The sequence below is a fragment of the Ictidomys tridecemlineatus genome, chromosome 5 (genome assembly GCF_052094955.1).
Source record: "Ictidomys tridecemlineatus isolate mIctTri1 chromosome 5, mIctTri1.hap1, whole genome shotgun sequence".
In the NCBI taxonomy this organism is placed as follows: domain Eukaryota; kingdom Metazoa; phylum Chordata; class Mammalia; order Rodentia; family Sciuridae; genus Ictidomys; species Ictidomys tridecemlineatus.
Window position 1 is genome coordinate 123,274,764 of NC_135481.1, and position 69,465 is coordinate 123,344,228.

General features: G+C 59.7%; 3 long non-coding RNA genes across 27 annotated transcripts in view; all 3 read right to left on the reverse strand.

Moving 5' to 3' along the window:
* Positions 1 to 5,204: 5,204 nt before the first annotated feature.
* LOC144377969 (uncharacterized) lies at positions 5,205 to 35,125 on the reverse strand. 25 transcript variants are annotated; one of them, XR_013439345.1, is made up of 11 exons: positions 34,851 to 35,125; positions 23,252 to 23,385; positions 22,017 to 22,896; positions 21,063 to 21,231; positions 20,817 to 20,955; positions 20,007 to 20,712; positions 16,821 to 19,885; positions 16,048 to 16,708; positions 15,724 to 15,947; positions 7,846 to 15,277; positions 5,205 to 7,718 (listed from the first exon to the last, which is right to left on the reverse strand). It is a non-coding gene; the product is annotated as an uncharacterized LOC144377969 (long non-coding RNA). The 25 variants fall into 25 exon arrangements; XR_013439343.1 differs by having other exon boundaries at positions 21,063 to 21,258; XR_013439338.1 differs by having other exon boundaries at positions 20,817 to 21,000; positions 21,164 to 21,258; positions 21,576 to 22,896; positions 34,851 to 35,124.
* Positions 35,126 to 48,006: 12,881 nt separating this feature from the next.
* Positions 48,007 to 50,856, reverse strand: LOC144377971 (uncharacterized). The gene is made up of 2 exons (XR_013439348.1): positions 49,989 to 50,856; positions 48,007 to 49,213 (listed from the first exon to the last, which is right to left on the reverse strand). It is a non-coding gene; the product is annotated as an uncharacterized LOC144377971 (long non-coding RNA).
* Positions 50,857 to 62,940: 12,084 nt separating this feature from the next.
* LOC144377972 (uncharacterized) overlaps positions 62,941 to 69,465 on the reverse strand; it is a 13,602-nt gene continuing 7,077 nt past the window's right edge. The window contains exon 2 of the long non-coding RNA XR_013439349.1: positions 62,941 to 69,465. This exon is cut by the window's right edge and continues 3,451 nt beyond it. This is a non-coding gene — a long non-coding RNA (uncharacterized LOC144377972).

Sequence of the window (69,465 nt, forward strand, 5' to 3'; positions counted from 1 at the left end):
GAGGCCTGAGGGGACATGGGCATTTAGGCCACTGCACCATGGGACCCCGGGACTGGCTAGGCCATGTGATGATGGGGTGAGACTGGGTACGTCCCCCTTGGTGGCCTTGTGGGCCGGTGACACCCTTGGTCCCACACGCTGAGGTCCTGGAGAACAGGAAACCTGAGGTACAAGTCATTCCCTGTTGAAGGCCAAGGACCAAGAGGCCCAATGTCCAAGGGCAGGGACGGAGAAAGTGGCCGTTCCAGCTCAGGAAGAGGGACAGAGTCAGCCTTGGTGCTCCTCCTGTCGCTCCGTGCAGACCCCGACAGAGGGCGTCCACGTGGGGAGGGTGGGTCTTCCTCACCGTCTGCAGGTTCAACGCTCATCTCCTTGGAGACGCCCTCACAGACACGTCCCAACGTGACGGTATCTGGGACCCAGGGGCCCCTTAGCCCAGTCAGGTTGACACCCAGCGGGGCCGAGGGTGCGGGAGTGAGACCCGGGCTGCGGGCAGCACCCCGCGGGGGGGAGTGCACGGTGGCGGCACCCAGGGGGCGGCCCACGCTCAGGCAGTGAATCCCGGCTACTGACCGCTAGTGAGGGTTCACAAAGTGGAACCATCAAAGACTGTCAGAGCAAGATGGCAGTCAACAAGCAGGCGCTTTGAAGAACGTGACCCATGCGGGGAGAGAAGGGGGGAGGAGGAAGGAAGGGGGAAAGGGAGAGAAAGGGACGTGTCTGCCCAACGCTGGGATGGCACCGGGGCTGGAGGGCACGGGGCTGTGACTTTGGGTCAAAGTGGTCGTTCAGGCCAGGGACGGAGACGGGGGGGTTTCTGAAGCATGGGCCACCTTGGGTGGGGGTCTCCCACCAAGCCAGCCCCAGTTCCGCCTCACTGCACCCGTATCAGTGGCCAAACTGACTCCAGGAAACTGAGTGGGTTTTTCTAACCAGGATCCTACCAGTGAGCCCGCCTTGGCCTCCCCGGGGCCCAGGACCGAATGAGGCCCAGCAGGAAGAGCGATGGGACCAGGGTCACCCCAGACTCGCACGCTGGCTGTGACCGCAGAAAACTCCCCTCAGTATGAGATGCACTGAGGAAATATTAGTTAAATTATCGCAGGCTGGTATGATCAGTTTCCTCCAGGATGAAATGTGATAAACGGCTTTTAATAAACCGAGGAGAATTATATGCATCATATTCGTGGTCCTTGTCAATTTTATTTAGAGTAAAATGCCATTGCGATAATTAGTTGGTTTTTACTGTGTTCATTAAAAGCTTTTCTAATGACCGCTTGGAGGAATAAGTGAAATTAATTTCTATCTTGAACGTCAGAGGAATTCATCAAACAAACAAAAAGCAAACTCTGGGCTAGTGTGGGAGGCAGGACAGGGGCCGCCAGTGGGTCCCTTGCTTCCTGTTGTCTGTCTCTGGCCCTGAGACTCAGGGGCCTTCTGCAGACATGCTGGAGCGGGTAAATGTGACCCAGATGGAGGCCCTGGCTGTCTTGCCCAGGTGCCTCTGAGCTGAGACGGCAGGCTGCCTCCTCCAGGCAGCCTTCCTGGACTGCTCCGACTTCAGTGTCCTCTCCTGCTGGACCCCACTCTGAACTGCGGCTCCTCAGTCCCACAGGCTGAGGCTGGGCCTTCTCCTTGCTGTGACCCCACAGGATCAGGTGGAGGGTCAAGCACTCAGCAGGGGCCCAGGTCTGAACTGAGGGCTCATCTCCTCTTTGGCAGGTGTCCCTGGGTCCTGGACATCACCCCCTAAACGCTCCCAACTGAGGGCAGACCATGGGACCTCAGGGGTCCTCCGGGGCAGGTGGGGCTGCACAGGGTGGAGCCACTGAAGGGGGTGGCCTCAGGGAGGACACTGCCCAGGTGCAGAATTGCCTGGCCAGGTCTGGAGGAGGCCAGGAGTCTCCAGGGGGCGGGGCCTGGAAGCAGGGCCACCTGGGAAACCTGCTAGGTCAGGGTAGCTGACCCCAGAGAGGAGGGCAGAGGAGGCCAGGCAGGAGAGGTGTGTCACCTGCCAGGATCCTCACTGGAGAAGGTGGACCAAGCCTGGTGCTACTCAGAGCTGAGCCAGGACCGCCCACTGCCCACTGTGGGGGTCATCGGGCTGATGGGGGACAAGCCTGAGACCTGGACTGTGAGCTGCAGCAGTGCCCACCTGCCCTCCCTACACCAGGCAGGACACACACACAACAAGCAGCAACTGTCTACACCACCGACACCCAGACTCTCACACCCACCCAACACACAGACTCGCACAGAACCAGCACGTGCACAGCCACCACTTGCACAAATGAACACACGCACCCTCCTGTACCGGACCGTAACACACACGTTACACACACACACACACACACACACACACACACACACACACACCCTCCCATCCCAGCCAGGTCTGGACTTTCTGGTTTGCTGGTGGCTGGCAGCTCCCTGTCCACCCTACTCTGCTCCTTGCACGGGTCCCTTGCCCCACTCAGCCATGTCCCCAAATGTTGCTGGAGAGCCCCATTTGGAGGCGGGAGGCAGCCATCAGACACCGGGGCCAAATCCTAGCTCTGCCATCAAATAAAGTGTCTGAGCTTCACTTGAGCTTGGTCCCTGGGAGGCCTGCACCTGGGGGGCGGGCTGGGAGGGACCCTGGTCCACAGAGATGGCAGTCTGGGCAGGTCCTCTGCCACTGCCACTGTCCAGGCCCTGCACTGTCGGCTCCTGGAGCCTCGGGGCTGACCGTGAGCACAGGCAGGGAAGCTTTCCACCCACTACCAGGTGCCGTGTGTGGACACCTCTTGCCCGCGTCCTGTGCAGTAGAAATGGGGTCCCTGGGTGGAATGGTGAGAAACAAAGCTGGGAAAACAGACCCTTGAAGAAGCCACAAGACACAGAAGAGACTCAGAAGCAGGGACAGGATGGCCAGAGGTCCCATGAGCTTCCGTGTTCCGGCAAAACAGAGCCCCCTGCTTTCTTGGTGTGGGGACATCAGGGCAGGGACAAGGTTTCTGTCTTTACTGGTGTTCCCTAGAGAAACAGCTGATGGCCACCTCTCTCTCTTGCTTCCCCGTGTCCTGCAGGCACAGGTGGACTGACACCTTGGCAGGTCACTCCCATCTCAGGTGCTGGGTGGGATCTGCCAGAGCTTAAGGGAGTTCACCTGCACCAGGTGACCAATTCCCATGGGGTGCCACGGGCAGTGCCCAGCGCCAGACCTGTCCCCTCACTGGGCTACGATGCGCAACACAGTCCACGCACAGTCCACTGACGCTCATGACAGACCGCCCCACTGGCCTGCCTGGGCAGGTGCCCTGACTGTCGCCACTTGGATGTTGGCATGAGGAGGTGGCTTGGCATTGGGAACATCCATCCTGGCTCCCTCAGGGGCCCCTGGCCACTGGCCCTTCACCCTCGGCCTCTGGGGTAGCTGGCGGGGCTGGTTCCTGGACCCAGTGGGCAAGGGACTGCAGCTGGGCCTGAGTGCTGGCCTTACGAGGCTCCTGGTGGGGGTCCAGCCAGCCCTGCCCACAGCCCTCCCCTCACCTGAAGGTGTGCTCAAGCCCAGCCCCCCTCCAGGTGTCCACTGGTGGAGGGTGGGGTGTGGTCTTGAGGCCTTGGGCCCTCTGGAGCTTCTCAGTTGGGCGGGGTGGACAGGCTGTGCCCGAGCTGAGCCATAGCCAGTAAGCGGGCAGCAGTGGCACAAAAGGCTCTCCTCCCCCAGGGAAGGGGCCACCGGACCCTCAGCACTGGCCAGGTCCTCTCTCCTCTCCAGCCTTTTATGTTGTCTGTGGCCGGTCAACCCTGTTGAGGGACAGGGTTTGGCCGGGGCCAGCCCTGAGGCCTCCCACGAAGCCCAGCCTGCGGGTAGCTGGCTGATCCTGCTGGTGCCACTTCAGAGATGGGGTGCTCAGGGCCTTGGCCCCCGAGTCCTCTTCCTGGGATAGCAGCAGGAGCACCCCTTCCCACCTCACCTAGGCCCCTTCCCACCTCCCTCCTGACCCAGGAGTGCAGCCCCTCCCCCTCCCCAGGCCCTAACACACACACTGTCCCGGCCCCCAGACCCTCCCCCGCCCCTCCCCCAGCCCTCCCCCACGCCTTCCCCTCTTCCCAGGGCAGGTTCCACCTGCAAATGTGCCACAGGTGGCTGTTCTCTCCCCCATCAGTCCCACCCGTGAGGGGTCTTTCCTGTTCTCTCTCCCCCCCCCCCCGGCCCCGGCTCAGAGCAGTGTCCACGACCTTGGGGAGTGCATATGCCAACCCTCAGTGTCAACCGGGTCCTGCTGTCAGGGTCAGGTTCCTGTTTGCAGTCCTAGCGAGCCCCTCCTGAGGAGCGTTTTAGGGTGGGGTCCACACGCTTCTTAAACTTGAAGGCAGCTTCTCACCCTACTCCCTCCTCATCTGCAGGGTCCTCGGACCCTCAGCAGAGGCCTGCACTGCAGAGTGCCAAGTTCTACACACACGGGGCCTCCTCCAGCCACGCACGCCTCTGATCCAGTGTGACTTATGAGTCAGGCGCAGTAGGGATTGGCAACCACAGCTAAGGATGAAGCAGAACAGGAACAGCACACTGTAATGAAAGCCGAGTCCAGTGTCTTGCTGTGCCCACCCCTCTGGGGTGACAGGAGGCCACAGCTACATGGTGAGACAAAGCAAGGTAAAGGGACAGGCACTGCAGCACAGCCTCAGGCACCTGGCCCTTCAGAGAGAGTGTCATCTGCTTTGGGTGCTCCTGGGTCAGGGGGCAACGAGGCACCTGTTAAGTGAAAGGAGGCACTTGGCGGCTTCTCTTTGGCCTTCCAAACTACCAGCCTTGTCTCTCTTGCACTCTTTTTTGTTTTTGTTTTTGTTTTTTTTAGAGAGAGAGAGAGAGAGAGAATTTTTTAATATTTATTTTTTAGTTTTCGGTGGACACAACATCTTTATTTTATTTGTATGTGGTACTGAGGATCGAACCCAGCGCCCAGTGCATGCCAAGCGAGCGTGTTACCGCTTGAGCCACATCCCCAGCCCTCTTGCACCCTTATGAAGTGGAATAAGGGCTGCTTGAACGCCAGCCTGGGATTCTGTGGCCGTGGATCTGATGACCCAGTCGTCCACTGGGTGACTAATGGGAGGGTAGCAGACACAGTGTGATATGCTGAGTCAAGTGGTGAGTCACGTGCCAGGCCAGATGGCACAAGATGACTTGAGACTTCATGACACTACTCAGAACAGTGTGCAAAGACTTACAAATTGTTTATTTAAGGAAGTTTCCATTGGGTATTTTCAGACTGAGGTTGACCGGGGGTGACTAAAATCATGGAAACACGACTTTGAGTAAGAGGGGACCATGATACTTAAGTCTGAGAACACGTCTGAGGCCATGATCCTTTGCAAAGGCACTTGGGTCCCCAGAGAAAGCTCTTAGCTAAACAGGACAGGTGGCAATGGAGATGGTGGCATCTGGCAGGGTAGGAGGCAGCTCCAGGACGGCGGGACACTGTTGTGGCAGCAATGTCTTGCTGGACCGTGGTGGCCCGTCTTCCCAGAGCCAGCCTGGGGAAAGCGTGTGGACTCGGGGCTCTGCACGGGGAAGGCCGGGGAGCCTCTTGCACCGAGGTACCCAGAGAGACGGCGGCAGAAGGCAAGCTGGCTGGCGACCCGGCACAGTGTCTGTCTGCCACAGGAGCCGCACCCCCTCTGGCTAGAGTGAGGCGGAGACTCAGCTGATTAAGCTGAGGGTGAACGGGGACTGCGAGCGGCCTTAGGCCTGGGGACAGGTACCGCCTGGGAGAAGTCTCTGAGCCGACAGTCAATCAGGGCACCCTAATTGGAAAGTGGTAATAAAAAGTAATTGAGTTTAATACATAATTTAGATCATTACCCGTTAAGTTAATGTCTCCCGCTTAGGTATGGGGAGAAAATTATTTATCTCATAGACGGGAAGATTTCATTTGTTTTTATAATGGAATGCTCGCCAATTGACTTTAATAAGAGCAGTTTGTTAAATCAGATTTGGAATTGGAGCATGGATTTGAAGTTCATATGTTAATTTTTGACGTGATATACTCAGCATTCCAGTCTTCCCTTAAAGTGGCTGGATTTATTCTCCCGCGGGACGCCCCAGCCATTGTTGTCCCGTGTTATGGAAATTAAATTGGGTTTCTCCGGCATCTTGATAGAAGGCAATTGGCCTCCTCACTCCCTTTTTCCATGAAGATGGGACGGCTCAGGGCCTTGGCTGCTTCTTTGAAGGGCCCTGTTCCTCTGGAAAACAGTCCTAGGGCTGCAAACAGATGTTTCTGTTAAGCACCCACCAGGAACTTAACGACCCCCCGACTGGGGTCTGACATCTGTGATTCATTAACTCACCTGGTTCCTCTGCCACCCTCCGACCCCGCGCCCAGCACTACCTGGTGCCCACGCTGAGGCCGGGGTCCTGGAGCAGCTCAGGCCTGGGGCACCGAGGGCAGCTGGGGGGAGCAGGACCTTGGCTGCCTGCAGGACAGGGCGGGTGGGCACAGTGTCCCCAGAGCCTGGATGGGTGGACCTGGACGCAGGCTCACCTGGTGTACCTGGCCAGGCAGGTGCTGTCCACCCAGGCCTCAGTCCCTGCCTGCTAAACGGGGCTGAGACTGTAGAGAGGGGGTGTGGGTCTGAGGAGGCCCACCAGGCCTGTTGCAGTCCCCTCCCCTTGTGACAGGCACAAGGGCCCAGTGCTTGGCCTCTGCTGTGGCTTGGCCATACCCTCTGACCACTGTGCAGCTCAACCTGCTCCCAGAGCCAAAGGCAGCCTTCCCAGCCCGTGGCCCAGGCTGCACCCCTGCCTTCCTACCCACTGGGAACAAGAGCCAGTGTTCCCTGGGCCTCTGCTCTGGGAACTGTCCCAAGACCCCAAGGAGGCGTGGGGCAAGCCAGAGGCCCCCACGTCCACTGGGGTCACCTGAGGCCCCTGGAAGCCTGAGCCCTTGGGCCCCAGGGACTGGGCCTCTGATGAAGACAGAGAAGGAGGGGTCCGTCCTGGCTGGGGCAGCAGGGGAGGCCTGTGTGGGCAAGCCGTGGTCTGAGGCCTGGGTGGGTCCATGCCCCAAGCCCCTGACCCAGGCTGTCCTGGGGTGGGCAGGACCTGGCCTGGGGAGTGAGGGCCAGAGGGGTCAGCAGGGGCTCCCAGGTCAGCCCTGGTCTCCTCTTCGTGGAGCCCAGGATCTTTGCACCTGGGCTCTGTGGCTGAGCCAGGTCACTGCCTGCCTGGTGGCTTGGCATTGGTCAGGAGTGTCCGTGCCACCACACAGTGTGCGGAGGCCCTCCTGCCCCTGCCATCGCCCACAGGCCCCAGGTGGCCCCAGTGGGAAACCAGTCTTCACTGTTCCTCCTCCTTGTCTGTGTCCTGCTCAACAGGAGCACAGGTTGTGGCCCACAGAGGCACCCAGAACCGGCAGGCAGCCCCCGGAGCCCCTCTGGATGGACAAAGGGAGGGAGGGAGAGAGCCCACGCTCTCTGCTGGCACGGCTGTGACCCCAGGACTGTCTGTGAGCAGGAAACGCCCTCCTTGGTACTTGGCGCAGTGCCCAGGGAGGTGCACAGGGGACCCCGGGCACCCCACACCCAGTCAGAGCTGGGAGGGGTTCCTCTCCTTCCTTTCCAGATCAGCAGCTCCGCGGCCGGCCGTGGGGCCACGTCCTCTCCCACCTGAGGTCAAGGCCAGCCCCGGGCAGGCTGCCCCTCTGCGCGAAGCCACCCGACTGAGGCCACTGTTCCGGAACAAATGGAAGAGCTTGTTTACAAATTGCCCGCTGACATTTGAGTTGCAAACACTGGCACCCGGCCTCGCCCGCCAGGCCACCCAGATTGGAGGGTGATTTATGAAGATTGCTTTACCTGGGCCGCGCGGGCCTGTGCCTGGGAGTAATTCACACCGGGCTCATTTCGGATGCAGTCAAAGACCCCCGTATTTCACTATGACAATGTAATCACAGAGCCACATTAAAAAGTCATTATTGTTTAGAATCCAGCTTGGTTTGAAAAACACTTACTATAAAATTCAACAGCCTTTGTAAATTACCAAAAGGTTTACTCAAGAGCACGAGGTGCCGTGATTTAGACCCAGAACTTACCACTTTATCGATTCTGTGGGATTTTGTCGGTGCCTGCATTTATGAGGAATGATTAGTGGGTGATCAGAGAAATAAACCGTCCGTGTTGGTTCATAAATAATGATGAATTGAATCTGCACCCTCAAATTTCCCATGCACACTGGAGCCGGACATGCCCCTTTGGGGTGGTTTTGTAGAGCATTGTGGAGATGGGTCCCCACAAAGGTGGCGAGGAGTGACAACTAGTGGCCCACACCACTGTCCAGCAGGCGTGGTGGGGGGACACTTAGTGCAGAGGTGGCAGTCTTATGTCCCCTCCTTTGCCATGGCCGAGAGATGGGTTTTTGCCTGCACCAAGCCCTTGGTCACTGCACATCGATGGATGGACAGGGATGCCGTACATCACTTCTTGGTTTTGTCCCCGGCGGCTGAGCGGGCAGCAGGCAGACTGGACGTGAGGAGCCCATTCAGGGTTCAGAGAACCCGAGGATCCTGCTCAGGAGCTGCCCAGATCTGGGCTCCTGACACGTCCTCTTCCACCCTGGGCGAGATGTGCATGGAGCCACCTGCCCACCTGCGTCCAGGTGGGGTAGCTGGGGGGTCCTGACCCCTGACCCAGGCCTGCCCTGGAGTAGCACCCCCTCGGTGCAGCTGACCCCGGGACCTGGGGAGAGTTCTTTTTCCTCCTAGAGTCTCCCCCAGAGACCCTGCCAGGGAAGCAGCAGAGCGTCTGACCCGCTTCCCAGAGGCCCAGGCAGACCCCTGGCCCACAGCACGCTGCCCCTGGGCACACTTGGGGGTTCACTGTGGCTTCTTGGTGCTCCTGGGGCCCCTCTGTGTGATGCCCCCACATCTCCCTGCTGGGTTCCCCACCCAGGCCCTGAGTCCTTCCCCAGCACCAGCAGCAAAACAGAACTGAGTTGGGATTGAACTGGGTTAAAACAGAGGTGAGTCAGGTTGGCAGACCGGGAGACAAGCGGCCCTGGAGGCCAGCACTCCCCGCCGGCCACCCGCGCCCTGGGAAACACTGCCAACAGGAATTGAGAATTAAAGTGGCCGGCGGGGGGTGGGGGCTTCTGGAGAGTGGGGACTGGCTGTGGAGGGTCGGGCATAGGTGCCCAGCCCCAAGTTGCTCTCACAGTGGGGCTCACGCTCTGAACGTCTATCCAGAGCTGTTTGTGGTCAGCCAATTCCCTCAGGGCAAGTGTCCCAACCAGCTCCGCCCCAAGGCAGGCCGGGCAGCGTCTCTCCTCGGCTCGGCTCGTGATTTACTGGACAGCAGTGAAGTCACAGGCCCCGCCACTTCCAGCGGTGTCTGTGCATGGGACACTCAGGGTCCCTGAGGGTCATGACCTGGGCAAAGAGGTTCTTTCATTCCAGTCTGAACTTCTAAAGTCCAAACACCAGGTGGCACGTCACCCTCCCACTACGAGGTATAAGCAGGTCACAGGAAGACCAAGCAGGGTGGAGGTGGCCGCAGGGTCACGGGGGGCTGAGCCGGGAGCAGAGCAGAGTCAGGCAGAGGCAGAGGCTCTGTGGGGCCAGAGGAGGGGGCTGACCACCCCGGTCAGCAGTGCCGTCAAGGAGAGGGTCCCTCAGCCCCAGAGGGTCAGCTGGAGTGGACCATGGCATGTGGTCCTCACAGGCAGGAGAAAGGGCACACTGCTGGAGGCCACCGGACAGGAAGTCCAGGTTGTCACTGGGGATATTCCTGGGTGCGCTCATGACGAGTGACCAGGTGACAGCCAGGCTGCCGCAGTGTCCATGTTGGGGCCTCCCCTGTATGAACCCCAGGTGGGGGGTAGCGTCTGGTGTCCCGAGGTGATCTGGGGTGTCCGTGTGTCCGGGTGCTCCTGGCTTAGTTTAGGGTGTTCACCGCGCTGTGCCCCTGGTGGAGCTGCGGGTGGTGGGCGTTCACTTGGGCAAACAAGGTGCAGACTGGCTCTCCCTCGGCACCGGTCCCCAGAATGCAGCAGCTCATGGCAAACTGCTGCTTTACAAGGTCTCCAGCCTGGTGACCTGTTCTGCGCACCGTGGGGTGGCTGGGCAGGGCCTGGCCTGCTGTCCACTTAGAGCTAAGAGGGCAGAGAGGGAAGGGGAGTGGGTGGGGGCTGGGCAGGGCCTGGCCTGCTCTCTACAGTGGGCATCACAGACCTCAGCCCAGGAGGCAGATGGAGAAGAGGAGGCCCAGGTGCCCAGGAGAGGCCCTCAGAACACACAGGATTCAGAGCATCCAGGGACCCACATGGCCAAGCTGGGCCATGTGGGAGAAGGGGAGGGGTCTGAGGACCCTGCAGGCCAGAAGCTAGTCCAGGTGGGCAGGTGGACACCTGCTGGAGCGGCGGGGGGGGGGACCTTATAGCAGGAGGTGGAGTCAGAACTAGCAGGCCACATCCAGGGCCAGGGAGGACTCGGTCACCTCCCCAGCCGAGAACGCAGAGCAAGCTGCCACGTGGCTGGGAATTGGGGCCTCTAGGAGCCTGGGCCCAAGCGGGCAGCCAGCAGGGACACGGAGCTGCAGCCTCAGAGGCTGCGTTCTCCTCATGGAACTTGTTGCCATTTTTACAAGAAATAAGTCCAGCCCAGGAGAACTGCCCGTCTCTGTGGCCTTCACCCCACACTGGGCCCGCATTTCGGGAGCCAGGACTCCGTCCCCTGGTCCCCAGCAGGAGCCTCCTGCAGTCTGGGCACATACCCAGCGTGTCCCCAGGCCAGGCCTAGGAGGTCCTGTGGCAGAGGGCACCAAGCTTCCTGGCCCAGGAGTCGCCCACCCTCTGGTCTCATCCAGGTTCTTTTCTGCATCGGGGGAAGCGGCCGGCAGTGTCCCCGGGACCCTCTAGTGGGGTGGTCGGTGAGCTTCCAAGGTGCAGGGCCTGGCCCCTTTCTCTGCTCACCGCCGAGAGGTGGCGCCAGTCACGGGGACTCAGGTCTCCTGGATGGCGTCTGAGGGCTCTGCTCTGGGGCTCAGGCCCAGGCCTTCCTGCCTCTCTGTCCACTTGGCCACGATGCTGGCCTCCTGTCCATGCCAGCCCTCGTGGCTTCCTGTCCCCCACCAAGCAGGGCTCACACTCCAGCTCCGTCTCTTTCTTCTTTTTTTCCTTCCACTTTGATCTGGTTTGGAAGGGGAAGCAGGAAGTTCACCCTCTGTCTACCCACCTGCCTTTCCTCCTCAACCCCGTGTCCTGCCTGTCCAGGCCGCTGCACGGCCTCGCCACGTGCCCACTCCAAGTGCCCGAGGTACCCCTGCCTGGCGAGATCTCCGACATGAGTCCAGGGGTGGCCCACAGCCTCCACCTCAGCTTCAGTGGACGCCACCTGCTGAGTCCTGCAGGACTTCCTAGGCTGTGTCCTGGGGTGAGGATGTATTGTCCCTAAAGCAAAAGGGGACAGTAAAACACCATGTCCCTGACTGAGGGCCCCTTTCTGTGCCCCAAATCCTAGCCACGTTAAGGGAACACGAGAAGCCTGGCTGGTGAGTTCAGATGCACATCCTCCTGGAGGACCTGGCTTTCCCTCCTGCACCCTGGGCACCAGGGCAGAGGGGGTTTTCTGTAGAAAGCCACTTTCCTGCATGGGGGCCAGGGCGCTGCTCCGTGACGTCCTAGCAAGCTCAGCAAGGTCGTGCTGATGATGTCACTGCTTCTGCAGCCGAACGTGAGACCCTCTCTGAGTGGCGATGGGTCCAGAATGGGGCACTGGGGAAAAGCTCGTGTCCCTCATCCAGCCTGACACCACTGGACTAAATGCCCTGGGGAGAAGGTGCAGTGATGGGTGGAGGAGCTGCTGACCTGGCCTGTGGCCACGGATCTCCCCAGAGCAGACTGGTCTCCAGTCAGCTTTCCCCAGCGATCAGGCTCCCGGGCCGTCTCGGCACTTCCCTTGGCCTCTCTGCAGCAGGCTGTGGTGTGGCAAGGCCACTTCTCCCTGGCTCCAAGTGCCCCTTCCCTGCCCAGTCGTGCCCAGCCAGCACCCCTGGTGTGGAGGGCAACGTCCTCTCTGCCAGCACTGCGACCTGTCCAGCTCTTGACCACAGCTCTGCTGCCCCCAGGTCTGGGATGTGCCCGGCCTCCTCAGAAGCTGCCCTGGTGGCAGCAGGTGCTGTCCCTGCTGCAGGCTGACCACAGCTCCCCAGAGGCCCTGAGTGCCACAACCGGAAACCGCCTCTTCTGGATTCTGTTCTGTGCTTGCTCTTGACCACGGTGTCCCTCGGTGCAGCTCAGAGTCCCCAGGGCCTGACTCCTGGCAGGTGTTCGATTGTTGGTTGGGTGAATAAAGGTCCTTGATGTCACCTTCACTCCTCTTTCTCTCTGCCCTGGGCTCAGGGCCCCTCCCTCCCCAGTCTGCACCTCGGCTTCCTTGGTTCTCTGGCATCTCCTCTTGGGTCCTCCCAGAGTCTAGCTTATGTCCTGCGTTTTGTTACGAAAGGTTCTGAGCACGTCATGCTGGACAGGGAGGTGACCAAGGCTCTGCACACGCCAGCCCTTCCAGGTATCTTTTAGAAGAGCGAGGTTAGGAATGGAGCGGGCCCTGTCCTCTCGGCAGCCGCACCTTTGTGCTGGCACATCTGCTGTGTGAGTCTTGTGGTTGTGAGGCTGTGCACTCCGATGCTTCGCACAGACACTGACTGCCACATTGTGCAAGTAGTTTGCTCCACTAGTTTGGTTTTCCACTCAACTGACCTCTTCAGGTGTCCAAGTCTGTGCAGCACCAAACATTTCTGGTGCCTGCTTCTTACTGGTTTATGTGTGCTCTTTACATATACTGGATCACATTCACCTGCCACGTGTATTGTAGACTAACCACAGTAGATCTGTCCACTGGGTAAGGTCTCCCGTTCTTGTCCATTTCCACCTGCCAGTCTTCACTGCTCTCACCCTCACTGTGCACACCCCTGGCAATACTTCCTGTCAAATGTGGCAACATCTCCCATCTAGAATCAGAGGTGGTTTGCAGGTGCAGGGTACCCCTGGCTCTAACCTGTAGCAAGATCAGTGAACCGTCCCTTTTGAAAGGTCTGAGAGACTCACCCAGTGCCAGCAGCGTTATGGCTAGATCCTTATCTTTGTCACCTGATGACTGTACAATGGTCACATGGATCTTATCGGACGCTCATTTCCCTCCTCTGTTCATTGAATAACTGCAGGTTCATTTCATTTGCTTTTTGTTTTTTTTTTTTCTTTTGTCTTCTTGATTTGTGCAAGCTTTCTGTATATGCTAGATAAGAATCCATTGCCTGTTATGTCTAGGGTATTTTCTCCTGGCTGGGGAGGGTCTTTGAATTTTTGGTAGCAGTCCGTTTTGTCAAACCCAGTTGTACAGCTCATATTTTCACATCTTACCTAAGAAGTTCTCCTGTACCTGACAGGATGACACCATCTCCCTAGAGTTTCTCCCCCATGTTTTGAGCTTGGGGTTTCGTACACAGGACTTCAACCCACCTGCACTCCGTTTTCTGTGCAGCGTTAGATGATGACCTGGATTATCTGGCTTTCCTGCACTGGGCAGCACTGGGCAGCTGACCCACCGGATGTCCAGGTCCCCTGCAGGTCTGGCTTCTGGCTGCCTGTCCCTCCTCTGATCTCTGTCCCTGCGTCTTTACCCCAGCACTTTAGAGGAAGTCTGTCCACCATCGGCTTCTCTCCAAGCTGGCCACCTGGTCCTGGTCCTCACTGTCCCATGCAAGTGACAAGCTGCCCAGGCACCGTGAGGGCCTCTGCTAGGAACTTGATGGAATCGGCATTAATCTCTAGGTCACTGTAGGTTTGGGGGCTTTCCTGCTCCCGAGCCTCCCTTGGGTTAGTGAGATCCTCAGCAGAAGCGCGTCCCTCTCCCTGGGGGGCACGGCCTCAGCTGCTCCTAAACACCTCAGGTGTACAGCTGGGCAGCGTCTGCTTCCGGCTAGCGCTCCCTGGTACTGGCCCCTGCATAGTGATGCTGGGAGGTTAATGTCCCCTCAGAGAGAAACCTGCTCCTTCTAACTATAAGGTTTCTTGGGATTTTATGTGACATTACACCTCACCCCCAAAACACGACCATCCACTTCTCCTCCTCCTCCTTCCCTGGTGCTACGGGGTTTGTCCCAGCCCTCCCCCACTCCCCATGCCTGGTGGCCACTTGCCTTCCTCAGATGCCTCGGGCTCTGGCTGTGATGCCCACACACAGCTCATTGGACCAACCACGCTGGGCGAGAGTGGACGGAGCCTCGTGGGCAACTTTCCACCAAGACCACCCCATCGTCAGGATGTTCCACCCAAGATGAAGGCTGAGAATGGCCGCTCCCAGACAGGGGGCCAGACGCGCTGAGGAGGTGACAGTGGGGAGGAGGGGGACGCGCTGGGGAGGTGACGGGGGGAGGAGGGGGCAGATTGGTTCGCCCCTGCACCTGGTGGTCAACTGGCCCCTCTGGGAGCCTCTATCCACCTCCTCAGGCAGCCTGGCCTGGGCAGAGCGCCCGGCCCCCAGGGCTCCCAGGGCCTCTCCTGCAGTGCTTCTCCTTATTCTGCTCCAGTGGGTCCTGACGGGTCACCACTGCGGGAGAGGAAAGCTGTCCTTTATGTCACTTTGTTAAAGAATCTGTGACTCACAAATCAGTCGCTGGCTGACGCTGGAGGCCGGTGACCCAGATTGGACTCAGACCCAGGTCTCTGGAGCTCAGAGGCAGGCAGGAGGGCCTGCCCTACCTCTAGACTGCAGGCCAGGGGCTCTGGGAACATGGCCGTGCCCTTCTCAGCCACCCACACAGCTCTCCTGCAGTGGGCGCTGGCTGCTGCAGCAGGGAGAGCCTGGGAGACAGCTGGTGGAGGCTCGGAGGCTGGAGGCCACAGGGGTCTCTGCACCACCAGGCAACTGTGGGGGAGGGGCCGCTCACCTTCAGCCCCAGGAAGGGCTGCCAATGGATTTGACAGTGAGATTAAAACCCCAATTAGCTTCACCCCCCAGAGGCCAGTTTTCCAAGCAGGAGGAAGAGAATCAGCGTGAGCAGAGCTCAATGTCCAGCACAGGAGAAGAGCAGATCCTGCATCCAGACCTCGGACAGACCCCGGCCAGCAACTCCAGAAGCCACCACATCCCGGGGAAGGTCTCACAGCCCGGCCTGCCGCTGAACCCGAGGGCGAAGACGGGCAGCGCCAGGTCACTGCTGCCCACACAGCCACCTGGCAGGGACGCCGAGCGAAGCTCCTCCGTCTGACAGCGAGCGAGGCCAGACGGCCCGGGGCCTGCACAGCAAGAGCGTCAGAGAGGGAACACGCCGTGGCCACGCCTAGAGCACTGAGGGGCTTCAACTTCAGATTAGGGATATTTCAAATCTGAAAACCCCAAATCTGAAGCACCATGGCTCCTGGCACCTGGGATAAGGGAAGAGCAACCTGAGCAGGCCACCGGGCTCTCAGACACCAGCGCAGGCTGCCAGGCAGACTCCCTCTGCCCCAAGCCCGGGACCATCCATGTCAGCTGAGAAGACACCTCTGCGACCTCAGGGGCTAGATGCCCAAAGTCTCCTCTCCAACCACCGTGGGAATTCAACCAGAAACAGAAATCGAAGGACACTTCAAGTCACAAGAGCAACAAAACATCCCGAAGCCATGAACTCCAAAGGAGATCTCCAAAGAAACCAGAAAATGTGTTTAGACGAATAAATGAAAACGCAGCGTACAGAACTTACGGGGGGCAACCAAAGCCAGCGACACTGCCCGGAAAGTCACTCGCACCCAGGAAGGACGGTGAAGGCAGAGCAGAAACGAATTAGAGAAACGGCGCGCTGAGCCGGCAGACCAGGCCGCATTCTCCTGAGCACGATGGGTTCCTTAGAAAGAGGAATCGATGTGCTGGGCGTGGGTCGGTAGTGGGGCGTTGGCGTGGCACGCTCAAGGGCCTGGGCCAGATCTCCTGAGCCACAGAAAATGAAAACGGTTCTATCCATGGGGGCAGCAAGTGGACCCCATGCCCTAAACCACAGACTTAAAATGGCAGATCTTAGTGCACTCACCAAGAAGGAGAGGAGCTCCAGCCACCGACGTCCATGGACTGTGGATCTTACCAAGGGCCAGGAGGGAAGGCTATCTGCAATGGCTACCAGCAAGGCAGGGGCTGAGAGGAAGTGGACACGTCTGTGGCAAGGAAAAGCTCACCAAACTGGCCCAAGGTGAGCTGGGAACACTACTAGACTCAAGACAAACAGAGACTGCATTAGAACTAAAAATCTCCCATAACCTAGCAAGGCCCCATCTCAAAATAAGGACTATAAAGGGCTGGCGCTGGGGCTCAGTGGCCATTTGTCCCCGGTCCCCTTCCCTGTGACGAAGAGAAAAAGAAAAGCCAGGTCCGGGGCCACCATTTGGTGAATTCTACCAAGTGTCCAAAAAATGAACATCAGTCCTTCATAAACTCTTCTAGACACAAAAAAGAGGAGGGGACGCTTCCCAGCTCATCGGGAGGCCAGGATGACTTGAGCCCCCCGCAAAGACATCGCAGTGAAGAAAAGGGAAGGGGCCAGAGTCGCCGGTGAACTCGCCTGTGGATATAGATCTAGAACTTTCTGTGTGCCAGGAGACTGACCGCAGCAGGTGTGAAAAGGACCGCCTGCCATGGCCACGCAGGATGCATCCCGGGACGCCTTCATCTTACAGAGACCTCTGCATTGGGATATCCTGTTGACAGAAGGGAGGACAGAAACCACCGCTCATCTCAGACAGTAGGAAAGAGGAGCCCAGCCCAGGACTGTGCACAACACCCCACAGACCAGCCTCACAAGCTGCCCACCTGAAGGAGACTTCCTCAAAGACCCCGTCAGCTTGGTGCTTGGCCCAGAAAGCTAATCTCCCTCTCAGGACCCGGAGCCGGATGAGGACTCTGTTGTCCCTTCTTATGGCTCGTGTGCTGGAAGCTCCGGCGGGAAACAAGGAAGGAGATGAGATGGGCGCACGGGACGACAAGACAGGAAGCAGGCCTGGCTGTGTCTCCAGGTGACGTAATTTCACTGATAGAAGATCCCAAAGACTCCACAGTCAGAAACCCGACAGAACTGCCCGGGCTGAGCAGGGTCGCAGGGTCCCGAGGAGCACGCTGGACGGTCCGTCTCTGCACCAGCAAAGAGCACCGTGGAAATAAAGGGGAAATCCCACTCTGACAGCATCAAAAAGGAAAACCCTTGGGTATCACTGTCACAGAAGTGTGCGACTTGCACCCTGGGAGTTATAAACATTGTTGAAAGAAATTAAAGGCAATCGAAATTAATGGAAGACTTACTGTTATCACAACAGGCTCCTCAAATGGAGCTACCGATTCACTGTGGTCCCTAGGACGTAACCGGCCAGTTTGTTACGGAAACTGACAAGCTGACCGTAAGTTCACCTGGACACGGGAGGAAGCCGACGGGCAGAGCAGAAATGGAGAGGGAGAACGAGGCGGAGGAGCCACTCCTGACGGCAGGACCCCCCGGAAGCTGTGGTGGGGAACCCTGGCTCAGGGACAGACAGGCAGCCCCAGGGGTGGAGCTGGGCTGCAGAAACCAGCGCTGCGCGGCCGACTGGCTTTCCACAGGCACCAGGGCAGATAACGAAGAGGATGATCGTTCCAGGTCAACATCAGAGAGAATTTGGGCCCCGAAATCATCATGTACTGAGTAACGCTCAGCACAGATCCTAGACCTAAGGTGGGAACTGGGACAATCCCAGCAGAAAACAAGACAGGGCTGGGTGGCACGGGGCGCGGGGCGTGGGCCCAACTCCACACTGGGGGAAGAGCTAGGGACCAGGATGGCCCGGTGTAGATTGTGTTGGCAGGAGGCGTCCCCGATGGACGAGTCTGTGGGGAGAGAGTGGGTGGGAGGTCCACAGGGCTGGGGCGGGGAGGGCACTGCCCAGCCCAGTGGTGCCAGTGGGAGGTGGGTTGCTGGGAGACCCTGCTATACCTGGAGATGGGTGTTCATCCAGAACCAGAACCTCCCTGTCACTGAAAGAAGCCCCCCTCCACCCCCAGGTGGGCCTAGGAGCGGCCTGGGTGAGCCCTCTGACAGGGCTTGGTCCCTGAGGTCAGTCATCACAGATAGGGTGACAGGCTGGCTTACAGACGGCATGGGCTTGTCCAGCCCAGGGCACAACCAGCACCTCGAGGGCTCAGCGTGCCTGCAAGGACGCGGCTGTCCACGGGCACACCAGCAGCCTTGACCCCAGCACACGTGAGAGGCCAGTGTCCTTCCCGCAGGACCTCGGCCAGACCTGCCCTCCCTACTTCCAGGCTGGCCAGGGAATGGAGAGGGGCACTTGGGGACATGGGGTGTACTGTGCTCTTCTCTCCTCGTGGGATGGGGGGTGGGAGCGACCGCTAATGGATAAGGGTCTCTTCCCCGAGAAACAGCGGAGTCCTCAATTCAGATGGGCCTGGTGGCACCACAGCCTGTGGGCAGGCGAGAACACACCAGGGTGCCCTTTAATGGGTGGCCACGTGGCAGGTCACTTATACCTCAGCAAAGCCGCTCTCAAAGGTCCCCGGGACCGCGAGGTCAGACTCACTTCATCTATGCAAGGATCCCAGTGTCACCTTGAGTTTTAGGGGGCAGACGGAAGGCAGCAAACCTCCAGCTCACTTTATGAGGTCAGAGAAATGTAAATCACATAATTAAGAGAACAGAGAAAGACTTCTGCAAAACGAGTCACTATATAAAACAGAATCCAAAGAGAGTCTTAGCAAGTGGAATCCAGAGATACCAGTGCCCAGTGACCAGGAAGGCAAGGACAGTTCACCCTGGGAAATCCAGCTCCTCCGGGCAGGCTGACCACCCACACACAATGCCCCCCGCAGCGGCAGGAGAGGCCTTGGACAAAGCTCAGAGGTCAGTCCCACACACAACCCTGAGTGAAATAACGCTAAGAGGAAACTACTTAAGTCCCAGCCGCCAGCTCCGGGGAGTGGGCCCTCCAGACCCCGACATCTTGCACATCCCCTTGAGGGCCCCCAGCCCACCTTGACGAGGTCTGATCCGAGTTCTGCTGTGTGACCCCTGTAGGAAAGGGTGGCGCACCGGGGAGGAGGCCCCGAGTCAGCTCCTGTTGCTCCTGCCTGTGGGGTACACTGTGCTCCTGCCCCCCATCATGGACCCAGCACCCACCCTCACCCCCTCATTCAGCTTGAGTCGCAGGCCTCTGTGCAGCTCCATGGAAGGTCTGTGGCCAGGAAGGCTCCTCCTCCTCAGCTGGACACCACTCGTGCACTTTGGGGTCATCTTGACCCAGAACCAAGGCCCTACAGATCTTGCCTTTGCCGTCTGTGGAAGGCACTGTCTGACCCCCTGGGCACCCTTACTGCCCACTCTAAGGGGATGGGGGCAGCCAACGTCACAGTTTCCTGCAGCTGCCCTCTAGGAACTGCTTGGAAAAATGGTCTCCAAGTCACAAAACACTAAACTCTCCATCAAAATGCAGAGGTAGCCAGGGAGGCCCGGCTCTCACTTTGGAGCTGCACTGGGAGCCTGGCCGTCGCAATAGGGAAAGGAGACGCAGGGTGCGCAGGCTGGAGGAGAAGGAAGCACTCCGCTCCCTGGTCCGTTTTTGCCTCCTGGGATGGAACCTCACACAGGCCAGCGAGTGCTCTACCGCTGAGATCCACCTGCAGCTCAAACACCTGGTTTTTATAAACCCAGGGTTCGGGTCAGGTTTTTCACTGCTGTGATCTGACCAGAACAATTTTAGGGAAGACAAGTTTATTTGGGGGCTCAGGGTTTCAGAGGTCTCCACTCCTCGGGCTCCAGGTGAGGCTGGACATCATGGCGGAGTGTGTGGCGGAGGCGAGCAGCTCACAGGGTGACCAGGAAGCAGAGAGACTCCTCTCTACGGTTTCAAATAGAGACCCAAAGCCATGCCCAGTGCCACCTCCCAGCCAGAGCCGCCACTCCAGGCACGACTCAGTCCCACCAGGGGGTTGACCCACTGATGGGGTTGAGACTCTCACCGTCCATCATTTCTCCCCTGAATCTTCTCGCACTGCCTCACACATGAGCTTTTGGGGGTCGCCTCACACCCAGCCAGACCACCAGACATTGGAGGTCCTGATTGGAGTTAACATAAATGTGCTGAGGCGAGACGATGTCATCTGGTCACACAGAAATCAACATCATCTCTTCAGATAATAGGAATCTGGGGATGGAGAGGACGGGAAACCAGTCTGACCACAACAGCGGGCACGAGCCCTGAGATTGGCACGAGGGTGCTGGGCTTGTGTGCCTGGCTCCATCCAGAACATCCCTCCCCACCCCGCCCCCCCCCCCCCGTCTTCCTCATAGCTGCCCCATCCCCTGGGCTTCCTGGGAGGTCAGGCCAATGGGAGGTGCTGACCGAGATGGAACCACAGGAGGAGGGGCCGCGCAGGGTCTCTGTCCCTCCCTCCCCAGTTACTCCGGCAATGGCTGCTACCCTTGGTGGCTGGAGCACACCCCCAATCCACTTTCTCTGTGGTCTCGATGGCGCCGGGGAGCCCTCGCCATGGTGGGCCCCCTCCACCTGTGCCTCCATCCCCGCCCTGGGCTTCTCCACCGTGTACGGCTTCTCCGTCTCCCACCCTATAACCACTCCCTGCATGAAATTCCCTCTGCTGAAGGGCCTGGCATGGTTCCTGGTGTCCAGGTAAGATTCTGACTGATACAATCCGCATGCAGAGGCTGGGCGGGAAGAAGAGGGAGGGGTCAGGCCAGCGGGACACTCAGGGAGACCCTGTCCCAAATAGAACAAAAGGGCTGAGGTGAGGCTCATGGAGGGGCCTTGCCTCGGGTGTAGGAGCCTTGGGTTCCATCTCCAGTGCTGCCGGGTGCAGGGAACACAGCCTGCAGAGTGGAGAGGGCAGCAGCCGGCCACAGGAGAAGCACGCGTAGGACCACTCACCATGAGAACACTAACGATGTCATCTGATCACACAGAAGTCAACACATCATCTCTTCAGAAATAAGAATCTGGGGATGGAGAGGGCAGGAAACGAGTCTGTCCACAACATCCATCTGGATCAAAGACTCACGTGTAAAATAAAGCAGAACAAAATGAACAAATGAAAATGCTGGTGGAGGATCCAGGAGGCCGCACAGCTGGGCAGTAACCAGGCTGGCAGCCGAGCAGCACCTGGAGGAGTCCGTCTCAGATTCTGAGTAGCATCTGGGATGTGCTCAGGACAGGTCTGGGATGGACACCTGAAGTGAGGTCAGCAGAGGCTAAGCCTGCAGAAACAAAAAGCGGCTCACCATGAGCCTGGCCACCAAAAAGATGTCCCTGTAGGACACAGGGAGCCTGCACCAACCGGCAGGGAAAGCTAACGCCAAACGCACAAAGAGCCGGTCCACACGGCTAGTGGCCTGTGACAAATTCTCCACTAATCCTCGGGGTCAGGGTAGCAGCCCCTGTGTGGCCAGTGGGGCCGTGCGCTCATGTTGTTCTCAGGGAGAATTGGACACAGCTTGGAAGGAATTCTCGTGCCACCATTCAGGGGAAAACCGTCTGAGCTCTCTCAGCGCCAGGCGCTGCCCCAGCTTCGTACCAAGCACAGCACGGATGACAGGCGTCCGTCTCTCACAGTCCTGGAGGCTGAAGCCAGGTGCCAGGGCGTGGCGGCTTCTCCTGAGCCTCTCTCCTGGGTTCATAGACGGCCACCTGTGACAGGTGTCCTCACAGGGTCGTCCCTGTGTCTGTGTCCTGACCTCTTGAGGACTCTGAAGGACACCTGAGACCTGACTTTACCATGACCCCCTCCTCAGGGTCCAAAGCCCAGGCGCCCTCGGAGGCCCCGAGGGCTGGAACCTCCTGAGAGGGACTCCGAGGAGCGTTCCTGCAGTCCTGGGACTTCTGCGCTGGTCTGGGAAGAGGTGGGGCAGGAGGCTCCTGTCTGGCGTTGTTCAGAGGCAGGAAAATGACCTCAGACCCCAAACCAGGGGATCCCCAGGGAAGTGCTCCAAATCTGAGCAAGATGAGGGCCACTCACCTGGGGCGGGCGGTGTGCAAGGGGCCGCGGGGCCAGGCTTCTACCGGCAAAGGCTGCGGGCCTGGGTGGGAGCTGGTAAGGGGAAGGGGCGGGTGGAGGGCAAAAGCACAGAAAAGGAAAGGGGGCGGCACGAGGACGGAGAGGGGCCGTGGAGAGCAGCCGCCAGGAGGGGCCCCACACACACCCCACATAGGCTCAGCAGGGAGCCCTGTCAGCACCCAGACCTGCAGGCCTGGCTGGCCCCGAGGGGACGGGCAGGCTGGGGCACCTGGAGAGGGCTGCTGCCTCCTCCCAGGCAGCCCTGCCGATCCCGCCCTGGGTTTATGGACGGACTGCACACCAGCACAGCACACGCCGGCCCTCCAGGGCCAACAGGTGCCCAACACCGATTAAGCACTGTCCCTTCCCAGCTTCCTCCAGGACGGCAGCCACCGCCACCTCCTCCCTCTCCTCCTCTCCCCCGCCCCCTCTTCCGTCCCCCTTCTACACAGTGCAGCGTCCATGCCCGAGCTTCCTAGGGCACGTCCACTGCCAGTGGATGTTCCTGCAGCCTGCGGGCTGTTTGGTCCTCTTGATCATATCTACGTCCCCACAGGGCATGTGCCTTCCAGGCCCCTCCCAAGGGCAGCCAGGACAGGACATGCAGGATCCCCCAGCTCTGCTCCAGGCCAGCTCCCAGGACCTCACTGGCCAGTCCAGACCAGTTCAAGGAGGTCTCAACCTGTCAACTCGGGGGACATCTGACTCTCTGTTGTCAGAGGTCAACACTTAGACTTGGGGTGGGGTGAAGGGAACAGGTGCTGAGGCCCAGTGTCTTCCACAGGAGGACGGGGTCAGCAGGGGAGCACACAGGAGTCAGCAAAAGCACCGCCTGGTCCTGCTGGAGGAGGGACACCAGGAGAAGCCCTGACTCCCACAGTGGTCCCCCTGGGCCTTGCCCAACCCGCCCAGCTCCAATCCCCCAGCCCACCTCCCCTTGGACAGGCAGGTTCTACTGGGGGACCTGGGCACAGAACGTGAGGCAGTGTGCCTGCTCGGCCCTAGGGACAGCACCCAGGGTGGCTCAGGACAAGCCGACGGCCTCTGAGCCTCAGCACCAGGCTGTGGGTAGCAGGGTGCCACAAGGTGCCACAGTGGTGGGGTGTTTCCATCACTAGTGAAGCCAGCAGAGCTCAGCCAGAGGACAGGGGTGGTCCCTGAGACCCGAGGAAAGGGTCCCGGCGCACCCGGCACACCTGGAAGTGATTTCAGCATTAATGAGCCCGTGGACTCTCCCCCTGGGGCCGCTCTGCGCTGCACTGTTGCTTCAGGTTGATTTGTTTATCTACCTCTGTGCGGACGGAGCCTGGCATCCAAGATGGCACTGTGACTGTCAGGAAAAGCAGGAGAATGTCAGGAGTGACGGACCTTTGTTCATCCAAGGGTGAGAACCTCAGGCCTGGTGAGCTGCCGCCCGGTGGGCCCAGCCCCTCCTGCTCTGCAGAGAACACAGCCTCAGAGGGCCTGCAGAAGGGGCTGGGCCCCGGGCTCAGGGCCTGGGCACCCATGTGGCTCCGCTGCACCCTCAAGGATTCGGGAGAGAGGAGGGCAGGAGGGGAGAAAGGAAGAACAGAACAGTGTGGCCTCGCGCCCATGGTGGGAAAGCAGGGTGCACGTTCACTTAGGAGAAGGGCCCCCCACTGTCCACGAGTAGAAGAGGCCCTGACACACTCTTTAACACAGAGGAAGACATTCACAGACGGAGCCGTCACCAAAGATCAACTGAAACGACTCCTTCAGGAGGAGAATTCTGGAATAGGCAATCTGTCAAGACAGAGGCACGTTAGTGGCTGCGAGGGGTGGAGGAGGGGGAGGCCACTGATGGACGCAGGGTTTCTTTTGGAGATGATGAAAATATTGTAAAGTTAGATTATGGTCATAGTGTGCACGATTTACTGATTGCAGTGAATATTCTAAAATCCACTAAACTCTTCAGTTAGAAAGACACCTAGGAGGAATGAATAATAAGGTCCTCCCTCCATAGATGAGGAAACGCGGCTCGGACAGGTTGGCCACTCTCGCCCAGGCCTTGGGGAGCTGGCTGAGAAAGGCTCCTTGTGCACTTGCCCTCTGCCAACAGGCCTGGCTAGATCCCCTGCAGCGGGGAACCCACCCCCCAGGGCCTCTGCCACCCACCTCCATGCAGCCCCTCTGCAGGAGCAGGTCTAGGGGCTTAGAGGCAGCTGCGCAGGGGGCTGAGGAGGGAGGCGAAGCAGGCAGGGAGAGCAGGAGACAGAGGGCTGAGCCCACCTGCCCCGGCCTGGCCCATCTGCCTGAAGCCAGGACCCTTTCACACAGGACTGGGACGCACTGAGGGGCTCCTGGATCCCAGGCTGCTCCCAGATACTGAGGCAGAGCCCAGCTTCCTGGGCAGGCAGGTGGAGCTGGAAGACACAGGTGCGGACAGGTAAGTCCCTTCCTGGCCCAATCCAGGCCTGCCTGTCAGTGTCAGCCCCAGGACACCACTGCCCTGCAGACCTCCTTCTTCTCAGGTGCTGGGGTACCCCAGGTGGAAAGACACCCCTAAAGGGTGAATCCTTCTGGCCCCTTCTGCAGCGGGGCTTCATTTCCTCAGCTTTCCATTTGCTAACTTTTAGGCAGATGGGAAAGGTCAGCAGTGTCCAGCCCATGATTGCCGCAGTCCTACACCCAAGTCACTGGCGATGTCCTGGGAACCCTCAAAGCTTTCACACAGCACGGGGACGCTTGCCCCGTCAGATCTGCAGACTGGCAGGCCAGCACGGCTCTGGGACCACGTCATTGCTGCGGCTGGCGAGATGCTGATTGCTCCTGATTCCAGGTAATTGAGTTCCCTCCGAGTGGGACAAGCAAGCAATATGATTTCTGGGATGATCAGATCCTGCCAGGGCCTGAACAAAGCCACTGAATCATGGGATTGGAAAGAGTGAGCCTCGTGCTGCAGCCACTTCATTCCCAGTGAGAAGATTGCTCCCCGCGGCCCTGGGCGGGCGTGGAGGTAGATAGATGCATCTTGGCTCATTCCTGGGAGGCCCCCCTGCAGATGCTCCCTGCGAGGGTGACTCCTGACCCCAGCTCACCTGCCAGCACCAGGGTCGCAGAGAGACACCAGCCAGATCCAAGCCATTGTGCATTGAGACCAGGGGACATGGCCCCCACCAGCCCTCACTGCACAGGCACAGAAGCCTCTGGCCCCTCAGGTTCTTCTAGAGCTTGGTGGGGGCTCTGCCAGAGATTCCTGTCCCTCCAAGCCTGCAGAGTGGCCCTAAGCCACTTCTCGAAGGTACTTGGGCCCCAATGGCCCCTGGGGACCTCCAGACTCCTGGTGCAGTGCCTCTGTGCCTAGACCTCGAGGGGTGGAGGGGTGGAAGAAGGGGAGGCCTCTTCCTCTAGGTCTGCCATCGGGGAGGGTCTGCCCCAGAGGAGTTACTGCCCAGACCACCTCCTCCAAGGCAGCAAGTGACACGGGGCGCAGCTCAGCAGTGGGTGGTACCATGACCCACAGGCCCAGGTGCCCAGTAGCCTGGTCCTAGAGCAGGTCCCCAGCTGCCCCGTGGCCTGCTCACAAGCCCAGCAAGGAACCAGAGAGAAATAGAGTATCCAGTGGGAACCCAGGGATCAGAAGGGGACAGGGGCTCTCCTAGGCCTTAGGTCCACCCTCCTGGGCTTCTAACAGACTGAGGGCTGAGAAGAACAGAGAGGCCAGGACGCGTGGGAGCTCACTGGGGCTGCAGCGGAGCAGGCGGTGGTGAGGGGCAGAGGCGGGGCAGAGGCGGGGCACGGCCTGGAGGACAGGAGCAGCCTTCCCAGCAGCAAGCTCTCTTAGAAGCCCTCCTCACTGAGCCCAGGGCTCTCTCTCGGCCCCGGGGGGCTCTCAGTGCAGAAGTAAGCCAAGCCTGGGGAGCCTCTGGCCAGGGTGGACGACAGCTCTCCTGGGGGGCCCCTCCTGCCGGGGACGAGGGAGGGCGAGCCGGCTCGCAGCCCTCACCCAGCCGGCGGTCTCACCTTCCTGCTCCTCTCCCACCCTGCAGTGCCCCCTGCAGGTCCCCTCACCCCACCTGCCCCTGACCTTAGCTATGTCAAGGATGCTCCATCCTCTGGGGTGGGAGAGACCTGGGCCTCCCTGGCCTCGCTGACCTCCGGGGTAAGCTCGGGCAGAGCCCCTCCTCAGCTGCATTTCTGCTTCTATAAGAGGCAGCAGGTTGACCAGAAGTCCCCGGGGTTCTTCTCAAATCCCAGAGGAGATGCTCCCCAGCCCCTCATGGAGGATGCCCCCAGGTCCCAAAGCCCAGGATGCCTCAGAATTTGGAGGTCACCTCTGGAGGAGTGCAGCAGGCCAGTCGACCTGCAGGGAGTGGCCCAGAGAAGCAGCCCCAGGGTCCTCCATGGGCAGCTCTCCAGATGTTTGGAGGTGTCTCTGGAAGATGCCGTCTGGCTGCAACCTCCGCTCATGGCCCTCCATGTGGCCTCTGAGACCACAGGACAGGTCCCTCCGCCCACCCACCCAGCACACAGGACCCCAGGTGACCGCAGAGGGAGCCGAGAGCACTCCTGGGGACCCAGGCTGCCGCTCACTTACGCTTGGGGTTTAATGATCGCCCGGTTCTATAATTAGATATTAAAAATCTCACTGTGCCTTCATAAAATAACATGGAACGAATAATAAAGTATCGCAGTTATAAAGTCATCAAAATGTAATAAAATGGTGTTATTACAAAGGCTTAAATTTTAACGACGGTTTTTTAGTATGTCACTTAGTATGTAATTAAAGTTACAAAATAAGATGGAGTAATTAACATGGAGACTCGAGGCTGCGGGGGGCAAAGGCCGCGGGGATCCCAGCTCAGAGTTGGCATGTGAAGAAGCCGGCCTGCCCAGGAGGCTGTGGCCTTGGTCAGGGGTCTGGCCAGGCCTAGGATGACCTCCTGCCATAGGGGTGAGGGGCTCCAGAGGCCACAGGCTTGGGGCTTGAGAGACCCACTCACATCTCCTCAGTGCCCACAGGCCTCCTGGGTGCCCACACCTCCTCAGTCCCAAACCTCCTCAGTGCCCACATCTCCTCAGTGCCCACATCTCTTCAATGCCCACACCTCCTCAGTGCCCACATCTCCTCAGTCCCCACATCTCCTCAGTCCCCACACCTCCTCAGTGCCCACACCTCCTCAGTCCCCACACCTCCTCAGTCCCCACACCTCCTCAGTGCCCACACCTCCTCAGTCCCCTCACCTCCTCAGTGCCCACATCTCCTCAGTCCCCACATCTCCTCAGTCCCCTCACCTCCTCAGTGCCCACATCTCCTCAGTCCCCACATCTCCTCAGTGCCCACACCTCCTCAGTGCCCACATCTCCTCAGTCCCCACACCTCCTCAGTCTCCACATCTCCTCAGTCCCCACATCTCCTCAGTCCCCACACCTCCTCAGTGCCCACATCTCCTCAGTCCCCACACCTCCTCAGTGCCCACACCTCCTCAGTGCCCACATCTCCTCAGTCCCCACACCTCCTCAGTCCCCACATCTCCTCAGTCCCCACATCTCCTCAGTCCCCACATCTCCTCAGTGCCCACACCTCCTCAGTCCCCACACCTCCTCAGTCCCCACATCTCCTCAGTGCCCACACCTCCTCAGTGCCCACACCTCCTCAGTCCCCACACCTCCTCAGTGCCCACACCTCCTCAGTGCCCACACCTCCTAAGTCCCCACACCTCCTCAGTCCCCACACCTCCTCAGTGCCCACACCTCCTCAGTCCCCACATCTCCTCAGTGCCCACACCTCCTCAGTCCCCACATCTCCTCAGTGCCCACACCTCCTCAGTCCCACACATCCTCAGTCCCCACACCTCCTCAGTCCCCACACCTCCTCAGTGCCCACATCTCCTCAGTGCCCACACCTCCTCAGTGCCCACACCTCCTCAGTGCCCACATCTCCTCAGTGCCCACATCTCCTCAGTCCCCACACCTCCTCAGTGCCCACACCTCCTCAGTGCCCACACCTCCTCAGTGCCCACACCTCCTCAGTGCCCACACATCCTCAGTGCCCACACCTCCTCAGTCCCCACACCTCCTCAGTGCCCACACCTCCTCAGTCCCCACATCTCCTCAGTCCCCACATCTCCTCAGTGCCCACACCTCCTCAGTCCCCACACCTCCTCAGTGCCCACACCTCCTCAGTGCCCACACCTCCTCAGTCCCCACACCTCCTCAGTGCCCACACCTCCTCAGTGCCCACACCTCCTCAGTGCCCACATCTCCTCAGTGCCCACACCTCCTCAGTCCCCACACCTCCTCAGTCCCCACACCTCCTCAGTGCCCACATCTCCTCAGTGCCCACATCTCCTTGGTGCCCACACCTCCTCGGTCCCCACACCTCCTCAGTGCCCATATCTCCTCAGTCCCCACATCTCCTCAGTGCCCACACCTCCTCAGTCCCCACACCTCCTCAGTCCCCACATCTCCTCAGTGCCCACACCTCCTCAGTGCCCACACCTCCTCAGTGCCCACATCTCCTCAGTGCCCACACCTCCTCAGTCCCCACACATCCTCAGTCCCCACACCTCCTCAGTCCCCACACCTCCTCAGTGCCCACACCTCCTCAGTGCCCACACCTCCTCAGTGCCCACAGCTCCTCAGTGCCCACATCTCCTCAGTGCCCACATCTCCTCAGTCCCCACACCTCCTCAGTGCCCACACCTCCTCAGTGCCCACACCTCCTCAGTGCCCACACCTCCTCAGTGCCCACACCTCCTCAGTCCCCACACCTCCTCAGTGCCCACACCTCCTCAGTCCCCACATCTCCTCAGTCCCCACATCTCCTCAGTGCCCACACCTCCTCAGTCCCCACACCTCCTCAGTGCCCACACCTCCTCAGTGCCCACACCTCCTCAGTGCCCACACCTCCTCAGTCCCCACACCTCCTCAGTGCCCACACCTCCTCAGTGCCCACATCCCTCAGTGCCCACATCTCCTCAGTGCCCACACCTCCTCAGTCCCCACATCTCCTCAGTCCCCACATCTCCTCAGTCCCCACATCTCCTCAGTCCCCTCACCTCCTCAGTCCCCACACCTCCTCAGTCCCCACATCTCCTCAGTGCCCACACCTCCTCAGTGCCCACACCTCCTCAGTGCCCACACCTCCTCAGTCCCCACACCTCCTCAGTGCCCACATCTCCTCAGTGCCCACACCTCCTCAGTCCCCACACCTCCTCAGTCCCCACACCTCCTCAGTGCCCACACCTCCTCAGTGCCCACACCTCCTCAGTCCCCACACCTCCTCAGTGCCCACACCTCCTCAGTGCCCACATCCCTCAGTGCCCACATCTCCTCAGTGCCCACACCTCCTCAGTCCCCACATCTCCTCAGTCCCCACATCTCCTCAGTCCCCACATCTCCTCAGTCCCCTCACCTCCTCAGTCCCCACACCTCCTCAGTCCCCACATCTCCTCAGTGCCCACACCTCCTCAGTGCCCACACCTCCTCAGTGCCCACACCTCCTCAGTGCCCACACCTCCTCAGTCCCCACATCTCCTCAGTGCCCACACCTCCTCAGTCCCCACACCTCCTCAGTCCCCACACCTCCTCAGTGCCCACACCTCCTCAGTGCCCACACCTCCTCAGTCCCCACACCTCCTCAGTGCCCACACCTCCTCAGTGCCCACATCCCTCAGTGCCCACATCTCCTCAGTGCCCACACCTCCTCAGTCCCCACATCTCCTCAGTCCCCACATCTCCTCAGTCCCCACATCTCCTCAGTCCCCACACCTCCTCAGTGCCCACACCTCCTCAGTGCCCACATCCCTCAGTGCCCACACCTCCTCAGTGCCCACACCTCCTCAGTCCCCACATCTCCTCAGTCCCCACACCTCCTCAGTCCCCTCACCTCCTCAGTGCCCACACCTCCTCAGTCCCCTCACCTCCTCAGTGCCCACATCTCCTCAGTGCCCACATCTCCTCAGTGCCCACACCTCCTCAGTCCTCACATCTCCTCAGTGCCCACATCTCCTCAGTGCCCACACCTCCTCAGTCCCCACATCTCCTCAGTGCCCACACCTCCTCAGTGCCCACATCTCCTCAGTGCCCACACCTCCTCAGTCCCCACACCTCCTCAGTCCCCACATACCTCAGTGCCCACACCTCCTCAGTCCCCACATCTCCTCAGTGCCCACACCTCCTCAGTGCCCACACCTCCTCAGTGCCCACACCTCCTCAGTGCCCACACCTCCTCAGTGCCCACATCTCCTCAGTGCCCGCATCTCCTCAGTGCCCGCATCTCCTCAGTGCCCACATCTCCTCAGTGCCCGCATCTCCTCAGTGCCCACAGGCCCCCTTGGTACCCACAGGCCATCCTTCAATGGCCAGCACCCATCTTTCATGGCCAAATGACCTGGGGCTTCTGCTGACCCTTCCACAAGCCAGAGAGCCTGGAAATGACCGCATCAGGAGTTGGCCTCAACCAGGGCCTCCCGGGAGGTGGAAGTCTGGCCCTGCGTGGGTGGCAGCCACGGGCTCCCTGCAGGCTGGCTGGCGAAGCTTCAGTTGCTGCCTTCCTGTCCCCCCACTCTTCTCTCCTCCAGGACTGTCACGATGCCCAGGGACCCAGGTTTGCTCAGGGACACCTGGGAGCCAAACTCTTGTCCCAAGCCTGCCGAGCACCAGGTGTGTTGGGTATCTGGCTCACAGGTGACCGGGCCTGGTCCAGCCTCAGGCAGGTCCCAGGCAGGGTGGGCCATGATGCGAACGCAGGGGACCTCTGATGCCCTGTGCAGCCAGGATGGGTGACGGGCAGAGGGCAAGTCCAGGGCAGTGTCCGTCATTCTTGAGTTAGAAAGTAGCTGCTTCCCCTGAGTCTCCTGAGATCTGCTGCCCAGTGCATCAGGCCCCTCGGAGCCCCAGAGAGGCCCTGCCTCAGACTGAGCACCCCGTTCTGTTGCCCTGGCCCCCCGAGGGCTGGTCTCTGGGCTGGTGGGTGCTCCTGCGTGTGGAGCAGAGCTCTGGGGACCTGCCTCTTCCCCGGCCTCCGGCGACTCTCCCTGGACAGGCATTCCCAGGAGCATCACCAGGTGGTCCACCCGGGGAGGCAGAGGGCACCCTGCTGCCCTGGGCTGTCGTAAGGTTCTCTCTGCCCCCGTGTGGCCTCCAAGCTCAAACCCCAAGCCACCTGCACCTCTGCTCGGGACAGCAGGTGTGCTTAGAAAATGGAGGCCTGGACCTCAGCCTCCCTGTGGCCAGGCAGGGCAGCCCCGGCTCTTCCAGCTGCTGCCCAGCACCAGGCCCCGGGGCCCTCTGCACGCTGTGTCTCCCTCCAGTGGACACCCCTCCTGTCCTCGTCCCTGGAGGTGAGAGCGTCTGACTGACCACAGTAGGATCTCCAGGAGGCCAGCCCTGCAGAGGGCCCTGGCAGACACCTGCAGAGGTCGGGGGCCACCCAGGCCAGGGGGAGCTGGGGAGGCGTCCCCCCAGGAACAGGGAGAGCCTTGTGTAGATCATCCTTAAAAAAGAAGCCGGGACGCTGGGGTGCCTCTCCGGGGCCCCATAAATCTGGGGAGGAGGGAGCCACGCTCAGAGGCTGAGGCTTTTGAATTTTAAATGGCCAATTTGGTCAATGAATCAATTTCAGCGGGCTGAGGGGGGCGAGGGCTGCTTTGAGGCCTGTTTAAAGCAGAGAGAGCCTCTTTGTTGGAGCTCTCCTCATCTTGCCGCCCTCTAATATTTCATCTATATTCATTTTTATGGCTTTCCAAATTATAGATGTCAGCTAAAAACTGACAGAAGGGGGCCTCCAGTGTGGGTAGAGGCCGCCCTCCTGTCGGGAGCCGGGCCCTGGGACTGCAGGCACACTCACAGCCCGACACCCCAGACCCAGGCCTGCCACTGCCTCCCGTCAGCAGCCCGAGGCTGGGCTTGTGCTGACCCCGGGCGAGGGATGAGAGGACGTCCCTGTCAACAGGGAGGAGAGAGGCCCCAGGCGACAGGGCAGAGGCCCTGGGTGCAGTGGTCTGCCTCCGGCGGGCAGTCCCCACCGTGCCCAGCCGCAGCCCCAGGACTCCACAGCTTGATAGACCAGGCCCGCTCTCGATTTCTCCAGAGATCACCAGGTAAACACCTCGACCCAGGGGTGAAGGGCCAGAGGGTCAAGACTTGAGCCTCCGCAGGCCTCAGGATCTTTGCCCAACCCTGAGGTCCTGCTGTGGAAGGCCAGCTCCGCACACCAGGACGGGGCGGCCGTCCAGTCAGACTCAGGAAAACGCGAGCCGTGGACTCGGGCAGCAGGCCCGTGTTCAGTGACATCGGGTTAAATACCGCTGCCTTTCCTGCGGCGGACGGTCCTGTCCAGGGAGGTTTTCACCTCTCAAGGTACATCTGCCGCCTCTGGGAATCTCCCACCTGGAATCTTCCATCTCCTGTCCCTCCTGTCCCTCTGTCCTGGTTTTCTTCAGATCTCTGAGCACAGAGAACATTCAAAACAGGTGTCCCAACATCTGACGGCCTTCCCATCCCCTGTTGTTTATGGTCTGGTAACTCATCTTTCTCCTATTTTCCGAGCGACAATTTCCCGCGACTTGGCTGGTCCAGGGATCCCTCACTGGATGCTGGACACTGCATTGGGCTGAGCACATGCGAACTCTGGGTGGGCTGAGAAGCCTTTAAAGAGTGTTGGACTTTGCTCCAGCAGGCAGGCAGGTCCCCTGCAGCTAAGCTGACCCTCGGAGGCCTGTCTGGGTGTCCTGGAGGCTGGGCCTGAGTAGGCTGGGCTCAGCCCTGCTGCAGAGGCAGGCGGCTCTGGGGCCACCTCTGGGGCCTCTACCTGCACCCGTGTGACCCCTGAGCTCTCCCCACTCTGGATGGTGGCACTTCAATGGCCCTGAGCTTGGCAGCTCTCTGGGGTTGCTCCTAGAGTCTCTCCCCTCGTGGAGGACAATCGGCCTCCTAGTGGAGACCCTGGGAGCCTCCCCTCCTGCCTTCCTCCCTCTCCATCTCCTCATCGATGGCAGCTCACAGGCTGTCAGAGGGATGTCCACCCATCCTGAGGGAATCTTCAGATCCATCCCAAGGGTGCGGTGGACCTCGCCTCCACCAGTGGCCCTCACACACACCACAGTCCACAGACGGCTCTCAGCACAGCAGCCTCCTGGACGTGCCTGTGGGGCACCCAAGCCTCCCCTCGCATGCTCCTCAGGTGCCACCCCACAAGCGTGCCTTGAGGGGGCGTCTCTCCTGCCTGCTTCTCTCCAGGTCTGGAAACAGCTGCCTCCCAGTCTCTGCCCTGCCTCCCGGTGGGTCAAGACAAGAGAGTGGTCTGAAAGCCACAGGAAGGAAGTGCTGCTTCTTACCTGACCACCTTGCCCTGTGAGGGCACTGACCTCCACAGCCGCCAGAGTCTGGCCTGGAACCCAGAGAAAGAACCATCTGGCCAGGTCCTTGGCATTTCACCTGGGGAAAGGGAGGCCCAGGAGGGGTGGGGCAGGGCCACTTAGCAGCTGGTGGCCACGTCTCTTCCTAGATCACACTCAGACACTGCCTTGGTGTCCTCCCCCAAGCCTGGGCACCCTGGTCACGGCGATGACCTCAGTTTATTACTCCCTGCCCAAACACACACACACACTCACACACACTCACACACACACTCACACATACACACACTCACACACTCACACACATACACACACACTCACACACACATACACACTCACACTCACACACACTCACACACATACACACACACTCACACACACATACACACTCACACTCACACACACTCACACACATACACACTCATACTCACACACTCACACGCACTGACACACACTCACATACACTCACACACTCACACACATACACACACTCACACACACACACTCACACACACACACTCACACACACACTCACACTCACACACTCATACTTAACAGCCGTTTCCTACCCAGTGTGCCCAGGGCGGGGCTGCCTCTGTGAGCCCTGTCCACACCAGCCTTCCTGCCAACATCCGGGCGGAGGTGCTGGGCCCAGAGCTCAGTGCAACGCCTGCCCCCTCAGGCCATGAGGTCACCAGAGAGGACTGATGCCAACCCTCCAAGCCAGGCCCCTGAGCACACTGTCCTGCGCACACCACAGAGCTGCCAGGCACTTGGAAGCTGAAGGCAGCAACCTCAGCCTCGGGCTCTGCTGCGCCCAGCGGTCAGACCTGCTGGGAGGGCTGGGGGCCGGGGGGCAGGTGGCGCTCTGCGGTACTGAGAGGCCAGGAGGACCGGGCAGGCCATGCAGGGGGCAGAGGAGTGACCTCCTCTGGCCAGGCCAGCCTGTTTCCTCTCCTCCAGGTCACCAGCCTGTGGAAGCCACACACTGAGCAGATGCAGGCAAGTGGGGGAGGACCTGCAGGTCAGGGCTGGAGCCCTGGGCTGGACAGCGGCCAGCAGAGCACCCTCTACTTGCTCCCAGGGCCACGACTCAGGTTGGTCCTGGGTGAGGCCGACCCGGAGCCCTGAGCGGCAAAGGCGAGGCTGCTGCAGGGGAGGGAGACCCCCCCTCGATATCCACCTCCTGATCCTGGAGCTGGTCACAGGCAAAGGGGACTCTGCAGCTGTGACTAAGATCTTGAGGGGGAGGAGCTGGGGGAGCAGGCCTGATGGCCAGAGGGGGGACACGGGCCCGGCAGACCAGGAGGGGAGCAGGGCCCGGCCACAGGCAGGGCGAGGCTTGGGACCTGGGAGAGGCGGGAGGCTCTTTTCCGGAGCTCAGAGGGACCCCGCTCTGCCCACACCTTGAACTGAAACCATGAGACCCCTCAGACTCTGGGCCCCCAGAACAGCAAGAGAAGCCACTGACCCTGGACGGACGCTGCTGCACTTGGAGCCACCAAAGCTGCAGGTCCATGGGCTCCATGGCCATCGAGGCTGGCTGCTCCCGGTCAGTGTCCTCACCCTGAAAACACTAGGAATGCGGGCTGTTGAGAAATCTCCACGTCACCCATGGCATTGCCTTGAAGCCAGGGACAGGACATGGCAGGCCAGAGCATCTCCTGCCAGTCCACAGTCACCCTGCAGCTGCTCTCCAGGGCCACCGTCCCCATCAGCTGCCACAGGCCCCTCTGTCCCCGAGGCCTGGGCGTGCTCTTCCACCCTAGCCGAGCTCCAGCGATGCCGTCTATGTCCCGAGCCACGGCGTCCGCCCCAGCACCCAGCGCGGTGGACTCAGGGTTACGTGACAGGGTCAGCAGTGCTCCCTGAGGACAAGACGTAGAGGAGGGGAAGCCTGCGGTGTTGCAGGTGGGCTGTGTTCACGGTGATGTCTCCAGATGGTCCCTGCATGGAGACATGCCAACCTGCCCCCAGCACGAGGACCTGCACCCTCCCCCAGCCAAAGGGACACAGAAAAAGCAACGGGGGCTGCCCCCCAGCCACTCTCCCGCTCAGCCCAGGGCCAGAGGGGTCACACGTGCTGAGACCTGAGGGTCTCTGAGTCTGGTCCTTGCCACCTCTCCAGATGGGGCTACGGGTCCCCAGCGGCCACACTGGCCTAACACAGCCAAGTGACCCTGACTGGGTGACCCTGGGTGGGGGGGCAGGGGGTGTCACTGCTCCAAGCCTGAGCCAGGACTGAGGAGGGAGACGGGGAACTGGTCCAGATTTGGAAAGACCAGGGCTTCTGCAAGAAGGAGCCACCTGGAAAGGCAGAGAGGCCAGGGGTCCAGGCCTTCCCTGACCTTAAGTCCCGGGACAGCCTGGGAGACCTGCCTACACCGTCAGCACTCCTTGTAGGACCTTGGGGACAACTTAAAGCCCGGGGTCATCACAAAGGAGGAATGGGTTTCCAAACAGAAACCCCACGCCCCTCCAGCCGACTCCCTGCCTGCCCTTCCTCCCACCTCGGCATTGTCCCCCACCCCAGTGCACACCGTCCTCTCCTGGTGACCTTGCCCAGGTCAGGTTCCTAGGTGCCACTGCACACCGATGGCTCCCAGCTGCCCCTAGGCCAGACCTCGGTCCCCAGCTGCAGACTCGTCTGGGGCTTCCTATATCTCTCTGCCCTTTGAAGTGCACCTCCTCGAAGCTCCCTCTGGGCAACCTCCCCAAATCCAGGTCCCTTTCATCCTTTCCCCTTATTTAGCCCAAAGAGAGCCCCCTCTCACCAGGACCCTCACCTGGGGTCAGCGGGCAGGGTCAGCATTTCACTAAGACCCTTACTGGGACACTGAAGTCTCACTGGAGCAAGAGGAGGGACAGGACAGGACTTTGAGTCACGCTGGGCCCTTGGGTCAAGAAGAGAAGGGCAGCAGGCCCAGGGACAAGCTGCCCCCTGACGTCTCCACGGGCACTGGCTGGGCCTGCCTGCCCTCGGGCAGTGTCTGCTCATGAGTGAAGCCGGGATCCTTCTCTCACAGGTGCAGCTGGGACGGCAACGACCCTATGACCACTACACCCCTGACGGCGGTTGGGCTGCAGCGGCCTTCCTGGGGCCGAGCCCCTGCTCCCCTCACCTGAGGCCAGAGGTCGTAAGTGACTCTCTGGTCTGCAGGTCTCTCTGCGCCTGCCTTCCCAGGCCCTTCCGTGGCTCTGGGCCGGGGCACAGGGGAGGTGGGCACCATGCATGGAGTGTGTGCCCTCGTCCTGGCTCGTGGGCTCCAGCCAGGGGGCAGCCCGCCACGTGGCTCTCTCGCACTTGGCCATCGGGTCCCTCCGCCCATCCAGGGCCCAGCCAGGCTTGCCGCTCCCTCTCAGCGCCTGTCATGCGGCATTTTGGAGAGAACACCGTAAAGGCAATTTTACCACTGCAATAAAACCAGCAGAGAGACCCTCTGATGGTTTTAATGAGACCCGCTCTATCTCCCACAACTGAGCCAGCAGACGGTCACCCCACGTGTGAGGTCAAAATAAATGTCGCTCGGCCCAGCAGAGCCAAGAGCCGTTGCCACGGAGCTCCCCTAATCTGCTCCAGCCTCCGACGGGGTGATCAGAAGATACCTCGCAGGAAATTGTTCTCTCCTTGTAACCATAACGACAGATGGGAGCTGGTCCTGCTCAACTTTCCAGGCGAGAGTCTTTGTGTGCATACAACCAAACCTGGAGGGCAAGAGCAGGGACCAGGGCTGGACGCCCGGGAGCTTCAGGGGGATGGGGTGTGGGGCTCCTGGGGTCCTGTTCCTGCCTCTGCTGCCCCACTGAACAAGGAAGCTTGGGATGTTCCAGACGGTGGGCTGGATGTAGGGTGGGAGAATGGACCCTGCAGGGCATCACTGTGAGCTGAAGCAGCTGCCCACAGACCCCGAGTGGCCACCTCCCCTGCCCAGAGCCTTCACAGGCCCACACATCCAGGAGACGGCCAGAGGCTCTGCCACGTGGCCCTGGGCATGCAGATCTATGCCCAGAACTGCAGAAGGACTGTCAAGAGAAAGCCAAGAGCTCACGGAACAGAGGGGTGTCCCGAGCCACCAAGGGACGACTCCGTGCCAGGAATGTTCCGTCACCTCAGGTAGATGGTTGGACTCAGTGCACCTCCATCAAGTCCCAACAGCTTTGTAGCAGAACCACACAGAATTTCAAATGCTCTTAAAAGTCCGAAGGGTCCCTGGAGAGAAGCAGCAATCCTGAGAGCAAGGCAGAGTCACACCATGCGATGCCAAGATGCGGCCAACACAGAAGTAGGCAGCGAGGTATTGACAAGGGGCAGGTAGAGACAGTGGGACACAGTCCAGTTGGAACTCCACCCCCAGGTACGTCACCCATGCCTTGAACAGGTGATTCAGTAAAGAACACGTTTCCAGTGAGTGAAGTTGGAACAGTTGAATGACCATACAGGGGACATGAACCCTACCCCCTTTCCCTTCCTCACACCACATGTAAAAAATAATAGGAGATCATCCTGGTTTAGATGTGAGGTGTCCCCAGAGCTCACCTGTGGGACAATGCAAGAAGGTTTAGAGGTGAAATGATTGGATTATAAAAGCCTGAACCTACCAGGTGTGTTAATCCCTTGAGAGGGAGAGTGGATTCCTGGGGGTATACCGTTGGGGTATGTTTTGTGCAGAGTGCCTTCTCTCTTTCTTCCCCTTCCCCTCTCCCTCTCCTTGTCTCCCTGCCCTCCCCCTTCCCCTCCCCCTCACCCTCCCCTTCTCCCCTTCCTTTCTTCCTCCCCCTCCCTATCTCTCTCCCTCCTCCTCCCCCTCCCTGTCTCTCTCCCTCCCCCTCTCCCCCTCCCTCTCTCCCTCCTCCTCCCCCTCCCTGTCTCTCTCCTCCCCCTCTCCCCCTCCCTCTCTCCCTCCTCCTCCCCCTCCCCTCCCTCTCCCCCCTCCCCTCCCCCTCCCCTCCCTCTCCCCCCTCCCCTCCCTCTCCCCCCTCCCCTCCCCCTCCCCTCCCTCTCCCCCCTCCTCCTCTTCCCTCCCTCTCTCCCCCCTCCTCCCCCTCCCTGTCTCTCTCCCTCCCCCTCTCCCCCTCCCTCCCTCCCTCCTCCTCCCCCTCCCCTCCCTCTCCCCCTCCCCTCCCCCTCCCCTCCCTCTCCCCCCTCCTCCTCTTCCCTCCCTCTCTCTCCCCCCTCCTCCCCCTCCCTGTCTCTCTCCCTCCCCCTCTCCCCCCTCCCTCTTTCTCCCCCTCCCCCTCTCTGTCTATCTCCTCCCCTCTTCCCTCCCTCTCTCTCCCCCTCCTCCTCCCCATCTTCCTCTCCCTCTCTCCCCCTCTCCCCTTCCCCCTCTCCTCCTTCCCCTCTCTCCCTCCCTCTCTCTCCCCTCCCCCTCCCCCTGCCCTCCCCTCTCCCCCTCTCCCTCTCCCCTCCCCTTTTCCCCTCTCCCTCCTCCCTCCCTCCCTGTCCCCCCTCTCCCTTCCCTTCCATGTCCCCAGCTGCTTCCCCCCAACATACTCTTCTGCTATGATGTTCAGTCTCACTCCAAGAAATGGAGTTGGCCATCTGTGGACTGTGACCTTTGAAACCATGAGCCCCCTAATAAAATTTTCCTCCTTTAATTGCTCTTGTCAGGTCTTTTGTTCACAGCAGCAAAAATCTGACTAAAACAGAAGCTGGTACCAGGAGTGGGGTCATTGCTGTGACTAACCTGACCGTGTGGTTCAGAACGTTTGGAACTTCTTGGAATTTGTGGGAGGAGTTCTGGAAAGTTTAGCAATGAAAATTAGAAAAGCTGTAGATTGGTGTAAGAGGAGCGTAATGGGCGATTCTGGTGGGAGCTCAGACCAGCATGCGTTCTGACTGTGGAGAGTAGAGTGGGCTCATGAGGCTTCAGAGGAGGACTCTGGGAGACTGGACCAGAGACCATTCCTAGTATGATCTGGTAAGAAGCTCTCTGCATTTTGCCGGTGGCCTGAGACTTTCTGTGAGGCTGAGTTTAAAGGTGATCGGCTTCTTCGGGTGGAAGAAGAAATGTCTAGGCAGCATAGCATTCAGGCAGAGGCGTGGGTATTGCTGGCAGCTTTTAGCCAAGTTGATTGTGATATTCAGGAAGCAAAGCAGAAAGGTCTGAAAAATTTAAACTTAAGAGGTGGAAGTAAACCTGAGGCTAAGAAAGGTGTGGCTGTTAAAGACATTGCCATCACTGAAGAAGTTCTGGAGACTTTGCCCAGGGACAGTAGGGAAGATGGCTTGAGGGTATCTCAGGAATTGGAAAGAACAGACCCGTCTCAGGCTCAAGGGTGTAAAAGTAGAAACTTCTCTGAGAAGGGACCAGTGGGTCAGTCGGCTTGCACAGGGGGCCCAGGATGTCTAGGAAGTTGTTTCACCATGCCCAGCCACCCAGGCGCTCAGAGGCCGCTGCAGCCAGGTCCAGGATGCTTGACTCCAGAGGGCAGACGTGGCATCCACCAGGTGGGGCCAGTTCTGCAGGAATGCAGGATGCTGGAGGGAGGGGGTCACAGAAGCTCCCACAAGATTTCCAAGGAAGGCGGGGAGGCCTGCAGAGTGCAGAGGGTCAGAGTGAGGGAGCCTCTGAGACGGTGATGTGTGGAGATGTGAGGAGGAGGCCGCAGTGGCCGTGGAGACCCCCGAGATTAACGGCCAGTACCATGGAATGTCCACTGAGGAAAGTGCAGGAATTGAGCAGAGACGGGCAGGAGAGAGGCCATCTGGGCTGCACCTGCAAAGTCCTTTGTACAGAACGTCACCATGCCTTGTCCCCAGGTGCTGGACATGGGGCTGCAGGACTCGCTTGCCCAGCTGGACTTCAGTCTTGCTTTGGTCCCCACCCTTCTTTCTGTGCCCCACTTCTCCCTGTGGGGACTGTGGGGACCTTGGAGGTGGACTAAATGTGTTTTACATTGTGAGATGGGCATGAGCTTTTGGGGCACAAAAGCAGAATGTTATGGTTTAGATATGAAGTGTCCCCCCAAAGCTCATGTGTGAGTCAACTCAAGAAGGTTTAGAGGTGAAATGATTAGGTGATGACAGCCTTAACCCAATCAGTGAATTAATCCCCTGATAGGGTGGTACTGTAGGAGTAGGCTGTGGCTGGAGGAGGTGGATCCCTGCACAAAGGAACAAATCTGTGACACTGGACACAAAGGGCACCAGCCAAGAAAGACAAATGACAGAATGTGATAGAATTCCACCAAAATTTAAAAGTTCAGGTCATCATGACATTGTTAACAAAATTAAAAATGCATTTCACAGACTGGGAGAGGCAGGCACACACACGCACCTTGTGTCTGGACTATATAAAGAATCCTCACAAATCATAAAACACACAACCCAGTTGAAAGCTGCAAAGGCTTGAACAGACACTTCATAAGAAGAGATGGGCAGGTGTCGATAAGATGCCATTGTCACGTGAAAAGACGCTGCACATCAGCAGCAGGAGACACACAAGGGAAAGCCTCAGGACAGTCCTTTTGCCCGCTGCGTCGTATACCCAGAGCTTAGGCAGAAGTAGGAGCTGGGCCTCCGTGCAGTGCGAGGGTGGAGGGGGCACGGAGACTCGCTATTTCTTACAAGAATAAAATCCACCTTCTACCTATGGCCTCAGAGGTACCTACCCAAGACGTGGGTCTTCAAGAACATGGGCACAAGGGTATTCACAGCATGGCAATTGGGCCCTGACCAGCACCCAGAGCGGCACCCACAGCGGTACAGCCACAGTGAGAGCCAGCCAGAGGGGGACCTCAGAAGCCCGTGCTGAGTGGAGGAGCAGGAACAGCCCCCATACTGAAGGAATCAGAGCGTGGGTGTCCTGCAGGGCAGCATAGCCTGGAGCTTCTCCCAGGGTGGGAAGGGCTCTGTGGCCTGCCCGACATTGGGCACTTGCAAATGTGCCTTTGAAAGAACTCGTCAGATTGGGCCCCAGATGTGTGCATCTCACATCACGTAAGATGCACTTCACAAAAAGTAACGCCACTCCAAAACAAGGGTGTGACCATGGTGGGGGGCAGCTGTCCCTGGGCCAGGTCGAGTGTACCTGTGCTCTGACCCACCTAGCATCCTGGCTTGGGTCTGCAGAGCCCTGGCTGCTGAGCCTTGTCCAGCTGCACCACCTCCCAGCTTTTCTGGGGCCAATGAGCATTGTGCTGGCGTCAGCGGGACCCGATGTGGACCTGGGTGGGTACACACCCTCAGCTGAGCCTCCGTTCACTGCCGGCAACCTGACCACAGCATGCATCCCCGATGGCCAGGACAGGAGCCAGGCAACATACACAAGCCCTCGCCTGTGTCTGGCCATTGGAGATCTTGGTGAAGGGCAGTGGCCTGCAGCAAATCACTCTTGGCAGCCTCCCTGTGTGCCCCATGGCAGTGCCTGCCTGGCTGGGCCAGGGCTGGGCAGCCGCCTTAGACAACACAGACGGGATCTCACTTCCAGGTCTAACCCTGACAGAATTCTGACCTTTTCCAAACACCTTCCTGATACCTGTAAAAGGTCCCTCCCCCTGTGTCCCTGCCCCTCTAGTGTCACCTGCAGCAATTCTGTCCTTCCAGGACTGCCTCACACACATCTCCTCCCCCAACCCCGCCCTACCCCGTCCTCTGCCCATCCCAGAGCTCCCTGTATCTGGGTCTTGGCTGGCCCGTCCTTCAGCATTAATGTCTGGCCTTCCGAGAGCCACCAGGACATGGCTCAGAGGCAGTCAGGGGTTGGCAGAGGGTTCAGACAGGGAGGTAGGACTGCGCACTGACCCTGGCCCTCTGCAGAGTGTTCCCAGGATGCCTCCTGACCACTCACCTCTTGGTGGGAGCAGACCCTGGCAGGGCTGGTGCAGGCACCGCCCACCCACCCACTCACCCACGCCCCGGGCCTGGGGACAGCCGGCTGGGCTGGATGAGGACAGCACTCGGGCAATTTTCCCCGGGAACAAATGGAGAGAAATTGCTCTAACAGGCGAACAGCCTCTGTTTCAAGCTAATTTCCACATAATAGAATCAAACTACTTCCTTTTCCTCGCCACTGTCTCCTCTGCATAATTTGACAAATTGCAGCCATGATTTGATTCGGGGGCATGAACACAGGCTCGGATTCTTTTCAACCCGAAAAATAGACAAATGGAGGGGGTGGAGGCAACCGGCCACTGCGGCCCCCAGGAGCGGACATGGTGGGACCCTCCGAGGCCTGGGACTCTGAGGCCACAGCCCCCCTCCGGAGGCAGCACCCCACAGGCTGGGCAGGCAGCCAGCAGGCTGGGCGAGCTCCGCATTCCACCACCGCTCCCGCGGGCAAGCCAAGGCCCATCTGGGAAGGGCTTCCATCCAGGGATCTGACGTACAATATGTCCTGTGGGGCTTGCCAGGGGGCTCCTGGCTCGGAGTGGGCGCCTGGCAAGGCCAGCCCCGTGCCCAGCCAACACAGAGTCTTGAGCTTGTGCTGCCGCCTGGGCTGTGCCGGGGAGGAGCTGCTCCGCCAGGGAGAGCAGCTGGTGCTGGGCCCCAGCACAGCAAGGCCGCCAGACCCTCGCTGGGTTCCGGCTCAGCACGTCCAGCCCTGTCCTGTGGCCCCCCTCCCCGAGGCACAGGTCCCGCGGTCCATCCCTGCAACCCCACCGCAGGCCCTTCTCTGCCCTGAGGCCCACCTGGGCAATGTCATGGGAGGGCCTCCGGCCTCCCCCCACAGGACTGCACACTGACCCTGGCCCAGCACGGGTGGGCGTGCCGAGTGGTGTGTGCAGCAGGGTGGGGCACTGAGACCCCAATCAGGGGGGGCCGGGATGGTCCCAGCCTGCCGGGCTGCTACGTAATCGAGGAGCAAGAGGAAGACAGGTGTCACACTGTCACACGAGGATGGCTTCCACCCCTTAGAAGGTGGCTCGGAAGTGAAAGCAATGTTTTCTAAACATATTCATTTTTAAATCACACAAATACCCTTAACAGGCTGAACAGGCTCAGTGTGTCAGGTGGGGTGCCCCCTGCCTTCCCCAGCCGCCCAGTGCTGGCCTTCCCCAGGAGAGTGACCCTGTGGAGGGGGGTACCCTGCACCAGTTGGAGAGTTAGGGCAGGTCCCATCTGTCCCTGACCCTACCAGGCGCTTGCCCTCAGCACCCACGTTCCCATAGAGAAGCCAGACCCCTAACTCAGGAAGCCTTCTGTCCCAGTGTCCCCTGGTGGGGACCCACCACTGGCTGCGCACACAGGCCCTGGACAGGACGGCTGACTGCTGTCAGGACAAGCCCCACTCCCCTGCTCCAGAGCTGCTCCACAGCAGCCCCCAGGCTGCCTGCACCCCTCCCTGCCAAGTGCACCGTGCAGGGACAAAGTGCAGGCAGCTCTGACCACTGACTTCACAGGCCAGGGATACCCAAGGAACGACGGGTCCATTCCAGCCACGGGGCCTCAGGGGACCACATGACCGACTGGAAGCTCGAGGTGCCAAGGGAGAAAGATCAGAAGAAACCAGAAGACAGACTGGGGTGCCCATGAGCCCCAGAAGGAGGCCCCAGGACGGGCAGGCAGCATGTGGCTGGCACCTGGGCTGAGCTGGACCTGGGGCCGTGGACACCGGACAGAGGGCAGGGCTCTGTGTGGTCAGTGGTCAGTGTGGGAAGAAGAACTGGGGCAGGGAACCCCGAGGTGTGGGCCCACAGGCCCACGGTGTGGAGGAGCCACCCAGAGATGCCCTTGGGGTGGAAGGCAGCCTGGAGCTGGCCTGGGCCCAGGGGTGCCATCAGCACTGACTGAGCTTCCAGACAGGACAGGCAGCACTGGGGACGCGGCTCTGTCACCAGAACATCTACTGTGTCTCAAAGCAAAATAAACCTGTGGTCCAGTTTGTGCTGAGAGGAGTCTGCCCCTCAGGGCAGCTGAGGGAAGCAGGCCCCGGGCAGCATCCAGAGTCAGCCAGTCCTGAGCACAGCACGGCCCACCTGTCCTCCACATCCTCAGCAGAGGGCAGGAGCTGTGTCACAGCAGGCTCTCCTGGGCACACCAGAGTCCAAGGGAGCACAGGCCCAGCCAGAGATGAGGGATAGAATGCTCTGGAAGGGCCCATGCAGCTGCATAGGACTTGGGGACGGACAGGGCAAGGATGTGGCCTGAGTTGGAGGCGGCAGATGTCTTGGGGAAGCAGGGGGAAGGGGTCTGGTTGCCTGGGGACACTGCAGGACCCGGGGCATTGAGTATGGAGGAGAAGGTGACCCTGACTCAGGATCGGCTGACCCAGGCAGGTCAATGCCCATTTCTATCCAAGAGACCCCTGCTGACAGCAGCAGTGTCCTTGGGCTCTCTGTAGCCCCAGGAGGTCGGGTCTGGGGGTTCAGGCCCAAATAGCCACCAAGGTGTGGGAACCACATGACCGTCTGGAAGCTCCAGGTGCAAGGGAGAAAGCTCTCATCAGATCACGGTCCCTCCTGGCTTCTGACCCTGTTCCTGCCAGGCGCACAGAGGCTGGTGGGCACCTCTGTGGGGCAGGGCCTCAGCTCTGAGGGTCCCTGAGGGTCCTGCTCTCCAGGTGCTTAAAGAGGACTCAAAACAGCAAATCAAGGCATCTGGAAGACCTGCCTGGCAGGAGCCGCACCCGCGAGTCTTCACTTTAAGGCCAGGTGGAGGGTGGCCGGCAGCAGACAAGGGGTTAACTCAGTCATGTGGTAGCTGGTGACAGCCTCACAAATGATTTATTGATTTTTTTAAATAACAATATGTCACATTCTCTGCTGCGGGTATAGACCAATTATGTGTGTGGCCAACTGGATGGGAGCCGCTGGCTGATGCCAGATGCCACCTCGGCTCTGACGCCAAGTGGGAACCGCGCTACCGTGGTGACGCGCTGCGACCTGACACTTCTCGCATGCGTCCACACGCACACCCCACAGGAATGCACATGGTCTCTGTGAACACAGCTCTGTGCCAGGCACTCAGCAGGGGTACAGCGGGGACTGCAAGGCAATCAGCCTCGTCACTGTCCTTGCCAAACTTGGGCTGCAGCCTGGCCCTGCAGGCTCTACTTCAGGGGGTCCAGCAGGCGTCCACCGTCAGACACGTGGCATGCGTGTGGCTGGAGGCTGGGCAGGGTTGCCCCACGGAGACATTTAGGTGAGGACTCAAGGGACGAGCTCAAGTCAGCGGGGAGGGCAGAGGGTTCAGCCTGGGCATCCAGACGTCGAGGAGGAGACTGAGACAGGACGGAGCCTGCAAAGCCACAGGAAGATGCTGGGGGTGTGAGGCCAAGGGACAGGGTGAGGGGCTGGGGAAGGGTCCCAGGGCTGGACCACCCAGATCATGTGGTCTCGAGAACCCCTGGAGGCAGTGGGCAAGAGACTATACCAAGGGGGCAATTCCGAAGCCCTGCCTGGCCCAGGTGTCTGTCAGAGTGAGCGCACGAGGTCCAGCCGTGCTCCAGGACATTGTGTGGCCTCCGAGGGAGGAAGACTGACCCACGCCCAGCAGGCCGAGACGTAGTGCTGTGGACGGGAGCCCGAGACAGAGGGCCACCTGTCATGCGATCCCACCCAGAGCATCAGCATGGCAAACCCACCAACAGGAAGACTGGGGTGTGGGACGCGTCTGTGCTGTTGCCCAGATCAGGAGGGGGCCCAACACCAGTGCTCGCACTCAGGACGAGCAGAGGCCTGCGGACTCACCTCCAGGAGGAGGAGCCACCAGGACGTTGGGTTGTGGCCGTCCCCTGGCCGCAGTGCAAGAGGCTTCAAGGAGCTGCGTGGAACAGGGAAGCCAGGTGACGGCTCCAGCCCTGGGCCAGGGGACCCAGGACAGATGGTCCTGTGAGAGGGTCAGTGGGCGAGGAATGGGTGGGAGTGGTGTGTTTCAGGAAGAGAAGGTGCCAGGGCCGTCCGGGGAGGCTGGAGGGGAAGGCCCATTTTCTGGTGTGGGCTCCTGTGCGTACAGTGAACAGCGCGGCCCTGGCAGGCGGGATAAGCCTGGCAGGAGAGAGGGGCTCCTGCAGGGTGCTGGCGAAGGGGCTCCTGGGCGAGGGGTGGTCGGGGTGCAGTTCACAGGGGTGTGGCATTCGGGGGGAGGTGTGAGCTGGAGCTGGCAGTGGGGGGGGGGGGCACATGGAAGCTGAGAAGTGGAGCTCCCTGGGGGGAGGATGGAACAAGCAGAGAGGTGGGTCGAGGTGCCCAAGACCTCCCTGCCCGGGGGCTGGAGGAGCACCGCGCCTGCGCCTGCAGGACCAGCCACAGCCGTCCTGGGAGCCCCAGGAGGGGCTGTCTTAAACCAGGTGCCCAGCATAGACTAGCACTGAGCTGGGACTCTGTAAGAGGCCCACATTAGGCCTGGGCCCCTTGGCAAGTGGGCACAGAAGGGGACAGAGGCTTGGCGCCTACCGGAGCAGTGCGTGGAGGATTTGAGAAGGGCAGGTGGAGGTGCCTGCTCTTGACTGAAGCTGGGGGCAGAGGCAGGTTTGTCTCATAAAAACGCCCCGGGCTCCTTCGAAGGAAGCAAGACAGAGGTGACCCCTCAGGACCTTCCCCAGCACAGAAGGGCCCAGCCCCTCCCTCCCTCCCTCTCCGGCTCTCATCCCCATGGTGAGCGAGTCGTCAGGGCCTGGAAGCAGTTCCCACATTCCTGTGACAGTCCACACCGGCTCTGTCTCGCCACCCACGTGGCTGTCGCGTGTCTGCAGAATCTCAGAGTCCCCGTGGGAACTTTGAAGGCCACATCCTGTTTACACAGAACGCTCCTCTGGAACCTACCACCTTCCCTTAGCAGGACCGGCCCTGCGAGCTGTTTGCAGGACAGGTTATGCCACGGAGACGCTGCTCCTGGGTCCAGGGGCTGAGCCCTGACCCTTCAGATAGACAGGTCAGCCTCCACTCCTTCATGCAGGTCTCTGCTGGACAAGGGAAGCAAGGTCCCCGTGAGTCCTGCGGGGCCTCCTGGACCTCCACAGTCCCCGTGGCCACAGCTCTTGCAGCTCATTCCAGGCCGTCTGCTGTCCCTTCAGTCGGGACCCTCCATGCCCTGCCTGTGGCTCCCCGGCTCCCTTGGCCTGCCAGCTCCTGGGGTCCCCGCCTGAGGCGGTGGAAACCTCTGGCTCCTACACACACATCTTCCCTGGAATAGAGAGGAGGGGGTCTGACCTTTTCAGACTGCCCAGGCTCCAGCCAGGGGCTGGGGACAAGAGATGCGTCTGTTCCAGGCCACCTCCAGAGGTGAACAGGGGCGGTGCCTGTGTCGGGGAGGACAGGAGGAGGCTCTGAGGAGCTTCCTGCCTCAGCTGGCCCCCAGGAAGTCTTCCTGGGGGAGAAAGCATGTAGAGACAGAGCTCTGGTAACTAGAGATCTTCATGGGCTGCTGGAGGCCCTGCCCCCTGGGGAGACCTGCCCATCACCTATCATTCATTCACCAGTCCTTCCTGCGGCTCGCTGGCCAGGCCCCAGGTTCCTTCAGGCACCGTGATAGTTGTTTTGCAAAATGCCAGCCAACATCCGAATACAAGCTGGGAACCACCAGTACCCAGACAACAGCAAGCCATAGCTGGAGTTGCAACCCTGGTGTCAAGGAAACCAGGCACCAGGGAATGAGTATAATCCCTGCCAGTCTGCATGCCACCCACCACTCTGGGCTCCGTTCTGCCACATTCCAAAGGGGACAGACGAGGCAAGACACCAGATAGGAACAGGAAACAGTTTTATTTGGCTGCAGCCAGGTTCAGAGGGCACGGCTTTTGCTGTAATCAATCAATCCCCTGAACCCCGAGTTCAGGGAGTTTCAGAGTTTATACCCAGTGGGTAAGGGGAGGGGCTCAGAAGTTCACAGTCTGCAGAAGTTCACATAAAAGCAGCTTTTTCTCTCACTGCTCTGAGCAAGTTAACCCTTCAAGGACCACATCTGAGAAGGGGAGAGCTTCTTCTTCTCCCCTTTCTCTCCTCCCTGCCAGCTGTTACCATGGAGTCCAGTTAGTAACTTCTCTTATCTTAGGAATGTAGACAGCTCTGTGAAGCCCAGCTCAAGGCCAGAGGCCTGGTTAAAAGAATCTGTTTTTCTTATCACACCCTGTATTTGCAAGCACACTTGGATGAACTACCACACGTGTTATTATTTATATGAGATAGTCCATAGTGTTTGTGAAAAACCAGTCAAGGGGCATCCAGCACCTGGAGTGCTGATGTCTTCCAGGTAAGGTAGAGCCACAGGAAGTAGGAAGTTTCCCTATATTGAACTCCTTTGTAGAGATTCTTGTGCTGATGGTCCTAAGGTCAGTTGTAGTGAACATTTCTGGAGAGGATTCATGAAGACGTTCTGTGGAGGGGTGGTGCCACTGCATTCCCAGATCCACCAGACCAAAGGGCCTCAGGGTCTCCTCCAGGAAGTGGGCCTCCATCTCCCCTCTGTCCCGGGAGGACGGGCTTCCTGCCTCCAGGGGCCCTGGCTCTTTGGCTCCAGAGCATGGCAGAGATGGCATGGCTGAGCTCAGGGATATGCCTGTGGATCATCTCCGTGCCACCACCAGGAACTGGAGTCCAAACGCTCCTGCCCGTGAACTGCACTGCAGCGTCACCAATGCCTCAGGGAGACACACACGACACACAGTCAGGAGGCAAGGGACAGAAGCCCGGGCTCCAACGGGAGCTGCTGGAGAGGCGCTGGGTGGATGGTCTCGCTGGGCGTGCCTGGCCCATGCCCCGTGCTCTGGCCGGAGCAGCTGGAGGCTGCCCTGGGTTGCACACCCCAGAGCACATGATCTCCTGATCACCGGGCTGGAGGTCTGAGGGACATTCTGCAATCTAAGGAGAGGAGCAAAGCCAGGGACAACCCAGGCAGCTCCTCCTGACCTTGGACGTCATGTGGCCAGCAGATCCTGAACTTAGTCTTGAGAACTGTGAGCAAGAACGTGGAAAAACTGGTCAGTCCAAGGCCTCCAGACAGCTGCCCCACAGTGTGCATGGGATCTCTGTGCATTCTTCAGCTTGTGTGTGTGTGTGTGTGAACCTAATCCATCTAATGAAGCTCTTAGGGCAGCAGGACGCACAACTTGCCAGCGGCCCATCCCCCCATGTCTGAGATTGCTCCCGTCTTCCTCTGGGCTGTGGCACATTGGGACGAGGGTCTGGCTGTCACACATGGCACTGGGTGTTCATGAGGAGCCCAGCCTGGAAGCCACCCTGTACCCGGACAGGAGGCCCAGAGTCTCTCCACCCCGCCCAGTCCTCTGGCACATGTGGACTCTGGACCCTTGTCTGCCCCCACCCTGCCACCACTGCCAGGCAGGCCTTCCCCTGCCCACAGGGGCAGCTGGTCCCCTGGGAACCTACTTGGCTTCCCAGTGACTGGCCCAGGCTGCAGAGGCATTTGCAAGAGGACAGATGGACCCACCAAGCCCACTCACCCTCCTTGGCCACAGGACGCTGCCCCTCTGCCTGAAGGGTTGGACACCATCATAAGGTACCACACACCTGGTGCCTGCACACGGCCCTTGGCCAGCTCTGCTCTCCTCCCCTGCCTCTTCAGGTGGCCCTGGGGAGGCTCTGGAGGACCTGCTGCCCCTGCAGAAGACTCTGGGGTCCCAGAGCCAGAGACTCACCAGGCTGGTGACAGTGGGGGCCAGAGTCCCCCATCCCACCCTCCCCACCATCTCCCCCTGCAGCCACTCACTCTCTGTGGCAGTTGGGAGGTGGGTGGCCCTGAGCCTGGGGGCTTCTGCCCCCTGGCTGGGCTCTCTACTCAGCCCTCCTAGACAGGCCTCTCCCGGGCTCTCCTGGTGACCAGCTCGGGGAGTCTCCCAGCTAGGAGGATCGGCTGGCAGGGAGCTGTTCCTAGAACGCAAGCAGACTGTGCACCCACGTCAGCCACAAAAACACTCAAAGAGCTCCAAGCTGTCGGCTCAGACGGCTGAGTTCACCAGAAAACAAACAAATACAGGCTTGAAAGGCCGCCCACGTACCTCCTCAGAGCCAAGCCAGGCTGCCATGGGGTGTGGCGCCACTCTGCGGGCTCCTGGGTGGCAGGGCTGGCACCTCGGGTGGGGGGCTCTGCCCCACCAAGCAACCTGGACCTGGGCTCCTGCCCACCCCACCTGCCTTCACAGCAGATACTCAGCCGTGGCTCTGGGACCCAGGATAGCCACCTAGAGGAGCCCACGCCCAAGCCAGGGCTGCTCTGGGCGCTTCCCAAGGGTTCTGTGCAGGAGCCCAGGTGCCCGCTGGTGGAACTGTGCATGCTGGGAAGCCAGCCCTGCTCCCCCCAGGGCAGGGGCTGCTCAGCCCATCACTCTTCCCCCAGAACCAAGAGAAGCAGAGCAAGTCCACTCAGACCTGGGCAGGGGCTCTGCAGCAGCTCTACTCCTTGTCACCAAAGAGGAGCCACCCACAGGACCCCTGGGACTATCCTGCAGGCAGGGGGCATCAGCAGGGCTAGAGGCAGGCCCATACACAGTCTGGCCTCGGGAGCAGGACGAGAGCCCAAGGCCCCGCGCAGGGCAGCCAGCCTACGTGGCAGCTCGTGGGTGTGAAACGCTAGAGAAAAGCAGGGTTTCCAGCAGCGCGTCCAGTGTGTACAGGCCACACGGCGCCCACCAACTCCTGCGTGAAAGCATGGAAATGAGGACGTGTTCAGATTTGCTTGCCATCGTGTAAAGGAACTCCTGAGGACATTTAAGAGCTTCACCACAGTGGCCATCAGCTGGCCACCCAGGGACCGTCACCTGGAAACACCCCTCCACCAGCCATGGTCAACTTCCCACCCTCCCTAGGACAGACGCAGCGAGAAGGCTTTTGAGAGGCCACAGGAGCCTGCCGTCATCACACCACAGATGGCCACTCCTACTACAGATAGGTCATCTCTAAGCAGAAAGTAGCCCCACCTGTGCATAAATGCTCAAAAAATGAAAGAAGAGATATAAGACTGATGACGGACCTCCTCCACCAGAGGATGACCCCGGAAATTCGAGGGGGATTCAGACAAAAGCGTTTCTATCCATCCTGGTCCCCAAGGAGGAAAGAGACTTCCAAAGAGATTAGGAGATTACAGAAGCTGTGAGTCCGAGAGCCCTGGAGGAGGCGGACTGGAGAAGGCGGTCGGAGGCGTCACCACCCCAACAGGGAGAACTAGAACTCGCCTGGGGTCGCTGTGTGTGGGGAACACACACCAGGCAGGTGGATACAAGTGCGGTGCAGAAATCGGTGCTAGGTGCAGCCCTCGGACCAAGGAGACCTCACCCGGGCTCGACGGAGGCTCCGGGAAAGGAAAGCCGAGCCCGAGGCCGGGAGATGGCACAGGGCTCTAACAGAATGCGTGGCCTTGAGCTGCCTCCGCAGTCCCCAGAGCGCGAACCCTGTGGGCTGGTACAGCTGCAGGCTGCTCCCAACTTTGAGGGCACAGAAATGGACCTCGGGACACCTGCTGTTATGTTCCAAGAGAAAAAACCACTGGGACCCAAGATGTCATATCCAATAGGCCTGCCTCGAAGTATAAAGCTCCCCCATGCACCCAGCGCACAGGGAAAAGGACCGGGCTCCGCTGGCCTGGGCTCCCACTGTCCCCCACCAGTGTTCCCAGCGCCCTCTGCTGCTCTCATGACCGCTCTGGCCTCCCAGGGGAAGGAGCTACCAGGACATTGTGAGGCCAGGGGACCAAACAGGAATGTGGCTGGAGGACTGGATGGAAGTGTCCACAGGAATGGGTGACATCCACGCGCGCCCCCACTGCAAATCCCTGTCCTCAGAACAGAAGTGACAGAGCAGACGGCGGACACCCGAGGACCTGGGAGAGGGGAATAGGCAGCTCCTTGCATTAGTCTTGTTTTTGTGACTTTTTGTCAATTTTGAAATTCTTTCCAAATTTTAAGAAAAGGGGAAGCCAAGGGCTCCAGGTCAGACAACCAATGTGACAAAACCTGTGACAACCAGCAGTGACAAAACCCAAGCCACCCAGGATGATACGCAAACAGGCCTCCAGATGCAGAAACTGCAAAAGCCTGGAACACACGCCAGAGTCACCAAGGGTCAAGCTGGGTCAAGTGACAGTAGAAAGCACTGAGTGAGGAACTTGCAAGTCGAAGCTGTGGATACGGAAGAGACGTCAACAGGTGGTGTTATTCGAGTTGCAGGGAGGGGTCGGGAACCAAAGATAACTTCTGAGCTTGGGACATCTGGTTTCAGAAGGCACAGGAGCCAGGGCCACCAGGCTTCAGCAGGGTCCCCGGCCCCCTCCCACAGGAGGTGGGACTTTTCGTCACCGTGGTTGTCCTTGCTGAATTCCAGCATGAAGGGCAGTGGTCTTCCTGAGCAGCGATTCTGAGTCCTCTCCGTCCTTACCTCCCTGTGTCCATCTTTCCAGTTCTGTGGGGCCACACGCAGAATGTCCCCCACGATATCAAACGGGGTTGGTGACCCACAGGGTGAGCGCGGGGCGCGTCCGTGAACCCCTCTTGGTTTCCTGTGTTACTTTATTTTTACGTGGGGACAGCAAACCCTGCTGAGGTTTGCCGCGTCTCCAGAGCTTCTCCGGCACACCCTGGGGGGCCGCCTGCTGAGGCTGCAGGGCTCCCCACGCCCCCGAGCTGCTCCAGGCCTCCTGCCCTCCGTCCTGTGGCTTCCCCCTGGAAGAAAAGTCAGGTGTGGGCTTTTGCAACTGGGATGACTGCAGCTGACGAGGGACGGCCTCAGCCACGTGGGAGATGAGAGGCTGTCCTTCCTGAGCACTGGCGTTCCTGACAGAGCTTTGAGGGCTTCTATAACGATGGTCGTAAAGTCTTCACGTTCACGCACAGGGACTTCTCGGGCACCGTGAGGGCCGCTGCCCACTCACAGGGTCCACCGCCTGCCGCGAGCATCTCGCACATTTTTTAAAGCAGACTTTATACTTTGAATGGTTTTTAGATTGACAACAATTGAGAGGGCAGTACAGAGTCCCCGTGGGACGTCCAGGTCTCCCTATCCTGAAAGTTTTACAAATAGTCTTGTATGTTTATCCGGATGAATGAACCAGAACTGATACATCAGCACAAGTAAAGTTCCGTACTTCATTCAGACTTCTTCCCTGCTGTCTTTAGTCCCAGGGACCTACCAGGACCCAAGACCTAAAATAAATAACCACAGGTCTAACGTGGTGTGAGTGACACAGGTCTAAGGTGGTGTGAGTGACCACGGGTCAATGATGGTGTGAGTGACACAGGTCTAACGTGGTGTGAGTGCCACAGGTCTAAGGTGGTATGAGTGACCACGGGTCTAAGGTGGTGTGAGTGCCACAGGTCTATGGTGGTGTGTGAGTGACCACGGGTCTAAGGTGGTGTGAGTGACACAGGTCTAAGGTGGTGTGAGTGACACAGGTCTAAGGTGGTGTGAGTGACACAGGTCTATGGTGGTGTGAGTGACACAGGTCTAAGGTGGTGTGAGTGACACAGGTCTATGGTGGTGTGAGTGCCTCAGGTCTAAGGTGGTATGAGTGACACAGGTCTAAGGTGGTGTGAGTGCCTCAGGTCTAAGGTGGTATGAGTGACCACGGGTCTAAGGTGGTATGAGTGACACAGGTCTAAGGTGGTGTGAGTGACCACGGGTCTAAGGTGGTGTGAGTGACACAGGTCTAAGGTGGTGTGAGTGACACAGGTCTAAGGTGGTGTGAGTGACACAGGTCTAACGTGGTGTGAGTGCCTCAGGTCTAAGGTGGTGTGAGTGACCATGGGTCTAAGGTGGTGTGAGTGACACAGGTCTAAGGTGGTGTGAGTGACACAGGTCTAAGGTGGTGTGAGTGACACAGGTCTAAGATGGTGTGAGTGCCTCAGGTCTAAGGTGGTGTGAGTGCCTCAGGTCTAAGGTGGTGTGAGTGACACAGGTCTAAGGTGGTGTGAGTGCCACAGGTCTAAGGTGGTGTGAGTGCCTCAGGTCTAAGGTGGTGTGAGTGCCTCAGGTCTAAGGTGGTGTGAGTGCCTCAGGTCTAAGGTGGTGTGAGTGCCTCAGGTCTAAGGTGATGTGAGTGACACGGGTCTAAGGTGGTGTGAGTGACACAGGTCTAAGGTGGTGTGAGTGACACGGGTCTAAGGTGGTGTGAGTGACACGGGTCTAAGGTGGTGTGAGTGCCTCAGGTCTAAAGTGGTGTGAGTGACCACGGGTCTAAGGTGGTATGAGTGACACGGGTCTATGGTGGTGTGAGTGACACAGGTCTAAGGTGGTGTGACACAGGTCTAAGGTGGTGTGAGTGACACAGGTCTAAGGTGGTGTGAGTGACCACAGGTCTAACGTGGTGTGAGTGCCTCAGGTCTATGGTGGTGTGAGTGACACGGGTCTAAGGTGGTGTGAGTGACACGGGTCTATGGTGGTGTGAGTGACACGGGTCTAAGGTGGTGTGAGTGACACAGGTCTAACGTGGTGTGAGTGACACAGGTCTATGGTGGTGTGAGTGACACAGGTCTATGGTGGTGTGAGTGACACAGGTCTAAGGTGGTGTGAGTGACACAGGTCTAAGGTGGTGTGAGTGACACAGGTCTAAGGTGGTGTGAGTGACACAGGTCTAAGGTGGTGTGAGTGACACAGGTCTAAGGTGGTGTGAGTGCCTCAGGTCTAAGGTGGTGTGAGTGACACAGGTCTAAGGTGGTGTGAGTGACACAGGTCTATGGTGGTGTGAGTGACACAGGTCTATGGTGGTGTGAGTGACACAGGTCTAAGGTGGTGTGAGTGACACAGGTCTAAGGTGGTGTGAGTGACACAGGTCTATGGTGGTGTGAGTGACACAGGTCTAAGGTGGTGTGAGTGACACAGGTCTAAGGTGGTGTGAGTGCCTCAGGTCTAAGGTGGTGTGAGTGCTTCAGGTCTAAGGTGGTGTGAGTGACACAGGTCTAAGGTGGTGTGAGTGACACAGGTCTAAGGTGGTGTGAGTGACACAGGTCTAAGGTGGTGTGAGTGCCTCAGGTCTAAGGTGGTGTGAGTGACACAGGTCTAAGGTGGTGTGAGTGACACAGGTCTATGGTGGTGTGACACAGGTCTAAGGTGGTGTGTTGACACAGGTCTAAGGTGGTGTGAGTGCCTCAGGTCTAAGGTGGTGTGAGTGACACAGGTCTAAGGTGGTGTGAGTGACACAGGTCTATGGTGGTGTGACACAGGTCTAAGGTGGTGTGAGTGACACAGGTCTAAGGTGGTGTGAGTGACACAGGTCTAAGGTGGTGTGAGTGACACAGGTCTAACGTGGTGTGAGTGACACAGGTCTATGGTGGTGTGAGTGACACAGGTCTAAGGTGGTGTGAGTGCCTCAGGTCTAAGGTGGTGTGAGTGACACAGGTCTATGGTGGTGTGAGTGACACAGGTCTATGGTGGTGTGAGTGACACAGGTCTAAGGTGGTGTGAGTGACACAGGTCTAAGGTGGTGTGAGTGACACAGGTCTATGGTGGTGTGAGTGACACAGGTCTATGGTGGTGTGAGTGACACAGGTCTAAGGTGGTGTGAGTGACACAGGTCTAAGGTGGTGTGAGTGACACAGGTCTATGGTGGTGTGAGTGACACAGGTCTATGGTGGTGTGAGTGACACAGGTCTAAGGTGGTGTGAGTGACACAGGTCTAAGGTGGTGTGAGTGCCTCAGGTCTAAGGTGGTGTGAGTGACACAGGTCTAAGGTGGTGTGAGTGCCTCAGGTCTAAGGTGGTGTGAGTGACACAGGTCTAAGGTGGTGTGAGTGACACAGGTCTATGGTGGTGTGACACAGGTCTAAGGTGGTGTGAGTGACACAGGTCTAAGGTGGTGTGAGTGACACAGGTCTAAGGTGGTGTGAGTGACACAGGTCTAACGTGGTGTGAGTGACACAGGTCTATGGTGGTGTGAGTGACACAGGTCTAAGGTGGTGTGAGTGCCTCAGGTCTAAGGTGGTGTGAGTGCCTCAGGTCTAAGGTGGTGTGAGTGACACAGGTCTATGGTGGTGTGAGTGACACAGGTCTAAGGTGGTGTGAGTGACACAGGTCTAAGGTGGTGTGAGTGACACAGGTCTAAGGTGGTGTGAGTGACACAGGTCTAACGTGGTGTGAGTGCCTCAGGTCTAAGGTGGTGTGAGTGACCACGGGTCTAAGGTGGTGTGAGTGACACAGGTCTAAGGTGGTGTGAGTGACACAGGTCTAAGGTGGTGTGAGTGACACAGGTCTAAGGTGGTGTGAGTGACACAGGTCTAAGGTGGTGTGAGTGACACAGGTCTAAGGTGGTGTGAGTGACACAGGTCTAAGGTGGTGTGAGTGCCTCAGGTCTAAGGTGGTATGAGTGACACAGGTCTATGGTGGTGTGAGTGCCTCAGGTCTATGGTGGTGTGAGTGACCACGGGTCTAAGGTGGTGTGAGTGACACAGGTCTATGGTGGTGTGAGTGACACAATTCTAAGGTGGTGTGAGTGACCACGGGTCAATGATGGTGTGAATAACAAACTAAACCTGACAATCGGGGGAAGAGACAAATCTCCCCTGCAGAAGAATCCAGATAATTTGGGTGGATTCTCCTGCATCAAGGAAGAGGATCACAAATTCATTTGGCCACCGTGTCTCCTTAGGCTTCTATGGGCTGTGACAGTTTCTCAGATGTTCCTTGCTTTGGGTGACTTCGATGGCCTTGAAGGGTACTGGTCAGAAATCTTGAGGACACCTTCTGCGGGAATCATCTGGCAGTGTCCTCATGACCAACTGGTGCTGTGAGTTAAGAATGGCCAGAAGCATCAGTGTCACCGTGATCACGTCACATCAAGGTGCACACGATCCATAGCGCTGATCCCTCTACGCTGACTTTGACCACCCGGCTGAGTCTGCATGGGGCAGTCACGCCCCTCAGCACCACGCAGGATGTCATGGAACTGGACTACACTCTGCAGACCTCTTCCCTGGGGCAGGGCCTCTCCGTGAAGCGCTGTCTCTTTCTACACTTGGTTTTCTCTACCTTTTATTCTTATGCTGTGTATCCCTGGGTATCGCTTCAGACCTGGGTGAAAACCCAGTACTGCTATGTCACTAGAGCTGCTCCAGCTCCGTGCATGGGGGGCCGTTCAGGTGGCCCCTGAACCCCTCTGACAAGCCCTTCCAGGAAGCAGTTGGGGTCTTGCCAAGGTCCCCCTTGAGTAAGGACTTCTCGCCTGCCAAAACTTCACCTCCAAGGACCCCTTTCCTGGAGGCCGAGATGGGGCCAAGTCTGGGGGTCAGGTGTGAGAACTGCTGGACGTCATGGCCCAAGGCCTCCTTGCCGGCTGAGAGAGAAGTCTGCCAATCACGCACATTCGCATCTGTGGGTGCTGCTGTGGTGGTCAGGCGCGTCTCCATCATGCTGAACCACCCCTCAGTCACCCCACACGGATCTCACAGCCCCTTTTCTTATTATAAATTCCCACCATGAGAAGCCAGACTCCCGACCACAGGCCATTTACTCCATCGTCCAGTTTCAGGGTACATGCAGCCTGGGGCTGCTGCAAGTCCAACTCCCAGGGGGAGCCCTCTATCAACCAGGGTGCCGGGCTTCTGGAAGGTCCCTTCTGCCTTCACTCCTACAACCCATCCTGTTTCCAAAGTGACCCAAGCCCCTCTCCCTCTGCAGGGAGTCCCTGCCCACGGTCATGGTGCAGTTTACACCCTACAGTCACAGCAAGGCTCCCTGCTAAGCCCTCTGAACACTGGGTAGCTGCAAGCTGCGGAGGCCTGGGTGCCTGAGGAAAGCACAGTGTCAAGTCCAGCAGCACAGGAGGGCCTGGCGCTCTGCCTTCCCATCCATCCCTGCCCCCCACAACCCCGGAATCCCCCTCAACCTCCAAGTCCCTCCTCCTAACCCCCAGTCCCTCCCCCAACCCCCGAGTCCCTCCCCCAACCCCCGAGTCCCTCCCCCCAACCCCCCCCCCCGTCCCTCCCCACAACCCCCCAGAGTCCCTCCCCACAACCCCCTCCGAGTCCCTCCCCCAACCCTTGAGTCCCTCCCCCAACTCCCCAGTCCCTCCCCACAACCCCCCGAGTCCCTCCCCCAACTCCTGAGTCCCTCCCCCAACCCTTGAGTCCCTCCCCACAACCCTGAGTCCCTCCCCCAACCCCCGAGTCCCTCCTCCTAACCCCCGAGTCCCTCCCCACAACCCCCGAGTCCCTCCCCCAACCCTGGAAGCTGCTCTTTCCAGAATGCTGTGGGTGGCATCACCTGATAGGCAGCCTCTCCAGCCTGGCCTTTCTCTTGGGAAGTGGGTTTGAGTGTCCAGTGGGGCCTGACAGCTGGCTATCTTTCACTGTTGGGTGGGCCTGTGCGTGTTCCTGCTGTCTGTCCCCTGCTGGGGGCCGCCTGGTTGCTCTGGGTTGTGGGGTCTTGGTGCTGCTGTGAACACTCATGCGCAGGTGTTTGCGTTCCCCAAGTGTCAAGGGGCAGGATGGCTGGATCTCGGGGTAGGAGAGTGCCCCGGGCACTGTCCTTCTGCCTCCCAGCCCCAGGGAGCTGGTGCTGCAGCTCCCCAGCACTCCGTGGGCCCTGGGCCCTTCTGCTCACCTCACCTGTGTGCAGAGGCATCTCATTGTTGGAATTAGCAATTCCTCGAGAGGAGGGCCTGGGCTCTTTTCATATGCTTATCTACCATCTGTCTATCTTCTTCCGGCTGTCTCTTCAGATGTTTTCCATTGTTAATCAGGACCTTTGTTTCCTTATTGCTGAGTCCTGAGATTTCTTTGTATATTTTGGACAAAAGTTGAGTGGTGAGTGTAAAAATGGACAGAGCCCTATATAAAGAGAGCCTGACCACCCCCCCTGGGCCTGCAGCCCACTACCCCGACAGCAGCCAGGCCATAGGCTGCAGCAGGCAGCCCAGTGGCCAGCACTGTGATGACCTTCCCTAACCCCTTCCCCTTCTCCCTCAGCCCAATCAAAGGAAGCCCACGGCAGCTGCGGCCACTTCCTGGGCCAGCAGCCCCGTCCACTTCTCTGGGCCACATCCCTGTCCGGCACCCCAGCCTCTCCTTTGTGTGGTGTCTGGCACAGAGCAGGAGTTGTTGATTCCTTTCTTTCTTTTTTGGTATTGGGAATTGAACTCAGGGGCACTCAACCACTGAGCCACACCCCCAGCCCTATTTTGTATTGTTTTATTTAGAGACAGGGTCTCACTGAGTTGCTTAGTGCCTTTCCAAGTTGCTGAGGCTGGCTTTGAACTCTCGATCCTCCTGCTCCAGCCTCCCAAGCTGCTGGGATGACAGGCATGCACCACTGCGCCCAGCGAGTTGTTAATTTCTGTGAAGTCCAGCTTCCCGTATTCTTTCAGGGATCATGATTCTGCACTGAGAGCTCATTGCTGAACCTGATATCGGTTTGAGTCTCCACACGCTGTGTTCCTGGAGTCTGTGGTGTTGCGCTTTCCCTCAGGCCCGGGGCCCTGGGTGAAGGCCTGGGTGCCATCTGCTGGAAAGAGCCCCACCCCAGCCCACCCTCCGCCCTCCACCCTCCACCCTGGGCCTCTGTCCAGACCAGCTGCCTGAGTCTGTGGGAGTCTATTTCTAAGGGATCTTTACTCTTTTCCATTTATAAATTTTATACCTTGTTGAGTTTGATTAATGTTTTTCTAGAATTCTTGCATCTATGTTCTTGAGAGATTGGGGTCTGGTTTTCCGCCTGGCGTGGGGATCTGGGCAGTGGGCCGCAGAGTGAGTCAGGGAGGCTCCTCTGCTTGGCTCTCTGGAGAGGGTGTGGGGACGGCACCACTCCTCCCTGAAGAGCTGGGAGCTGGCCAGCGGACACCTGGCCCGGCGGGTCTTCCAGGGAGTTATCACTGGTGGGTGCCGTCTCTTCAGCACAGGAGCCCCCTTTCCACACTCAGCTACCCAGTCACCTGCAGTTTGAAAACAGTCAGTGGAAAATTCCAGAAATAAACAACTTACAAGTTTAAAGTACGTGTCATTCTGAGCACTGTGAAAGCACCCTCATGCCCTCTGAGGTCCCGCCCAGGGTGCAAAGCACCCCTTCGTCCCGCGAACCCACACCGTAGACGCTGCCTGCCCGTCGTGGCGCGGTGGCCAGGGCCACCCGGAGTAGGTGCTCCTCTTCCCGAGGCGTCCTCAGAGGGGCCATCACCTGAGCTAGGCCAGATGCCATCAGTGACCTCCTGCCGGTCCATCTCCCTTCCCCACAGTGCAGGCCCCGGTTCCCAGGCGCTCAGCTCCTAGTGTAACAGGGGCCACACAGCAAGGGCCACTGCCTGGCATTAGGACACCCCACCCAAACAGCCAAGCAGGCTGGGGATGAGCACCCAGGGCATCTGCCCCACCCGTGGACAGGCCCTTCCTTTAAAAGGATCCTTGGCATGTGCTGAGGACCGAGGGGCCACCCTGTCCCCATGGCACGGCTGGCTGCCCTGTGCTCTGCCTGCCTCTCAGTTCCCACCTCCCCTGCCCGATGCAGGCCCTGCCAGTGGGCGCCTCTGACGGGTTTCCCACGGGGATGCTGGACGGAGTCAGTCCCTCCACTGAGGACCTGCCCCAGGCAGGGACCCAGGAACGCTGGGGGACAGCGGGTGGGGCTCTTGGCGATGGCTTGGCGACATCAGCTGGGCTTAGAGCAGCAGGGCATCTGCCAGGACCAGCGAGACTCCCGCAGGGGGCCCTGGTCATGGGTCAGACACCTGGGCCTGGGGCCGCCCACAGGTGGAGGAAGTACACGGGGGCTCCTTCCTGACCCTTGCCAGGACTGCCAGTGCCCTGGGACTGGACCCAGGTGGCTGGACCCTCAGAGCACTTGGCCCACTGGGCCCCCCCGGTGCCCATGCTGTGCCTGTCCAGCCTGCCCATGCTGTGCAGGAGGCTGACCCGGCCCTGCCTCCTGTTAGGCCAGGGACATGCTCTGGCAAGGAGCTGTGGTCACCTTGTCTAGTCCCTGCGCTGTTGCTGTCCCCCACCACCACGCGCTTCTGAAGGGCTACAGCCAGCCGCCTCTCCATCTGCTTCCCCCCCCCCCCCCGTGGCTGACCCTGGGCAGTGACGAGCCCGAGGTTCCATCTCCTGCCACAGTTACGAGGTGCCACCTGGTTCTCACCTGGCGCTGGTGGATGCTTCTGCGTGGGATGCGATGAGGCTCTGGCCATGGGGGTGGGGGGCGGGGGGCAGCTGAAATGACAGGAGAAGCCCGAGGCCCCACCCTTGCCCCTCACTGTGAGCTGATGCCTGGCAATCAGCTTGGGCACACAGAAAAGAGCAGCGTCCTGGGGTCGGGGACAGTGAAGGCAGCAAGAGCCTGGGCCTCTGAAACTCTAGACCACGGCAGACGAGCCCACCGTTGGACAGGGAGACTCGGGGCCTGTCCCTGCCGCAGGACCCAGATTCCAGCCAGGCAGTGACCTCCTCGTCTCAAAAGCCCTGTCAAGGTCCCAGAATCGTCCCTCTGGGCTGGAGCCACCTTACCACTGTTGCCAGGGAAATGGACAGTCCTGAGTGAGCCCCGGGTCCTCCCAGGAGCTAGAGGGGAGGTCATCAGGCCACCCTGCAGCTAGGTGCTAGGGTGGGGCAGCAGCTGGGAGGAGGGTCTGTGCAGGCTCTGCCAGGCAGCCGGCTCCTGGCACAGCTCTGGAGCTACGTTCTGTGACGCCCTCCAAGCCCTGGCACCTTCCGCCCTGCGGCCCTCCTGTCAGCCTTCTGTCCATGCCTCCTGCGGCTATGCAGGCCCGTGGGCCTGGCAGGGATGCCCCGGCGCGGGTTCCCATGCAGCTGTCAGAGTGAACGGGCTGGGGTCCAGGAAGGCTCACTGGGCCAGCGTCCAAGATGGTGGCCATCAAAGGCACCTGCCAGCTGGAGTTGGGCAGGCCCGCTGGGGACTAGCATGCCCACACGTGACCTCTTCATGGGGTCTGGGCATCTGACAGAGAAAGGCTCCCTACGTCATCCCATTTCTCACATGACGGCTGCTTCCAAGAGCAGGAAGAGGAAGTTCTGCAGCCATGGAGGGCTGCGTCCAGAGCCGGCATGGCCTCTCTTCCACCACATCTTTGGACAAAGCAGTCTCAGGTCACCAGTTTCAAGGGTGGTCAGAAATAGGGTCCTGAGTACAGGGGCAGTGGCCAGCTACACGGCAGAGCGTCGGAGGGCCCCTCTAAGTGTGCACGCTTGATTGCCTGTCAATCACACCTCAAAACACTGCTTAAAGTATGCTTTAAACTTAGAATTTGCCACCAGGAGGACGAACACGAGGACGCGGTCTTCTAGAACAGCAGGGAAACAAAAGTAAACAGCTCTCGAGCCAGAGAAGAAGGGAGGAAGCATAAATAACAGATGAGCCGCCAACACTCCTGCTGACAACAAACAGCGTCTAGAGCCCACGGTCCCCAGACGCTCTCTGCCCAGAGTCCCCTCGAGCAGGGAAGGCAAAGACACCTTGGGCCAACCCAAACAGTGAAAAAAGAGCTGATAGAATCAACACCGGGTAGCTGGAAAGGACTAAGAGGGACCAAGGGTGATTTGACATCGAGGAAAGACTGCAGACCCAGGGTGACCTTGATCGACTCTTAAGCAGCAAATGCTTCCCCATCCAGATCTGTAAAGGGAAAGCTGTAAGAAATACACAGCAGATCCCAAGACTCGGTTATATAAACCACATTGTTGAACTCTGTCAGGTCTATTTCATTTTTATTTTTAGTTATAGACAGACACAAGACCCTTATTTTATCTATTTATTTTATGTGGTGCTGGGGATCAACCCAGGGCCTTGCACATCGAGGCGAGCGCTCCGCCACTGAGCCCCAGCGCCCGACTCTGTCAGTTCTTGACTTTGAACAGTAGGGTGGGTTTGAATGAGTGGGAACCGTGGATGTCCTCCAGCTGCGACTGTGGAGTGTCAGGTTGACCTTGGTGTGGACCCTCGTGGCCCCCCTGGGGTCCTGCACTGTCCCAGGCTCCGGCAGGGGCAGCAGAGCAGAGCCAGCCAGTGGCCCTGGAGTGAGGTGGGTGGCATTGGAGCCCCCTTTCCTCCCTGGAGCCCAGGTCTCTTGTGGAGACTGGGGTCCCCTGTGTCACCCAGGAGGGGCTGGTGGCCGCTTCCCTGCAGCTTCAGGCCCTGGTGACCAGAGCTCCCACATGCTCTGCAGCTCCAGGGCTTTGCCACCAACCCAGATGCCTGTGTGGAAGCAGCGGGGGCCAGACGCCCACTGGGCCCCACACTTCTCCTCCCCTATGTCAGCAGAGACAGGAGTCATGGCCGTGAGAAGCCACCAGGGGCTCAGTCCCTATGCTCACCCCAGGGCACACCTCGAACCCACCGTGACCAGGGGCCTGCCTCGGCTCTCATCTGCCGTCTTCTCCAGAGCCCCAACCCAGACAGGAGCGCCACCTTCCCCTTGCTCTGCCTAGCACGGCCCCTACCTCCACCCAGGTCTGCCGGGACCCTCCCTCCACCCAGGTCTGCCAGGACCCTCCCTCCACCCAGGTCTGCCGGGACCCTCCCTCCACCCAGGTCTGCTAGGACCCTCCACCACATGATGCACCTGGCACAGACCTAAGGTGACACCCTCTCACTCTCTCCCAGGCCTCAGCCTGTCCCCACCCAAGCCTCCTGCTTCCCTGACCTGCGACTGAACCAAGGCTCAGTGTGGGGGGCACAAGTCCCCAGCCGCCACCCCTACCAAATGGGGAAACTGAGGCAGAGAGGCTGAGGGACTTGGCTGAGATCACTAAGGGAGCTGGAGCCAGCATCCAAAAGGGGTGTCCTGGGACACCAATACCAAACGGGAGCCGGGGCTTAGAGGCGCAGATCCCTGGGTACCTCACACCAAGCCTGAGAATGCCCACCCGAGTCCTTCATTCCAGTTTGAAGAAAAGCAAAGGTCCCGCCCTGAGGGGGCATCTGCACGGTGTGTGCCTGTGCACGCGCATCCGTGGGTCCCTGTCATAGGCGTCCATGTGGGCTGTGTGTCTGTCTGTCTGTCTGACCTGGGCCTCCAAGCCGAGCTCCGCCCTCCCCTGAGGCGGCCTAAGGGATAGATCCCCCCCACTTTGTCCCTGGCTTAGCTGCCCGTCCTGGGGGTGAGGTCCCTCTCCTGCTCTTTCTCCGCCCTCCTTGGCCCAGGGGAGAAGAGGGCCAGCAGGGGGCAGCCCCCGCTGGCCACTGTGCTCGCTGGGCTCGGGTGCCAAGGCCTCTTGGAGGTTGTGGGAGGGAAAGGATGGATTTGAAACCTTAAGTATGGCTTTGGAACCAACTTGGCACCTCAGTGACAGCCTGCCTTGTTCCAGATGGTTCCGTGCAGCTCGCGGTTGTTAGCATGCTAATTTATTCTGACTCATCCTGCGGCTCAGTGGGGCTGGCGCTCGCTGGGTGCCAGAGCAGGGCCCGGGGCTGACTCTCAGCCGAGCGCGCCCTCCCAGGACTGTCACAGCCGGTGGGGGCTGGCGGGGTGGCCCGGGTGGCACTCAGCAGCAGAGCTGACGCTCCCAGGGAGCTGTCGCCTGGGACAGAACTGTCACGCAAGGACAGGACACAGGGCTGGGGACATCCGAGCTGTGGAGTCCCTGGCAGATGCCTGTGCAGCGTCAACCAGCCTCAGAACAGGAGCCTGCGGGAGCCACCGCTCTCCCCAGGTGTCCCAGGGCTGGTGGGGCTCAGCACCACGTGGTCAGCAGGAGAGGAAGGGGCAGCCAGCCCAGTGGGCACCCTACCCATATCTCCTGTGTCACCTCCCCTGGGCACACTTCCACATGGCTTCCTACGCCAAGGCTGCAGCTCTCCCCAAGACATTTTCTGGCCACCAGAGTGGGCTTGCCTATGCCAGGGGGCTGGCAGTGCCAGGGAAGGCTGCAGGAAAGCCAGCCTGGAGAGATGGCTGGATACAGGAATCTGACAGGCCTCCTCCCAGCAGACCAGGCTGAGCGCCCACTGCCTTCAGCCGACTGTCCAGCCCACCCCCAGGACAGTGGGAGGTCTCTGCCCACTGAACAAACTCCTCTTCCCTGTCCTGGACTGAGCTGGCAGACCCATCCCGCAGAGGGCAGGACACTGGCCCCTGACCTCAAGACCCCTCCTAGACTGGGATCGCAGTGGCTGCAGCTGGCCGCCAGGAACCCTGGGGAGTGTCTGTGACCCGGCCAGGTCCCCTCTGGCTGTCCCTCCTGCCTTCAGAACTGGCCTTGGCCTGCACACTCTCCCCCCCACCTCTGCCCTTCACTGCCCCTCACTGCCCCTCCCCTGCCTTGGGGTCCCTGAGCCAGACAGATGGCAACTCGACTACAGCATCCACAGCACCGCACTCACCTGCAAGGCCTCACGGGCCCCGGGCAGGCAGCGGCCAAGTGCCGGTCAGCAGGGTGCAGGCCTGGACCCAGAGTGCTCGGCACCTGTCTGCACCTCCAGGGCCGCTGACATGGAGTCTCTGTCCAGTCCCCGGGAGCCTCCGGGTGGGAGGAGGAAAGCAGGAGGAGGGGTGAAGGGACGGCCACTGTGCTGTGCATCCGCAGCACCTGGACAGAGCAGGCGCTCCCCTCCCTAGGACGAGGCCAGCTCAGGCCACCACCATGGGTCAGAGAAGGTGGCCTTCCATCCAGCTGGCCAGGAGGGGCTCGGGGTGTGCCTATGGCTGGAAGCACCCTCTTTCTCTCCAGGTCCTGGTTGAATATGTTCCACGTGACAGAGAGAAGCTACGTCCCCAGATGCCAAGGACCTACAGGGCAAGGAGACCAGTGTGAAGGGTGAGTGTGGAGGGTCAGGTCGGAGAGCAGCCTCGCTGGGCAGCTTTAGCAGGGCCTCGGGGAGCGGCACCGTGGGAGCCTCGCCTGCCAAGCTAAGGGGTGTGGGCCAGGGAGCCAGGGGGGGTCCTTGGGAAATGGCTCAAAACCATCAGGGCGTCTTGGTAAGAGGCATCAGGCAGCCATGGGGGCCTCCTCCAGGAGGGGCTGCCTGTGGTGGGGTCACCTGTTTTGGTCCTGGCCACCTGCCCCCTAGGTGTGTGGAGGGATCTCCCATTTGACCAGCTGGGTGAGAAGCGCGTGGTGGGGGAGAGCCACGAAATCCCTGCACCAGCAGCAGCACTGAGAGCCCCAACACCAGGGGTGACCGTGTCCAAGCTGGTCTCCCCATAACTGGACGGTTCCCCTGCTCAGACTGAAGACTGTTCTGCCACCACAGAGCTCCCAGGCTCCACGCGTTTTCCAAGCCTGGTTCCCAAACTCCCCGTCCCTTCTGTGAGCTGCCCCATCCCTTCTCTGCCTGAACAGCCCACAGTGGTGTCTGTGGCTCGCAGGGAGGACTCCTGAAAGCTCAGGTCTTGGTGGCAGGCGTGGAGGGCAGTCGGCTAGGTGAGTCCCCTGCCCAGCAGTGAGCAGGGCATGGAAACCCTGGCACTCGGAGGGAGGCGCCCTGCCCACTGTGGATGCCCAGGGAGGAGCCCTGAGGACATGCACCCTGGGGCGCTGACCAGGCAGGAAAGGGCCTGCAGGACGTGGGTGTCAGGGTGGCTACAGCTGCCAGCAGGGGTCACGTGGGGCCAGAGGACACCGAGACCAACACCAAGCAGGGTGGACCCTGCAGGTTGCCACCTTGGTGCCAGCTCAGAACACTTCACATGTGTTGCCAACTCAGTGACCCTAAGAACTGGGGGCATATGGGAGGTCCAGCTCAGGGACCTGGGGATGAGTGGGGCTCTGCCCTGCATCAGCTCAGGGTCAGCCCGAGGCCCCTGCCAGGCCTCGCTAATTCCTGAGGGCAAAGGAAAGTGCATCCCCGGGACGCCCCACCGGCTGACCCCAGCACTGAGCTGGCCCAGGAGGCCCAGGCCCCTGCCACCACTGCCCAGCGCCTCGCCACTGTCCTGGTGAGTGCACCCCAGCCCCAGCCCCGGCACGGCTTTGATGCGTCCCCGAGAGCGCAACCACAGCGAGCGGCACAGCTGCGCTGTCCCGATGGGGGTCTCCCGGGAACACCAGGCACGCGGCTCGGCCCGCAGCCGCTTCCCTCCTCCTGAGACCTGGAGCCTGAACCCCGGAGCGGCTGTGCGCCCCACCTGTCCTCTAGGGCTCACTCAGCGCCCCTCCCAGTGCCACAGAAGTGGCGCTGCCTCACAGTCGCCCAGGCCACGTGCTGTCCCACGGCGCTCAGGCTGCAGGACCAGAGAGCACGAGGTGGGGGCTGCCTGCTGAGGTGGGGACGAGCCTACCAGGTCCCGTGGCCTCCAGGCGCTGGCAACGGGGCTCTCTAGGCAGCCCCCCAGGAAGAGCCCCACTGTGAACGGCACCCTGGCCCCGAGACAGAGGCGCTGGCTCAGCTGGCCTTTGAGGGTGGGGGGCGGTGACTCCACCGCAGAGCAGCTCACCAGGCCCCACTTCCCGGGCAGACAACCCTGATGACCAGGGGCGTCACTGGTGCCCAAAAGGTGGGACAGATGGGAACTCTGTGCAAGGTCCTGTGGGAGAGTCCAGCAGGTGTCCATCGCAGGTAGCATCTTCACCTGGCTTACGTTGGGCACAGGGGTCTGTGACACCTGACATGGGACACAAGTGACCCAGAGGTCCAGGTGGTCCCAAGTGGCCCGCTCACCCTCAGGTGGGCAGGAAGGGCCTCCAGAATCTCCCAGGCTGGCTCTGAGCCTGTGGAAGGGAGGGGCTGGGCCCAGCTGTCCCCCCCACCCCACCTACCCTCCCATGTGGGGTTGGCAACCAGGCCCCCAGCCCCTCAGAGGCCTGAACAGTGCCAAGCGAGACTGTCAAGCCTCAGGGTGACCCCTCCAGGGGCTTGCAGCGTCCCAGGAATTACCAGGCCTTGTCCCCTGCCGGGAAGGCACTCTCTATCCAGGAGGACAACCCTGGGCTTCCGGACGGTCTAAGAATGTCCATTGCTCCAAGTCACCATGAGAAAGCACGGCAAGGGCTGAGTTCCACGCACCCGCAGGCACCCTTACTTAATAGTAATGAAACCAGCCAGCCTCCCAGCTGCTCCGCTGCTGACCACCAGGGTGCCCAGGACGAGCAGTGCCCCCACCAGCTCCAAGCCTCACTCCTCTCTGCGTCTTTGGTTCATGGCAGGCCAGGGGGCAGGTGGATGGTGCCTGCAGCCCAGAGGAGGACCCAGCTCTGTCCCCTTCCAGGTGCCGGCTGTGCCATCGGTGGCTGGTGGCTCAGGGACAAGTTCATCACTTCCCACCCACCCAGGGCCATTCCATGGCCACAGGAACTTGCTGGGAGAAGAGGCCAGGGGCAAAGGCGGGCACCGGCCAAGACCAAAATCCTGCCCTGTGGCCCCAAAAGTAAGGGGAGGAGGCCAGGGCCCAGGAGCACAGCTCTCAGGAGGAGCAAGGCTCCAGGCATGTCCAGCAAGACCTCCAGACTGGGCGCCACCCTGACTGGCAACCGGTCACCACGTGCTCAGCTGACACGCAGTCGGAGCTGGGTGCGCGACTCCAGTGCGTGCCTGCGGTCAGGCCTGCTCCAGGCTCTGCTGCGGAAAGGAGGGAACAGGAAGGAATCGGAGGCAGGTCCTCCCTAGGGCAGAATGGAGAACTATGGGTGTCCTGACCAGAGCCACCTGGGGTCCACTCTGCCTTCTGAGGTCACAACCTGCAGCCCCTAATCTTGTTCCTGGCAGCAATGCAGCCTCCTAGGCACAAAGGATGCTCGGCACCCCTTGAAGCCAGAGATGGCCGAGCAGCACGGCACTGGGCCAATGGGATATAAGTAGAAGCACTGAGATGGAGCAGCCACCTTGCAACCATGAGGCAAAAGGAGGACGAAACCCACTTTAAGGAGAGTGGAACAGAAGGAGCCGGAATCCCTGGGGCATGATGGAGACCCCACTTCCACCCTGAACTGCGACATTCTCCAGACTTCTTGTTACATAAGACATAGAAAACCCTTTTGGTGAATCCATGTTAAATCAGGCCTCACAAAGCACAAAGTTCAATTTATTCCTGATCAATGCACCCAAGAATAATGGATGCTAAAAGCAAAACCAAATAAGGCCTCTAGTGCCATTTTAATTGGGCTCATCTGTAAGGGACAGATCCAGGACCTGGACCTGCGAGCTCCTGGACACGTAGAGGATGGCACCTGCCTGGCCCTGAGGTCAGGCCCAGCTGCCCACTCGAGGGCAGGAGAGCTGTGTCCCTTCAGGGGACATGTCCCATCACCAGGGCTCAGCTCTCTCCTGTCTCTCCTGCCCACAGGCACCCTCCTTGCTGGCCTTCCCGGCTCTCCGCACCTGGGAATC